Raw genomic sequence first — 71,820 nt, 5'->3', positions numbered from 1 at the left:
CATCACCACATCAACTGCCACTGCCACAACCATCATCACAACTACCACCACCATCACCACATCAACTGCCACTGCCACAACCATCATCACAACTACCACCACCATCACCACATCAACTGCCACTGCCACAACCATCATCACAACTACCACCACCATCACCACATCAACTGCCACTGCCACAACCATCATCACAACTACCACCACCATCACCACATCAACTGCCACTGCCACAACCATCATCACAACTACCACCACCATCACCACATCAACTGCCACTGCCACAACCATCATCACAACTACCACCACCACCACGACAACCATAAAAACAACCAACCATTTCCTGATAAATAAAATCGTCTGGTCGTAGCATCACCGAAGCAAGAAACATCGGACTGAAGATGTGCAACACTCTCTCTCTCTCTCTCTCTCTCTCTCTCTCTCTCTCTCTCTCTCTCTCTCTCTCTCTCTCTCTCTCTCACTCTCATTCTCACTCTCTCTCACTCTCTCTCTCTCTCTCTCTCTCTCTCTCTCTCTCTCTCTCTCTCTATTTTTGCACACAGACATTAAAATAACATCTCCAACCTTTACTACAAATATATAGTAATAATAGGAGGCAGTTTCCTTTAAAAAAAAAAAAAAAAAAAAAAATCTATGATTTTCCAAGGTTCAAATTCCCACTGGGGCAGGGAACAGTTTAAGGATTTGAATTTCATAACAGGCAGACTTTACTGATCTACCAGATGACCCGCCGACATGTAAAAGTACCCGCGCTAATACCAATACACCAGTCCTGTACGAGACAGCCCTAGCAATGAAATTTCGTGGAAAATTGTCACATGGATCAAGAAGAAATTTTTTTAATGTCAAGGGCTTGGGGGAGGTATACGCCCTCTGGGTGCTTTCTTTTATTTTATTCACATTTATCCCATAAAAACTGGCCATACCTAATGTTAACATTATTCTCATATGTGCCAGAAAATAAACATGCATCAAATATATTTCTTTCATCGAAACTTTTTGACCTTGCTAGTATCTTAGAAACTGTCCAATGAATGTGATCACTGGATGCTTTATGTTGAAATTTGCCACTACTCTGTTGGACTGTCCTTACACTACATTTATGTATATATATGGGTATGCAGCTGGGGTTGATGAGCTGTATGCAGAGATGCTTAAATATAGTGGAGAGAGTGGAATGAAGTGCTTGTCGGAGATATGTAAGAAGGCATGGATGAGTGAAACTGTGCCTGCAGAGTGGAAAAAGGCTGTGATTGTACCCCTGTACAAAAATAAAGGTGAGCGAAGTGAGTGCAAGAATTATCTCCCATTTGGAGCTAAGATGCGAATGAATGTGTTTGAATGGATGAGTAAATGGAGAGTGAGTCGTCCTGTCTCGGCTACCTCCTTTTCCTTGGGGGAAGCAGCCTAGGTATATAGATAGATAGATAGAAGTTTATTGAGTGTGGTAGGGATGGTATATGGAAGAATTATTGTAGGAAAGTAAGAGAGATATTAGAAGTCCTTGTGACTGATGAACAGGGTAGCTTTAGGAGTGGCAGACGATGTGTGGACCAAATGTTTGCAGTGAGACAGATAGCAGAGAAGGTTTGTGAGAAAGACCATAAGGTGTTTATGGCATTGATGAATCTGGAAAAAGCATATGACAAAGTGGACAGAGAAGGATTGTGGAAAGTCTTGCTCATGTACGATGTAGAGGGTAAGCTGCTGGGTGCCGTCGAGTTTTTATGATGGTAGTGAAGCATGTGAAGCATCTAAGTGAATGGTTCACGATCGGTGTGGACGTGTGACAAGGTTGTGTAATGTCCCCATGGTTGTTCAACATACATATGGATAAGGTGATGAGAGAAGTAAAAACACGAGTAATGGAGAGAGGGATGGCGTTGGTAATGATTGGTGATGGATGGAATATCCCAAATTTGTTGTATGCTGATGATGCAGTACTGCTTACAAGTACCGGACAAGAACTTGGTAGGCTAGTGCAGAGTTTTGCTGATGTCTGTAAGCGTCGTGCCTTGAGAGTAAATGTACTGTAGAAACGAGTAAAGTGATGGTTAATGAGAGAGAAGGTGACTCCCAGTGCAAAGTAACAGTGAATGGAGAGAGGTTGGAATTGGTGAGTTCAAATACCTGGGTACAGTGATAGAAAAGAAAGGCAAATGTACAAAAGAAGTTGAAAGTAGAGTGACACAAGGAAGAAAAGTAGCTGATGGAATGAAGGCCTTGATAAAAAACAGAGGCTTGAGTGTTGCAGCTGCGCGAGGCTTACATGAAGGAGTGTTAGTGTCAACTTTAACATATGGATGTGAGACTGTGGTATGGCATGAAAATGAAAAGTCAAGAGTAAGAGCAGTGGAGATGGGACTGCTGAGGAATGTATGTGGAGTACAGAGGGTGGATAGAATACAAAATAATGTGATTCATGAAATATGTGGAGTGAGTAAGTCGGTGGACACCAGAATCGAAGAGAGTGTACAGAGATGGTTTGATCATGTGAAGAGAATGGATAACAATAGAGTGGTGAAAATGGTATATCTGAGAGAATTTGAAGGATGGAGGAGGCGAGGTAGGCCAAGGAGGTGGACAGATATGGTGGATGAGTGTTTGAGGAAGAGACGTTTGGAAGTCGGTTAGGCTAGGGAACTGACAGGAGATCGAGCTGGCTGGATGAATGTTGTGAGCAGTGCATGATGAGGGATTTTGGCACCCCTTTTTACAATGGCAGCTTCTGGATTGACTCTATCGGATATGATAATATGAAACTACAGAATGTAGTGAATGTTTTTGGCTTATCCGATAGAGCCAGGATTCCGGGAGCTTGAATGATGAGTTGAATGGAAGCATGGCTCATTGGACTGGGCAAATTTGGGCTACCTGGACATTGCTACTCCTCACCCTGCCCTAGGGTGGGAAATGTAATTACTTCTTGCGTATCCCATGGCCCACCATGCCTCAAAATTTCATCAAAATCCGGTCATAAGGTTTTGAGTGAAGATGCTAACGCAGAGAAAAAAAAAACAAAGTCAAAAACAAAAGCCAGTTAAAACATAACCTCCTTGACGGAGGTAATTATAGACCAGTACCCTCCAGACGAATATTATCTGTATAGGCTTGCTATGGTTTCAGAAGTAAGTTCGTGGAGAGAGAGAGAGAGAGAGAGAGAGAGAGAGAGAGAGAGAGAGAGAGAGAGAGCATGTGAAAAAGCTGTTTTTTTTTTCCTTCAGTCAAGCTCAAACCAAGGGTCAGAGATCCCCAGACCCATACATATATATTATAAATGAGGGTGACCCAAGGATAGTTTTAGGCGGGGTGAAAATTCAGATCATCGTCATTTGAGGTCATCGGTGGTGTGTTCGTCTTTGTGGCACGGGACACGACGGGTACCAGTCCAGCCCAATTTTTGGCATGGAGACTCACATGACCTCCAGTGCGACCGTAGGCTATGTCAGGTTTACTTCCGAGGTCACTGGAGATCACAAATTGGAGGTCATTTGAGATCACTGATAACAGTAAACAAGTGCACACAAATACTGTGCGTTAGTCTGGGAAAGCTAAAATAGAAAGTTCCTGAACCTCTTATAATCCCTCCTCAAAAACATTAGAGGTACATGGTCTCTCTCGAGTAGAAAGATTGAACTAGAACCAATAGGACTAAATTGCTCACCCTTTTTGGCGAGGGCAATGCCTGGTACCCCTGGTAGCATTTACACACACACACACACATACACACACACACACACACACACACACACATATATATATATATATATATATATATATATATATATATATATATATATATATATACAGACAGCAGTACAAATAGATTTATAGACAGACTAATATGAATGGAGTATGTTTCCAGCCCCATCACTAGAAATGGGTTCTACAAAGTGTACAGTATCATCTGAAGGTAATGAAGTAATATAAAAAAGTTTGTCATGGGATTCAAAAAGCTATTCTTTCTCCGTACTCTTAACTAAAAATTTCTAATTCTTTATATAGCTTATGCTTGTTTGCTTATACGAAGCTTCTTGACCACTGATTTTCATATCAGTTGTGGAATTTCTCAGAAAACAAGTGTGAAAAGTGACCAAATGACCTTCAAGGTAATGTAAGAGGGACTGTGGCCCGGAACTAAAATGTCTACACGAATGCAGTAAATAATAAATGATTTTCAGTCAGACGCCAGGATTTCCTGTCTTCCTTATTCACTTCAGGTTTTCCCTGCTGTACATTACTGTTAACGAGGTAATTCCCCATACACTACTACATTTTTAAGTTTCTAAATTGCTTCCTTCAGTATACGTGAATTACTTTTGTGGTGCACAGACCAGTGTGATTCAATATTTTTTCTTCAGTCCATCCATGCACTGTACCCTTCCACTAGGTTTCTTCATTCCTCTCATTCTTCTTCTTCATTTAAATCACCTGCCATCAGATGTTTCTTGTAAATACACTAATGTAACAACTACATTTACTCCTCCCATAACAGTAGATCTTCTTCCACTCCTTTTTATCATACTGGCATATGGCAGGGGGATGAATAAAGTTTTGAATTGCGAGTTGCTTGAGGAGGTAGAGTGTTTTAAATATCTAGGGTCACATGTTGCTGTGGATGGAAGAATAGATGCAGAAGTGAAGTTTAGAATAAATGAAGTAGGAAAGGTGCTGGGAGGAATGAAAAAAGTGTTTAGATGTCGTTCGCTTAGAATGGATGTAAAGAGAAGGCTATATGAAGGTGTTGTGGTACCGACTGCGTTATATGGGGCTGAAACATGGAATATGGGTGTAGCAGAGAGGAAAAGTTTGAATGTAATGGAGATGAGGTGTCTGAGGAGTATGTGTGGAGTGACGCGTATGGATCGAGCGCGAAATGATGAAGTGCGAAGGAGAACTGGAGTTGTTCGGGAGATGGCTGGTAGAGTTGAGCAGAGGGTGTTGCGATGGTTTGGGCATATGGAGAGAATGGATAATGAGCGATTGGTGAAAAAGATAACTAGATCTGATGTGAGAGGTGTAAGGCTGAGAGGAAGACCACGAATAGGATGGATGGACAGTGTGAAGAGAGCGCTGGATGCGAGAGGGATGTCTGTTGAGCATGGAAGAGTGGCTGTGCGTGACAGAAATAAATGGAGAGAAATTGTGAATGAATATGTGATGACGCAGCCCTGAGTGGATATTCTCCCGCATTTGGTCTGATCAGCTAGTCAGGTCAGGTGCGGGTAAGGGGATGGGTCTAATATGATGTGGCAGGGGTAAACCAGTTCTGCTGTCGGGCCGTGCTGCGGATGTCACTGATTGCATTGCGCAGTTGACCCTTGTGCAGTGTGGTGCGGTGAGGATCTGTCTGTTCTCCCCTTTGGGCCTAAGATGCGAATGAATGTGTTTGAATGGATGAGTAAATGGGGAGTGTGTCGTCCTGTCTCGGCTACCTCCCTTTCCTTGGAGGAAGCAGCCTAGGTATATAGATATAGATAGATAAGCATATCCAGTCACATGAAATCATTCTATTCCTCATACACATCTCACTCACTTCATTTCCAGTGCTCCATCCTTTTTCATATCCAAGCATTTAGGGGCCACTCCTTATATCCATACAGCATAGCCAGGATCCTATGGCTTCATACCTGCCCCTCGTTATATGGTTGTGTATGAGGGCACTTTTGTATCTGAATAGGTACAGTTAAACCAGTAAAACTCCTTTGTCGACGAGGTACAAGCGAGGCCATTTAAATCCGGAAGCACTGAAATGTAGCCTTACACCTGAAGATGCCTAAAGTTTATTGATGGCTATGTACCTACCAAGTTTCATGCCTTTAAAACAAACTGGCCTGCGACGCTCTTTTGAAGATTTTCGACATGCCGCACCTGGCGATTCTCACGTGCTACGTGCATTGTCGGGGTGTGATGAAACTGGTGAAAAAACACCTTAACCCGATAGCTGCTACGTACTGTACATCATAGGATGGAAATCGTGTAGCTGCTATATATATCATAAGACCAAGCTTTTTTTTTTTTTTTTTAATGGGCGCATTTCAAATGCCGTTTGGCATCTCATCTGAGCTCTTTCCATCACCGCCTGTGCGTCCCGCCACCACCCACATATCCTCAGAATGTCCCTATTACTCCCACATATCCTCAGTATGTCCCTATCACTAGTGTGGAGATGTGCAACTTCATTACTTCACCACTTCTGAAATAAGGTAATTAATTAACTCATGTATGTTTTCCCCATACTTTTCCATGCACTTTTTCATTTCATATGAGCAAAACTTAATGTTAAGAATTTTTTTTTTTTTTTTCGCATTGGGGGGTAGACTAGGAAACCTAACGCAGCCGTTCTCAGGTTACAGAATGGGACTATCGTATTGTGCAAACCATGCAGTGGTCGGCCCTCTGGTTGCTGAGATATAAGCTTCCCAAAATCGCTATGGTCAGACCGGGTTGGGCCTGGCAGTGTTGGGCTGCTCATATGTGAGAAAATGAAACTACTCGATTAGAGACTCGCAAGGGCTGTGCCCTCACTCGTAGAGTGCAATACCGTATATATCATTACTAGCATTAGGTAATGTATAGCGTACCTTTAGAAACACAACGGTTCTGTTGAAACTTAATTATTACCTCCGAAAAGGAGATTATGTTCTTACCTGCGTCTGTTTGTCTCTTAGCATGATTACTCAAAAAGTTATTAAAGGATTTTGCAAGAACTTATTGGTGGGGTTGGGAATGGCCCAATGAACAATCCATTAGATCTTGGTGGTGATTCGAATCATTATTCGGATCCTGGAATTTGTTGTTTGTTTGTCTACACGATAACTCCAAATATTATAAATGAACATCAATTAAATTTTGCGGAAGGACTGGCCATGGGCCAAGAAAGATTGATTAATTTTGGGGAGGATCCGGACCCGGCTTCTGCAATGAAATTACCGGAGGTATGCACACTCCGATGTGCTTTCTAGTTTTCTATCTGTACTAGTTGCTTCTGTTTATCTTATGCACTTCACTGACGTAATTCTATAGCATTATATTTATGACTGCAGTGAGTACAAGGTGCACTGTTTTACCTACCATGTTGTAGTGAGTCATGTTTATTTTAGGCAGTGTTTTTTACTCATCCAGGATTAGAGTAGTTTATTCCTGTTTATATTAGGCACTATTTTTACTTAGCAGTTGTGATTATTACCTCAGCCAAGAAGGTTATGCCGTCGCTGGCGTTGGTTTGTTTGTCTGTTAGCTGGATTACTGAAAATGATAAGAACGGATTTTGCTGAAATTTTTTGGAGGGGTAGTGTGTGGCCCCGGGAATAAATAACTCTTTCAGTTTTGATGGTGATCTGGATCATCATCCGGATCCAGGATTTTTTTGTTTGTTCACACGATGAGAATGAATTTCAAAGAAATATTGTGGAAGGATGGGCCCTGGGCCAAGAAAGAATTGGTTAAATTTTGGGGAGGATCCTGTTCCAGATCCTGCAATGGCGTTGGAGGAGGTATTCCCTCTTTGAGTGCTTTCTATTTTTTTTTTTTTTTTTTTTTCAGGATGACCATTACTTTCCCGATGAAACCAGTATATTGCGAGTAGGCTAATTATGCGCAATTTATTTTTTTACTTGGTATAATCATTACTGCTCATTATATAATTTAGCTGTATTTATACTGTATATAGATTTGGCAATCACCAGCGGGATTTAGGCATTGCCATACTTTGGTATAGCGACATTTTATTTAATATTTAGACTGTAGCACCAGTCGAGCAGGGCAGTACTCCCGAGGTGGATGGAAAGCTGATGACAGGGAGTGCTGGAGCTCCCGTTTCATCAGCCCTCAGGACTAGTTCCTGACCATCCCCCTTTGCTGAACTTTTTCAGTGTCTCAGTTACACAGAGAGTAGGCCAGCATGCTCTCCAGTACAAATTTCTCTATCTATCTTCACCAAACTACATGCACAGTACACACTACACTTCCTATTCAAAATTTACCAAAATGGCGTCAATTCACCTAGCCTCGGAGTCCCCAGGGGGGGGGACCATAAATGCCCCCGCCATCTGCCCCTCTCCCGGTGACGACTCGAGGTGCCTGGAACCACTGTCTGACTCTCTTCTTCTTCATTTCTGCAACATTCGCGGCCTTTCATCTAACTTTCGCTCTGTTGAGCACCACCTCTCCTCCTCTAAACCTCACCTTCTTTTTCTAACGGAGACTCAGCTGTCTGAGGCAACTGACAGCAAACCCTTTTCTGTATCCTCCTACTTTCTTTATACTCATTTCAAAGCCAAAGGTGGCTGTTGTGTATACATACGCAACGACTTATCTTGCTCTCGTGTTCCTGAACTTGATTCTTCTGAATTCTCCACTCTCTGGCTTCGGCTTTCCTGTCATTCTCTGACTAAATATATCTGTGCTGTTTACTTATCCCCTAATTCTACTGACTATCAAAAATTCTTCGACTATCTTACTTCTACGATGGAACACATTCTGTCCATTTCTCCTTTCTCTGAAATCTCCATTCTTGGAGATTTCAATGTTCACCACCACCTTTGGCTCTCCTCTCCTTTCACGGATCCACCTGGTGAACAAGCCTACATCTTTTCTATCCTTAATGACCTAGAGCAGCTTGTACAGCACCCTACCCGTATCCCTGACCGCCTTGGAGAGAGCTCCAACATACTTGACCTCTTCCTCACAACTAATCCTTCAGCTTACTCTGTTAATCTTTTCTCTCCGTTGGGCTCCTCCGATCACAACCTTATTACCTTAACCTGTCCTATCGCTCCAGTACGGCCTGCGGACCCTCCAGGGAAACGTCGTCTCTGGCATTTTGGAGCTGCGGACTGGGAGGCCCTCAGGCAGTACTTCTTTGATTTTCCCTGGAATGATTATTGCTTCCATGGCCGTGAGCCATCTGAGTGTGCCTTGCGCATTACGGAGGTTATTCTCTCGGGCATGGAAGCATACATTCCTTTCTCATATCCTTTGACTAACGCAAGAAAGCCTTGGTTTAATCACGCTTGTTCTAATGCTGTCCGCAACAAGGAGAAGGCCTACAAAAGGTACCGGAGCCAACCCACCCCTGAATCACATAATCTTTACGTTTCTGCCCGGAATCGTGCTAAGTCTGTTCTTCGCTCTACTAAAAATAATTTCATCCATACTAAATGCTCTCAACTCTCCAACTCGAATTCTTCCCGCTCCTTCTGGCACCTTGCCAAAAATCTTTCTAACAACTTTACCTCATCATCCTTCCCTCCTCTTTTCTACTCTGATGGTTCTGTAGCTATTTCTTCTACTGATAAAGCTGATCTCTTCGCACAGACTTTCTCCTCCAATTCCACCTTAGACGATTCCGGTGCTGTTCCTCCATCACTTCCCCCCTCTGACTTCCTCATGGCTGACATTAAAATGTCTTCAGTTGATGTATTTTCTGCCATTACTGGCCTCAGTACTAACAAGGCATATGGGCCTGATGGGGTCCCTCCTGTTGTTCTCAAAAACTGTGCTTCTGTGCTTACACCCTGCCTAGGCAAACTATTTCGCCTTTGTCTGTCAACTTGTACCTTTCCTTCTTGCTGGAAGTTTGCTCTCATTCAGCCAGTCCCAAAGAAGGGTGACCACTCCCAACCCTCCAACTATCGTCCAATTGCTTTAACGTCCTGTATTTCAAAAGTTTTCGAGTCAATTCTTAATAAAAAAATTTTAAGGCATCTTTCCTATCACAACCTTCTTTCCGATCGTCAGTATGGGTTCCGTCAGGGACGCTCCACTGGCGATCTTCTCACCTACCTTTCAGACTCCTGGTCATCCTCCTTTCGGGACTTTGGCGTAAGCTTTGCCATTGCACTTGACATCTCAAAGGCTTTCGATCGAGTCTGGCATAAATCTTTAATTTCCAAACTGCCCTCCTACGGTTTCTATCCTTCTATCTGTACCTTCATCGCTAGCTTCCTTTCTGGTCGTTCTATAGCTGCTGTCGTAGACGGCCATCGTTCTTCTCCTAGATCTATCAACAGTGGTGTTCCTCAGGGCTCTGTCCTATCACCAACTCTCTTCCTTTTATTCATCAATGATCTTCTAAGCTGTACATCTAACTCTATCCACTCATACGCTGATGACTCCACCCTTCACCTTTCCATTCGGTTCCCGCAACGCCCATCTCAACAGTTACTTCAAGAAACAAGGGATGAGGCTATGGCACACCTAATGTCTGACTTGGCTCATATCTCTGACTGGGGTAAAAATAATATGGTTGTCTTTAATGCTTCTAAGACTCAGTTCTTACACCTATCAACCCGACAAAATCTTCCACAGGTATACCCACTAATGTTTAATAATATTCAGATTAATCCTGCATCATCCTTGAACATGCTTGGGGTTTCATTTACTCGGGACTTATCTTGGAAAGATCATATTGCATCTCTTGTAAAATCTGCTTCCAAGAGATTGGGTGTGCTAAGCCGACTCCGCTCTTTCTTTACCCCTGCACAATTGTTGACTCTATACAGGGGTTTTATCCGCCCCTGTGTGGAGTACAACTCTCATGTGTGGGGAGGCTCCCCACATACAGCTCTTCTCAATAGGGTGGAGTCAAAGGCTTTTCGTCTCATTAACTCTCCTCCTCTTACTGACTCCCTTCAACCTCTGTCTCTTCGCCGCACTGTTGCATCTTTATCTCTTTTCTATCGCTACTTTAATGGTCACTGCTCCTCTGAACTGTCTGCTTGCATTCCTCCACCTCTACGACGGGCGCGTAGCACCCGTCTGGCAGCAAACTCTCATCCCTTTTCTGTCCAACTCTCTAATGCAAGAGTTAACCGTTACTCCCAGTCTTTCATTCATGCAACAGGTCAGCTCTGGAACTGTCTCCCTCTGTCTGTATTTCCTCCTGCCTATGATCTCCAGTCTTTCAAACGCAGTGTGTCCAGGCATCTCAAAATGATCGGATCTTGAATTTGGCTCTCTATTGTATTTTGTTTTTCTCTTGGAGGGAACTGTTACTGCGGGCTCATGGCCTTTGGTTCCTTCTTCCTCGCATAAAAAAAAAAAAAAAAAAAAAAAATGGCTTCTGCATTAGATTCATAGCTTGTCTCTTAAGATAGCTTTAATCCTGCTCTACAGTGACGGCTTTTTGTGGTTTAAGTTTTAAGGATGCTATATGTTATTATCAATGCGTCAGCCAACTGAATCAAGATAATGCTGTTTGTTCAAGCCTTGGTAATCCTTTTCATTATTCGACCGCTCTTTACACGAAAGCAGTCTGTAGCTCTGTAGCTGACAAATAAAAAAATTTAATGAATACAGTTATAGATAGATAGATAGATAGATAGATAGATATTGTGTGTGTGTGTGTGTGTGTGTGTGTGTGTGTGTGTGTGTGTGTGTGTGTGTGTGTGTGTGTGTGTGTATTATATTCATATGATGCAAACTTGCATCGGTAGGTTAAGCCATTAACATACAATAGGTGGGTTAAGTAAACATCGGGAAATACTTGAACCACGGATATTTCTCTCATTCTACTGGACATAATATGGGTGTTGAAGGGGTATTTGTTACACCATTTCCACGAGAATGTACTCGTTTTGAGTCACTAAAATGTTTGTTGGACACATGAGGTTCTGTACAAGTCACACTACAGAGATTTATGACGGTTTTCCGGGTTGTGTTTTGCTGTGGCTCACAGTTACGTACTAGGTCACCAGATGGCGGCTGGAGTGATTGGTTATGGATGGCAGGCAAGTATGGCTATAAGGGTGAGATAAGGCAATCATAAGTATTCTGAGCATCAGAGGCAAAAGTGTCTTACACAAGAGAAATAAAGTTGGTTTAGACTGTTACAAACATGAAAATAAGTATTATTCATACCAATGACTATCATTTCAAAGCAGAACTGGAGGCGACAGAACTAAAAAGATTTTTCAAAATGCACATAATCTCCAATGATAATGTAGCGTTCACCAATGACCTTCCCATACAAAACTGATTGTTTTATGCAAACAAATCTTTACTGTTTTTTCTACTATTAATACCGTGAAGTACATCAATAAAAATAATACAAGTATTAATGCATAAACAATCAAATCTTATGTTTGTGAAGCTTATTACTCATGTAAGACAACTATTGCACTGAGAATCTACCCGAGTTATTTTTACATCAGGCAATTTTTTGAAGATGTGTTGAAAATTTAAATAGTTTTTCTGCATATTGCTTCCAATTAAGAAAAATCACTAAGTTTGATAATAATTGAATCGATTATCATACCACTAGCCTATCCATGCTTAAGGATTCGCTAGGTTAGATGCTGTGCAGTAATTCTTCATGCAGTGAATATTATAGAGAAGTGTTAGGATACGGATGATGGGTCACGTGGATGGAGGGAAAAAAACAGGTGTAGGAGGGAGGGGGGTGCAGTGCGCAGACGTAAGATATTGGGGTTGGGGAGAGGGGGTCGACGGGAAACCGATAGTGCGTGTAATGCACAAGGAAGCTGCAAGCAATGCCAAAGGGATCTGGCAGTGTATATATATGAAAGCAATGCACTGCACAACACACACGTCCTGACTCCCTTCAGTGGACTACTGGGCTCCATCGCACTGCCTCTCTCCTTAGGTCTTCATCTCTTAGCAAGTAATATCCACACTTCTGTTTATACATCTTCCCGTTGTCAAATGAAAGAATTAAATATATTCTTGTATTATAAGCAGCTGTACCAGTGGAGTCTAGGAAAGCTATGATGGTGTCTTTGTATACAGTAGACTCTTTCGATATGCGGGCAAAAGGTTAGCCATGAGAACCAAGCATCCGCAACCCGCACCCACGTAAATTTGTTTCACATTGTAAAAATATAATGTCCTGAGCAACCCTCGAACCTGACCTACTTGCCTACTAATTACCCTTTATGACCCGGAACTAGATTACAGATTTGCTTCCTGAGAGAATGGAATTCAATACAGAGGTTGATATCTCTATTGCTGAACCCTGGTTAATCTGATCGAGCGGACCAGTTAACCACAGTTAAGCAATCACCTCACCTTTGACTTCCCTCTCCATTCACTGCTCCACCTGGTGAACAAGCATGCATCTTTTCTATCCTTAATGACTTAGAGCAGTTTGTACAGCACCCTACCCGTATCCCTGACCACAGTGAAGAGAGTGCCACAGTACTTGACCTCTTCCTTACAACAAATTCTTCTGCTTACGCTGTTAACCTTTCCCTTCCGTTGGGCTCGTCTGATTACACCCTTATCATGCTAACCTGTCCTATCGCCCATTAAGGCTTTTTACTCTCCAATGAAGCGTCTGTTGTGACAATCTAGAGCTGCTAATTGGGAGGCCCTCAAGCAGTACTTCTTTTTTATTTTCCCTTGAATGACTATTGCTTCTATGGCCGAAAGCCATCTAAGTGTGCCTTGCGCATTACGGAGGGTATTCCCTCGGGCATGGAAGCATTCATTCCTTTCTGATATCATTTGGCCAATGCAAAAAAAAAAAAAAAAGATTCAATCGCGCTTGTTCTAATGTTGTCCACAACAAGGAGAAGGCCTACAAAAGGTATGAGCCAACCGACTCCTGAATCTCATCTCTAATATGTTTATGCCCAGAATCACCCTAAGTCTGTTCTTCGTTCTGCTAATAATAAATTTATTCGCACTATATGTCCTGAACTCTTCAACTCGAATTCTTCCTGCTCCTTCTGGCACCTTCCCGAAAACCTTTCTAACAACTTTACCTCATCCTCCATCCTTCCTGTTCTACACCCTGATGGTTCGTAGCTTTTATTTCTCCTGATAAAGCAGAGATCTTCGCACAGACTTTCTCCTCTAATTCCACCTTTAGACGATTCCGGTGCTGTTCCTCCATCACTCCCCCCTCCCCCTGTAACTTCCTCATGGCTGACAATATAATGTCTTCAGTTGATGTATTTTCTACCATCACTAGCCTCAATACTGATAAGGTATATTGGCCGGATGGGGTCGCTTCTGTTGACTGTTGTCCTCAGAACTGTGATTCTGTGCTTAGATCCTGCCAAGGTAAACTCTTTCGCCTTTGTCGATCGACTTGTACCTTTCATTCTTGCTGGAAGTTTGCTCTCATTCATCCTGTACCAAAGAAAGGTGACCAATCCTATCCCTTTAACTATCGTCCAGTTGCTTTAACATCCTGTATTGCAAAAGTTTTCGAGCCTATTGTTAACAAAATCTTTTTAAAGCCTCCATCCTATCACAACATTCTTTCTGATCCTCAATATGGGTTCCGCCAAGGACACTTCACTGGCGATCTTCCCACCTACCTTCCAGACTCCAGGTCATCCTCCTTTCGGGACTTTGGCGAAAACAGTTTCATTGCACTTGACATCTCAAAGGCTTCCGATCGAGTCTGGCATTATCTTTAATTTCCAAACTGCCCTCCTACGGTTTCTATCCTTTTATCTGTGCCTTCATCTATAGCTTCCTTTCTGGTCGTTCTATAGCTGTTGTTGTAGACGGATACCGTTCTTCTGCTACAGCTATCAATAGTGGTGTTCCTCAGGGCTCTGTCCTTCCACCAATTCTCTTCCTTTTAATCATTAATAATCTTCTAAGCTGTACATCTAACTCTATCCACTCATACGCTGATGACTCCACCCTTCACCTTTCCATTCGCTTCCCGCAGAGTCCAGCTCAGAAGTTGCTTCAACAAAAAAAGGATGAGGCAATGGCATACATAATGACCAACTTACCTATTATCTCCGATTTGGGTTAGAATGATACTGTTGTTGTTAATGCTTCAAAATCTCAGTTATTAAATTTTTCAACCAGACAAAATTTTCCCAGGAGTACCCTCCGGTTTTTAACAATATCCAGCTCAATTCTCCATCATCTTTAAAGATAAGTGGGGTTCAGTCTCTTGGGATTTATCTTGGAGTGAACATATTACATCTCTCGTAAAATCGGCTTCCAAGAGATTGGGTGTGCTAAACCGTCTCCGTGCTTTCTATACTCATGCACAGTTGTTGACATTATATACGGAATTTATTTGCCCCTGTGTAGAGTATAACTCTCATGTGTGGGGAGGCTCCCCACAAAAAGGAGTGGTCCCATATGTTCCCTGCACCGTTGATGCTGTGTCTGCGATTTAGTGTGACATGTGCTGTGCAGGACTCCATTAGGTGTGTTTTGTTATGTTCCCTGGGCCTATCGTACAAGGTGGGTACGTCTTATCTGTGATTCCGTCCAACCCTAATCTAAGCTGTTTGAAGTTTTGTACTGCCCTGTTCGTGAAGTAAATTTATAGGTATTTCTTCACTGATAATGTTGGAATATCCGGTGGTACAATGTTGCAGGGAATTTGGTAATGTATGTGTGGCGATTGTTTCATGTGCCTAGGTGAGCTGTGTCTCTCTTGCAGTGACAGGGGTGTTGTTCATTTGCATTTTGGTTGCATAGAACTGTCTGCCGCTCATATCGATAGCCTTTAACAGAGATGACTAGTTCCAGATATGTGAGCTGTGGGAGTGGCTTCGGTGCAGCCGATGTTGGTGCGTTGAGCAGGGTGTTCTTCCTTGTGGTTTCCAAGATTCCAAGGTGTTGTAGTGATTATTAGGCTATATTGGATAGGAACCCATTTTTGAGAGGCATAGGATATCATTTATCTAATGGACTGTCTGTACAGTAGACTAAGGAATTTTTTTTCCGAATTTCAGCAAATAATTCCCGTGAGTGCATTAAGACTGGGGGTGCGTCGCCTCTTGACGTCTTGTACGTTGTCACTGAAGGCGAGCCCAGTGTCATAATCTGCGAATCTTACTGGAGGGTGTGTGTGGCACAGATACAGTCGGCCTCAGGGGTCCTGTTACCCCCTGACATCCCTCTCTCGCTCATGTGTCAACGGCACACTATTTGTTTGGGAAGGAGGCAGACAGCAGAGAATTTCTTATGAAGTAGTTTGATACAACAAATCGACTTATTAACATGCGGCTGAATGATCCACAGAGGATATAATATAATGTGCAATATCTATCAGGGTATGTGGTGTTACTTGTGGTGGACTGGGACCTCATGAGGAAGGGCGATGGAGGGGGTGAGGTACGGGAAAGGAGGGGGGAGGGGAAAGTCAGGAAAACGAGAAATAGAAGCACCGACACAGAGTGAGTGGGAGATGAAGGAAATAGGGGAAAAGGAATTAATCTGTCTGACTTCTAATCAGGGTTGTTATGAATAATAATGTTAACCCTACTGAGACGTCAGACAGCTTCATTCCCTTTCTCCTTTTCCCTTCATCTCCCTCTCACACTGCCTAGGTATTTCTTTTTCTCGTTCTCCTGCGGAATGGCAAGGGATAACACGATTCCTTGAGCCGACAGTACATTTTTACTTGTGATGTCATGGGAGTTACTGTGGTCTCCCTTGCTGCTGGTGATAAATGTGGTGGTGAATTGGGCTGCAGTGATAGTCAGCGTGTTTTCCTTAAGTTTGGAGTGTATTGAGATCTGTTGCAGTGTGCAGACTGTGACTGCAATGTGCTGTGCGTTCATTATGGAGATGTCATCTGTATGTGAGGCAATGTTTGTGGATGGCGTGGGTGTGGGAATATCATGCATGTATGTGATGAATAGTGTGAGTGAAAGAGCGGAACCCTGTGGTGTTCTGTTGGGGAAATTTCGCATTCGTCTTAACTTGCTCTGAAATGTAGCATGAGTTTATCTGCCAGATAAATTTTTGGTAACCCAGTGTTATGGTGGTTGTGTTGAAGATCATGGCGAATAATTTGCACTAGAAGATGGTATCAAAGGCTTTACTAATGTCTAGTGTAAGAGGCGTGCGCTCCGTGAGTGTCGTGTTCACGCAGTCAGGTGCATGTTATTTGAGTTCAATCAGCAAGTTGTTTGCGGGGTTTAGTGTCCCAAATTTGTATTACGAAGGGACAAGGAGGGCGAAAGGGGTGATTTTGCTGAAACTGAGGAGTTCATATATCTTGGATGGTGTGCTAAGTAGTGTTATGAGCCTGCAAGAGACAGGGAGTGTTGGGGCAATGTTTAAGTATCGTCATCATTTTTCCATGTTTCGAAATACTGGGATAGCTATAGTGTGCCTATGAGTAGGTGCTAATGTTAATGAGGGCCTGGATGCCTGTAAAGCTTGTGTCTCACCTGGGGGTACCTGCTCCTTAAACCATCGTTTACTGCATAGTGGTAAGGCAAACACAGAACATTCGTCTTATTATAAAAGTTTAAACGAATGAAAATGAGTGGTGAAACTCGTCATAGCAGCTCCATCATGGCTACTAATAACCCTCTATGACAGTGGTTCTTAACCTTTTTTGAGTCACGAACCCTTTTGAGAATCTGGAGATAGCTATGAACCCCTTCCCTACAGAAATGCACATAAGCACATAAACACAGTATGACATACACAAAGTTTAAAACAGTCTTTACAAATTATTATCTTTCTCACTCTTTTTCATGGAGAAACTAATGACCATTCGAAAAAATGAAGTACATCCAACGTGCGCAAATTAAACAAAATAAAACTTTAATTCTGCTCAAAAGTTCATTTCAATGAGAGGGTTGTTATTTGGCTGGAATAAGAAGATGAAATTGTGGAGTGGTCTTTGACAAGGCAACACGTATGTCATCGCTGACATCCAGTTGATTATGACTTTTCGTTTTGATAGAAACAAGCGCTGAAAACCCTGACTCACAAAGGTATTTAGTTGCAAACGGAATCAGAGCACCCATAGCTCGTTTTGCAAGATGAGGGTAGGTTTGTGTCAACGAACACCAAAATTCTTGAAGGCTCTTTGAGTTTTTTTTTTTTTTTTTTTTTTGGGGGGGGGAAGGGGAGAGAGCAGCTAATTATGCCAAATGGCATCACGCAATATCGCTAAATTGTTCTCAAATATTCAGACCTTCACGGACCCCCTGAAGCCCATTCATGGACCCCCAGGGGGTCCATGGACCCCAGGTTAAGAACCCCTGCTCTATGACAGCAACTAGACTACACTTAAAAAACAGTTACATTACGGAGGTTTGAAGCAAAATAACGTGGTAAGATTACCCACGCTGCAGTTTCTACAGTTTGGGGCACCTCTCCCGAGCACCACCTGGCAACTGGCATCCATTATTCCACACGAGACGTTATTGGTACTTTTTTTTTCTTAATCCCACATGGAGATTGCTTGTACGCTGGGCTCCCATTTACGAAAAGTCAAATATAAATACAGCTGCTACCGAAATGTTATTTAGTAATAAATGCAGTTCAAAAATCACCCAGACAGCGCATATCTTTACATTGTCCTTTTTTTTTTTTTTTTAATGCAGCAATTTCTCTTTCCTACAAGACGAATACTCTTTAGGCAACACACAGTTAATTATACGGTCTTCGTCTTCCATGTTATGTTCCAGAAAGTGCATACCTCCGTCAACGCCAATATAAATTAAGATTGAACACTGCATTTGGATCAGGATACACTTAAAAATCTAATCAATCTTACTTGACCCATTTCCCACCCATCCACCAGATTGCATCGAAATCCAGTATAGACTTTTTTTTTTTTTTTTATCCTGCATAGACACAGAAAGACACAGATGAATACATAACCACCATCTCCGTCTTTCAGTTTCTTCAGAGCAATATCAGAATCATTTAAATTAAATGATTGGAGAAAGGTTTTGTCTGACGAGACACTGGTCGAACCCAGACTGAAGTACATGTCTGATTTTCTTAAATTAGCTATTAAAAAAAAAAAAAAAAGTCTATTGTTCTTCCTCAAACTCACCGACATGTCATAAGAACACTCCTGCTATTATCACTGCACCAGTCCTTAATGAAACTGCCATTACATGTATTCAGTATCTACAGTATTAGCGCTGACGTGGTGACTGGAGGGGTATTACATGTATCCCAGGCAACAGAGTATTAAGTCTGTGTCCAGGGTTAGACACAATTAGAGTTAGTACATAAATAAATAATATATGAAAGCGTCTGACAATAATCATCTCCATCGGTACAGTGAGTTGGGAAATACATCGATTACTGCGTGTTAGGTGTGGATGTGATGGATGGGAAGGAAGGGAAAAACTGTACTGGAATGTTGGTGAGTGGTGGTGCAGTGCATGATGGGGAAGTGCTGTACGCCTTGTGTAAAATGCTTCATGAATACACTGGTGGTAGCCTTGACAAAATCATGTTAATCATTTACTAATCAGTCGTAGTGGCCAGAATGATCAGTGACTGAGGTATGTGATGAGCAGACGAAAAAATACTTTAAGAAAATTCATTCACATATATTTCTGAGACTGTTAAAAGAAAACTTTTAAACAATCAATTCATAGTCCGCAACGTATTAAACACAAATGCGGAAAGATAATCGTGCCGTGTATTGCAACATTACCGAAACCACACTTATTACCAGGTTCCCTTGTTAGGCAACTTGCCAACTCCCTAAGAATGCTCCGATAGTGACTCAGAACGGTCCGAAAAGGCAACGTATTAGCGACACTGAAATGACTAAGCAAATAGAAGCAGAATTTGGCTCTCTCTTGTATTTTGTTATTCTCTTGGAAGGAACAGTTTTGCGGGCTCGTTGCCTTTGGTTCCTTCTTCCTCACATAAAAAAAAAAAAAAAAAAAGATGCATTAAGAAGTCTGCTTTAGAACTGTAGATCAAGAAAGACGACTGTGAGAGTCATTATGACTTTAACGTGAGTACTGTTGTAATTACTGTATGACGTGCTATTAAATGACCAGAGTACATAATAACTGATTGAGAACTGAGCCTCCTTGTGTGATCCCCGGCAGAGCACCTTCATCCCAGTCACCAGGATGCGAATGACAGAGATCGTGCTGATGGCAGCGGTGGTCCTCATGGCCACGTTGGCCAACTCTCAACCTGGTCCACCTGGTCCTCCACCTAATGTTACTGGTCAGTTCCACAGAAACCTGTCCGCAACTTAAAGTTATGAAATATACAACTCACATGGAGTATCGTGATACTATGTACTCACTGTATTATTCAACCATCAAGCGATGCTGAAGCCCGTCCATTAAAATATGTAAATGGAGTTATGTTGTCCATTTCAGACAAGTGCAACGGAAATGCTACCTGCGAAACCTGTGTTGAGGACATAATATCTGGTAAGTGTTCCACCTTACTTTGTGTCTCTCATGTGTAGATCAGCTTCTTTAGTCCAAGAGGAGTTTGGCTAGATTTTAGTTGTTTATGTTGTGGTGTACTATGTAGCAAACCTATCCTTCACTAACTGTCATACTAAAAACTGCTTAAAGAGACATGTTTCCAAGTTGTATAAAGTCGTCTAGTAGTGGTAGTAGGAAAATCATGAAACTAGATCTTCTGATTCAAGGAGATAACTCCTACATGTTGGCACACAAACAGTTGGCCTTACAATCCTTCTCTCGCCTGACTTCAACACTCATATTAGATTTTCTGCACAGAATTCTTTGCCAGTCGAGGTTCCAGCATGAACAGGCAGACATGTATGGCCGTATGGAATGCATGAACAATGAAAGATGAAACACGGAAAATGGATACAGATCAACGAAAAAAAATGATGTATTGTCGAAGTGTTAAAAAAAAAAAAAAAAATACGTGAAATGGGTAAATGTGAAGATGACATATAAAAGGTAATGTGTAATCACGAAGCTATAAGCTGCTAATGAAAGGATTTATGAATTTGTTTCAAATAGAGCAAGACATAAATATGTACTATATAAATACGCATGTATGGACGGTTGGATAGATGGATGAATTGATGTAAGGATTAAAAAATAATATAACGACATGTAGTACGGATGTAGTGTTTGAAACAAGGCTATGAAATCCCAGTGTGTCTGTGCTGGTGCATGTGTGTTTGTTATAGGGTAGGAGGATGTTACTCTCACCGTCTTCCAAAAGCTGTGGTGATTGTGGTGGTGGTGGTGATCTTCACAAATCAGGCTGCGTTAAATGACATCATTTTGTTACCTGTCTCCCTTACTAAACTGCAGGCTGTGACACTGACGGTATCGTCGAGCAGTGCAAGACTTTGAGAGACTGTGCTCATGAACAGCAAGTGAGTACCCCCCCTCCCTCTCTCTCTATCTTATTGCTTGTCTGTCTGTCTGTCTATCTATCTATCTATCTATCTATCTCTATCTTTATCTCCCTCTTGTTTTAAACACACACACACACACACACACACACATATATATATATATATATATATATATATATATATATATATATATATATATATATATATATAATTTGAAAACTCAAAACATTTAAAATTTATGTTGCTATTTTCTAGACTATAATTAACAAGTAATTTTCAGCATCAGTACCAAACTGGGATGCCCACAAAGGCTGCGAAGAATTTACCTAGAACTCATTAAAGATAAAGCATTGCAATTGTATGTACATAATATTTTAGAAATATATATTTCCCTACAGTTTATTGCAGTTCAACGCAGGTAAGTGTGCTGATGCAAATAATAAAACTCTGCAGACCATGTTAACCAGTTATACTACACTTCAATGAACGTGTTCACTACTGACACTCAAGTTCAGTTCACCTGTGATATCCCACTTCAGTTCACAATAATATCTTAGTTACCTCTGATATCACTGTCTTCAAACAATGTTTCCGGCTAGTCAGCTGGTGTCTGTATATCCCTTAACACACTCCGGCAGGAACACATCAGTGAGTGTGATTCCGGGACTCTGTGGATTACAAGGGACTGGCTGGGATGTCATGCCCTGATGCCTATCAAGGTATTTTTCGAAGAATCTGAGGCAGAATAAAGTTCTCTTGCTTGGCATTTTAGTGCTGCAGTTTCTAGTAAGTGCAATTCCTATGAAGAACAATGATCAGACTTTTTAGGTTTGCTGTGGAACGTGGCGCTGACACAGAGAATATTTGTTCTGAGTTAGGTTAATCACACTTCCTGTCTAAATGATGCTGTGAAGCAATCTCATAATGCTGCAGGTGGTCCATACTGACGATAACACAGTTCTGCCAAGCATTTGTTACTTGCCTGAACTATGCTAGCAATGTACACTACCACTGTGGCATACCGTCAAGCCACGTACCACTTTGGCATCACCATTAAGCCACGTAACACTGTGGTATCACCATCAAGCCATTTTACACTGTGGCATACAACCAAGCCACATAACACTGTGGCATCACCATTAAGCCACTTAACACTATGACATCACCACTAAACCACGTAACACTGTGGCATCACTAAGGCACTGACCACTGTGACATCACCAGCAAACGTAACACTTTGGCATAACCATCATGGAACGTAACATTGTGACATAACCATCAAACCAAGCAACACTGTCATCACCATCAAGCCACTTAACACTGTGCCATAACCATCAAACCACGTAACACTGTGGCATCACTATCAGGCCACTTCCATGACCGAGAGGGCAATCAAAGTTCAATCAGTTCTGCTGTATAAAAAAAAAAAAAAATCCCAGCAATGCCACCGCCCCGAGAGAATGAAGGGAAGACTACACCAAAGTCCATCACATCGTCAGTCTTCGGTCCATCGTATCGACAGAGACGGAACCGTCAAGGGAAGAGGCATGTTTTATAATAATAGGGGTACTAGGGAGGTAAAGGAGCTCTTTATCTGCTGCGGATTAACAGAACATCACTTGGGGGAGCAGCCAATACCCTACCCTCGGGGTCCACGCGAACAAACTGTCAGCCAAGGTACATAGGAAGCTGACGTAACCGATCTGACTCTGTAACCTGTGGGCTTCAGGAAACTTGGGGGAGAGGCATAAACAGAAGAGCGGTAATCCTGGGAGATTAAGGCACAAGGCACTGAGTCTGGGAGGTGGTGAAGACGATACCAAACCTCATCATCAACGACTGAAGACGTAAATCCAGAAAGTATCAGCATTCACCAACAGACTCGAAATCGAGGATGGCCTGAAGGCCACTGTCACCAGATGAACACCAGCATGATGCACCAAATATAAACTCCTGAGACGGATATCTGTACCAAAAGAATCGACGTAACACCCGCATTCAAGCTGAGAGAGAGAGAGAGAGAGAGAGAGAGAGAAAGAGAGAGAGAGAGAGAGCATGGCAATTCCTTTATTGTGCCGATTAATTTTGATGTACTATTTTTTAAAGTTGGGACAACACTTATCAACACTCTATACTGCACTTTATACCTTGAAAGTATCCACAAGTATTATAGACAAATATTGTCTATTGGCTGTCGGTAAGTTATTTAATCTCAAGCATTCCTCCAAAAAAAAATATCTTGCTTATCTATCTATCTATATACCTAGGCTGCTTCCCCCAAGGAAAGGGAGGTAGCCGAGACAGGACGACACACTCTCCATTTACTCATCCATTTAAACACATTCATTCACATCTTAGCCCCGAAGGGGAGAACGGACAGATCCTCACCGCACCACACCGCACAAGGGTCAACTGCGCAATGCAATCAGTGACATCCGCAGCAGGGCCCGACAGCAGAGCTGGTTTACCCCTGCCACATCATAACATACCCATCCCCTTACCCGCACCTGACCTGACTAGCTGATCAGACCAAATGCGGGAGAATATCCCCTCAGGGCTGCGTCATCACTTATTTATTCACAATTTCTCTCCATTTATTTCTGTCACGCACAGCCACTCTTCCTTGCTCGACAGACATCCCTCTCGCATCCAGCGCTCTCTTCACACTATCCATCCATCCTATTCGTGGTCTTCCTCTCAGCCTTACACCTCTCACATCAGATCTAGTTATCTTTTTCACCAATCGCTCATTATCCATTCTCTCCATATGCCCAAACCATCGCAACACCCTCTGCTCAACTCTACCAGCCATCTCCTGAACAACTCCAGTTCTCCTTCGCACTTCATCATTTCGCACCCGATCCATACGCGTCACTCCACACATACTCCTCAGACACCTCATCTCCATTACATTCAAACTTTTCCTCTCTGCTACACCCATATTCCATGTTTCAGCCCCATATAATGCAGTCGGTACCACAACACCCTCATACAGCCTTCTCTTTACATCCATTCTAAGCGAACGACATTTAAACACTTTTTTCATTCCTCCCAGCACCTTTCCTACTTCATTTATTCTAGACTTCACTTCTGCATCTATTCTTCCATCCACAGCAACATGTGACCCTAGATATTTAAAACAATCTACCTCCTCAAGCAACTCACCATTCAAAACTATATTCATCCCCCTACCATCTATCAACCTCGTACACTTCATCACTTTACTCTTATTCTCATTTACTTTCAAATTCCTCCTTTCACACACCCTTCCAAACTCCTCTACCAACTGTCTCAATCTCTCCTCTGAATCAGTCACCAGTGCAGTATCATCTGCAAACAGCAGCTGCTTCAGATTGCAATCTCCACCATCAACATTTACCAGACTCAGACCACCTAAAACTCTTGCATTCACCTCCCTTACAACACCATCCATGTAAATATTAAACAACCAAGGTGACATCACACATCCCTGTCGCAGCCCCACTCTCACGGGAAACCAATCACTCACAGCATTTCCCACTCTTACACATGCTCTACTATTTACATAAAAACTTTTCACCCCTTTTAGTAACCTACCATCAAGTCCATACAATCTTAAAACAGTCCACAAAGCCTCCCTATCAATTCTATCATACGCTTTCTCTAAATCCATAAATGCCCAAAACACATCCTTGCCTTTCGCTAAATACTTTTCACACACTTGTCTCACAGCAAACACCTGATCAACGCATCCCCTCCCTCTCCTAAAGCCACACTGCTCATCACTAATCACTCCCTCTGTACCCTCTCTAACTCTCATAATTAACACTCTACCATACACCTTACCTACAACACTCAACAGACTTATACCCCTAAAGCTAGTACATTCATACTTATCACCCTTGCCTTTATACAACGGGACCACACAAGCACTTGCCCAGTCAATTGGCACCATACCTTTCTCAAAGCACACATTCAACAATCTTACTAACCAGTCAACAATAGTCACTCCACCACCCTTCAGGCATTCCACAGCACACCCATCCATACCTGCAGCTTTCCCTGTTTTCATCTCCTTTACTGCCTTCTCCACTTCCTCCTTCGTGATCAAAGAATCATTCAACTCTCCCAACACATTTATTCCTTGCACCCTTCCATCCGCCACAATCTCAGCCACCCTTTCCTCCTCTACATTTAATAATCTTTCAAAATACTCTGCCCATCTCTTCCTTACTGCATCCATCTCAATTAACATCCTTCCATCCTCTGCTTTTACTCGTTCTTCCTTCCCAGACTCTCCCTTTCGCACCCTTTTCACCTCCTTCCAAAACATTTTCTTATTCTGTTGAAAATTCTCTGTCAGCCGCCTACCCCACCTCTCATCTGCTGTCACTTTAGCATCACGCACAGCCCTTCTCGCTCTATTCCTCTTTTCCTTATACCTTTCATATGACATCTCATCCTTCCTCTGCAGCCACACTTCATATGCATCGTCTCTTCTCGGCCACAGCCATACTTACTTCCTCGCACCACCATTCACTTCCTTTTCTTACACCACCACCCACACGTCTCACACCACACACCTCTTCTGCATGCCCCACCACAGCACTCTTAAACAACTGCCATTCCTCCTCCACGCTGCCATTTTCCCGATCTTACACTGCGCTCCACTCATCTTTCAATTTCTCCTGATACTCTATCTTTTTCTCTCTTTTATCCAACTGACTCACTTTCAAAACCTCCCTGCCACACCTAACCCTCCTAGCTCTCACCCATCTCTTACCTACTCTTAACTTTCCCTCCACCAGGTAGTGGTCAGACATACCTCCACCCTCCCCTCTTAGAACTCTCACATCCAACAATCTTCCTATTACATTCCTAGACACAACCACATAGTCCATCAAAGCTCTATCAACAACCCTTCCACCCTCCTGTCTCACCCATGTATACTTATAAATATCTTTCTTCTCAAACAGCGTATTCCCAATCACCATCTCTCCCTCAACACACATCGCTATCATTCGTTCCCCATTTTCATTTCTTCCAGGCACACCATGCATACCAACTACGCCTTCAACTGCTACATTTCCCACTCTAGCATTCAGATCTCCCATCATTACCACATTCACATTCGCTCCAAAACTCTGCAGACACTCATCAACATCATTCCAGAAAGACTCCCTCTCTTGTTCATCCCTTTCACTACCAGGCCCATATGCACTCACAAACACCCACAACTCACGTTCAAATTTCGCTTTCACCCACATCAGTCTCGATGACACCTCCTTCCATTCAATCACACACTGCTGTACTTCCGGACTCACTAACAAGGCCACACCTTCTCTTGCCCTTCCTCTATCAACACCTGACAATCTTCCATTCACACTTCCAAACATAGATTCCCCCTTCCCTTTCATCTTCGTTTCATTCAAAGCTAACACATCCAACTTTCTTCTCACAAACATTCTCCCAATCTCCTCCCTTTTAGCCTCAATCGTACTACATCCACGCACATTCATAGACCCAATCTTCAGGGTACGGGGATAACTCCATCCCCCATCCCTTTCTCTGGCCTGTCTCTTTTTAGGAACTAAAAAACAGAGGAGGGGGTCCCTAGTCCCCTCACCCCGCCCCTTTTAGTCGCCTTTTACGACACGCAGGGAATACGGTGGCAGTATTCTTCCTAACACAACCTTATACCATCATATACTTATTTATATCATTCCAAATGTGTTATTATTTCCTACTATTAAGTAAACTAACTCCAGTAATTAGCACCAATACAACATCACGTACTAAACTTTATTTTGTCAGATCTGGCAATGTTTCCCAAAGCGAGAACGGGACCGTGATGGCCGTTAGTGTCAGCACCATTAGAATGACGACCGACCTGAAGGAACTCATCCTGGGCCAGGATTCATAAACATACAACTCATTGCATCTCGTGACTAAGATTTGGGCTTCCAGCAACAACAAGAGGCGTGGGAAGTTAATCATTATCCTTCCTTTGCCTTTAAGAATCACAGTTCTCAGTTACAACATGGAATTGCTTGTAAAAGTGTTTGTGAATCTATTCTGTAGTGATTTTCACATGTATTACTCAACATCCCTCCTCTCATTTTAACAGCAAATACATGATGTACCCAGTGGTGAGGAAGAGAACACATGATTATATGACAAAATAATTATGATGCAATGTAATTTCAGGTTTAAATAGTGTTCAATTATCTAAATTATCAGAGATTGGATGTTTGACAGACAGTGGTTACTTGAATTTCTGTTGCCAGCCTATGTATCATTACGTCAATTTTGCCACTATGTTTTAACAGTTAAATGTTATACATCAGGCTTTCACTTCCTCATCAAAAATAATGTAGTTCCAGGAACACACACACACACACACACACACACACACACACACACACACACACACACACACACCTGAGTTAATTATCCCTTTATAGTCTTTCCTTTTTTTTTTTTTTTCCAGCACAAGAAAATGTTGTCTGTTATTTTTATTTGCATGCATAAATGAACTTACAGTTGAGTCAGAATGGTCACTGCTGGTACGAAAGGTTTTTGTCTCAGCACGGTATTTTATAAACTGGTTTAACATTGTGCTTATCTTTAAATACCTTGGTTTAAATAATTCAGATTTAATATCCAAAAATCATAACTATGAATGGTAAAATTGATGTTGTGAAATTCTTCTGTCCAAACTGCAACTTTTTGTCAGAGCTAATGTTTTGTGCCCCTAATAAAATGTATGGACAACACTCTGGGTCTCACTGCCGTTTTAATCTGTCACAAAATTATTTACAGTACAACTAGCTAAAAGAGAGAATACCTCCACACGAGAATATACCTCCAAACCCACAAAAGTGAATTCTTCTGCATGACAGTCAGATAGATGACCAAAATTCAACCACTGTATATATATATATATATATATATATATATATATATTATATATATATATATATATATATATATATTTTATGCGAGGAAGAAGGAACCAAAGGCCATGAGCCCGCAGTAACAGTTCCCTCCAAGAGAAAAACATAATATAATATAGAGCCAAATTCAAGATCCGATTATTTTGAGATGCCTGGACACACTGCGTTTGAAAGACTGGAGATCATAGGCAGCAGGAAATACAGACAGAGGGAGACAGTTCCAGAGCTGACCTGTTGCATAAATGAAAGACTGGGAGTAACGGTTAACTCTTGCATTAGAGAGTTGGACGGAAAAGGGATGAGAGTTTGCTGCTAGACGGGTGCTACGCGCCCGTCGTAGAGGTGGAGGAATGCAAGCAGACAGTTCAGAGGAGCAGTGACCATTAAAGTAGCGATAGAAAAGAGATAAAGATGCAACAGCACGGCGAAGAGACAGAGGTTGAAGGGAGTCAGTAAGAGGATTAGGGTTAATGAGACGAAATGCCTTTGATTCCACCCTATTGAGAAGAGCTGTATGTGGGGAGCCTCCCCACACATGAGAGTTGTATTCCACACAGAGGCTGATAAAACCCCTGTATAGAGTCAACAATTGTGCAGGGGTAAAGAAAGAGCTGAGTCGGCTTAGCACACCCAATCTCTTGGAAGCAGATTTTACAAGAGATGTAATATGATCTTTCGAAGATAAGTCCAGAGTAAATGAAACCCCATGCATGTTCAAGGATGATGCAGGATTAAGCTGAATATTATTAAACATTAGTGGGTATACCTGTGGAAGATTTTGTCGGGTTGATAGGTGTAAGAACTGAGTCTTAGATGCATTAAAGACAACCATATTATTTTTACCCCAGTCAGAGATACGAGTCAAGTCAGACATTAGGTGTGCCATAGCCTCATCCCTTGTTTGTTGAAGTAACTGTTGAGATGGGCGTTGCGGGAACCGAATGGAAAGGTGAAGGGTGGAGTCATCAGCGTATGAGTGGATAGGGTTAGATGTACAGCTTAGAAGATCATTGATGAATAAAAGGAAGAGAGTTGGTGATAGGACAGAGCCCTGAGGAACACCACTGTTGATAGATCTAGGAGAAGAACGATGGCCGTCTACAACAGCGGCTATAGAACGACCAGAAAGGAAGTTAGAGATGAAGGCACAGATAGAAGGATAGAAACTGTAGGAGGGCAGTTTGGAAATTAAAGATTTATGCCAGACTCGATCGAAAGCCTTTGAGCTGTCAAGTGCAATGGCAAAGCTTTCGCCAAAGTCCCGAAAGGAGGATGACCAGGAGTCTGAAAGGTAGGTGAGAAGATCGCCAGTGGAGCGTCCCTGACGGAACCCATACTGACGATCGGAAAGAAGGTTGTGATAGGAAAGATGCCTTAAAATTTTTCTATTAAGAATTGACTCGAAAACGTTTGAAATACAGGACGTTAAAGCAATTGGACGATAGTTGGAGGGTTGGGAGTGGTCACCCTTCTTTGGGACTGGCTGAATGAGAGCAAACTTCCAGCAAGAAGGAAAGGTACAAGTTGAAAGACAAAGGCGAAAGAGTTTGCCTAGGCAGGGTGTAAGCACAGAAGCACAGTTCTTGAGAACAACGGGAGGGACCCCATCAGGCCCATATGCCTTGTTAGTACTGAGGCCAGTGATGGCAGAAAATACATCAACTGAAGAAATTTTAATGTCAGCCATGAGGAAGTCAGAGGGGGGAAGTGATGGAGGAACAGCACCGGAATCGTCTAAGGTAGAATTGGAGGAGAAAGTCAGTGAGAAGAGATCTGCTTTATCAGTAGAAGAAATAGCTACAGAACCATCAGAGTAGAAAAGAGGAGGGAAGGATGATGAGGTAAAGTTGTTAGAAAGATTTTTGGCAAGGTGCCAGAAGGAGCGGGAAGAATTCGAGTTGAAGAGTTGAGAGCATTTAGTATGGATGAAATTATTTTTAGTTGAGCGAAGAACAGACTTAGCACGATTCCGGGCAGAAACGTAAAGATGGTGTGATTCAGGGGTGGGTTGGCTCCGGTACCTTTTGTAGGCCCTCTCCTTGTTGTGGACAGCATTAGAACAAGCGTGATTAAACCAAGGCTTTCTTGCGGTAGTCAAAGGATATGAGAAAGGAATGTATGCTTCCATGCCCGAGAGAATAACCTCCATAATGCGCAAGGCACACTCAGATGGCTCACGGCCATGGAAGCAATAATCATTCCAGGGAAAATCAAAGAAGTACTGCCTGAGGGCCTCCCAGTCCGCGGCTCCAAAATGCCACAGACGACGTTTCCCTGGAGGGTCCACAGGCCGTACCGGAGTGATAGGACAGGTTAAGGTAATAAGGTTGTGATCGGAGGAGCCCAACGGAGAGAAAAGATTAACAGAGTAAGCAGAAGGATTAGTTGTGAGGAAGAGGTCAAGTATGTTGGAGCTCTCTCCAAGGCGGTCAGGGATACGGGTAGGGTGCTGTACAAGCTGCTCTAGGTCATTAAGGATAGAAATATATATATATATATATATATATATATATATATATATATATATATATATATATATATATATATATATATATATATATATAAATTCCCTTAATATAAATTATTCTAAATAAAATTGCGATTGTGATTACAGGCACTATATCCAAGTTTGGTCAAAGGTAATGCTGCCCATCTCGTCCCCCTCCCCCACACACACCGACAGGAACCCCCAAAGAAATGTTTATTTACGGTACTTCGTTATGATTGGACACTCGACCAGCATACGCTGCACCGTCTAGGAGATCATGCACACCCGTATCACAGCAAATCTATAAAAAAAAAAAAAAAAAAGTAGGAGAGATGTATGTGCTAGACCCTCAGACAGGTCAACACCACCTCAATGCAGCGTGGCATCATATTATGTTTAAATGATAAGATATGAGACTGAGTCTAATTCTCCTGCTGACAATGAGTTCCACTCCCAGCAGCAACGAATGAGGTCCTACCGAACTAAAGAAAATTTCTGTCTACGATGTACTGGACAGAGTCAAATTGAGGAGTGGGTGGAAAGCCCGCCGTCTTGGCCACCTGATTTACCTTCTCAGTGCCCTGCTTACCCGTACGTGGAAAGAAAAGCTTGCCCCCCACCCCCCCCTGAATCTGTAACAAAACTCCAGAAATTTAAAAAAGAAATTAAATAAATAGACCTAAAGCCTGCAGAGGTGACGTGGTTACTGAAATCAACATCAGACTAACAAACCAAACTAAATATTATCTTAAACACAAAAGGGATGAAATTTCAACCTTAATAACAGATGCCTTTCATGCAGGATCGAAGTCTGAACAAAATTAGGACAGATAGCTCCATACCTGACTTCAGCGTCGTATTTGGAGCCATCAGTGGCAACAGCAACTCACCTGTATTGGGAGGCTGGTAGTCTTTAAAAAATTATATTTTTAAATACGTCACACACACACTCACACACACACACACACACACACACACACACACACACACACACACACACACACACACACACACACACACACACACACACACACACACACACACACACACACACACACACACACACACATCGATTGAAAAATAATACTGTACCAGTATTTGCACAAGTATAACAATGATATTAAAAATAATAATCTTGGCCAACTATGAAGGCCAAATGATGTAAACATAAACAGTTCCTATCCAATTTAGCCCAAACTTGGTGGAAGGTTAATATTAAGACAAGAAAGAGGAGGGCGGGGGACAATTAATTTTGAGAACAACCAGTTAAACTATGAGGTCACAGAGACAGATCGAGGATGATGATAGCAGGGCAATGTTAACTTTATTTGCATTTATCCAATTTACACCAAACACTTTAGTGGCAGATGTTGGCGACCATCATCCACGCACTTGATGTAGTGGTTACTATGTCGTCTTTACCTTTTATTTGTGTGTGTGTGTGTGTGTGTGTGTGTGTGTGTGTGTGTGTGTGTTCACTATTCCTATTTCTCACATCCCTCCTGTCACCATTATTACTCCTCTTTCCACTTTAGATGTCTCTACACTGAGTGACAGGCTTAATGGTTTCCTCTGACATAGGAAACCATTGACAACTACGGGTGGCAACCCTCGAACCAAATAACAGGTTGATGCGGAGCGGCGATGGTGGCCCTGTTAACCGGGAGAAAAGGCGCAAATATGGGCCAAATATCAACAGTCTTCCCCATGCATAGCTGTGACGAGGTGCTGTTTACTTAAAAAAAAAAAAAAAAAACTTTGGACCGCTGCACGGGTGTCATAAGAGACTTTGTAGTTACTTGTAGTGGAGTTATATATATATTAGACTTGTGGACGAGCGGTTGTTATACTTGAGTAGCTTTGTAAGTAGACAATCTTCTTTCCCATATGTCATGTAGTGACAGGAGAGGTAAAGAATAGTATGGGACTATTTTTATTTGTCTTGGAAATATTAACAAGTCTCTCACTCACGAGTGAGTTGAGCAGAGTCCCTGTCTCCCTGTCTCGCTCTCTCTCTCTCTCTCTCTCCCAGGTTGCTAAGCCCTTCTCCCTGCGACCTGTCTGTTCTATGGCTAGCTTCCTTCTGCTCTCTCTTTCCTAAATTCTGGTGAAACAGAAGTCGTATCTCGTGTGTTCCCTGTGACAGGAAAGTTCTAGAAGCCTGTGTGTGAGTATGTGTGTATGTGTGTGTATGGTCACTAGGTGCTGTCGTGTGCCTATAAAGCATTCCTTGAGTTAAGAGTGTGTAAGCATGTTTAGCATTGCTCGATTCTTGCAGACACAGTACCTTCTCATCATCTGACTCCCTGCTTCTATCTGTCTCTCTATCTATCTATTTATCTATCTATCTATTATGATTTGTAATTATAATATGGAGTCCTAACATATGCTCGGTCACGCGAAAATGGCGTACCATCGACAGTTAATAGTTCTAATATATTAATACATATTATATACACATTATAATGAACTTATAAGCTAATTAAGTGAAATACATAATATTGTTAAAGTAACATAATTGTATGAATATTGTATACATATAGTATTCATAGTAAATAGCAATTATCCAGTAATATTACATTTTAAACAAGTTGTATACATTTTGTGAGATGTGTATGTATAACAGACATACGCATATAATTGTGCAATGGTAATTCTGCTAGGTTATACATTACATATTGAGTTATCACTTTAGTAATGTCTAATATTTCACCTAACTTATATGATGAGACTGGTAATACAGAATTGTGCTATAGTTGTATGACTTATAATATTGTACTAACATTGTGGTAATACTTAATTGTAACATTTTATGAATTGTTACAAAATATTGTGGTAATGCATAATTGTGTTGGCCTTATAATTGTAGTTACATTTTGTTAATGCAACTGTTACGTAAGTGTCTTGGCCTTATAATTGTAGTTAAAGTTACATAAAAGTTACATCTTGTTAAAGCAACTGTTAATTGGCAAAGCGTAACATAATGCAATTGTTTGTCGTTACATAATTGTTACATATCGTTTGTAGTTACATAATTGTAGTTAAAGTTACATAAAAGTTACATCTTGTTAATGCAACTGTTACATAAATGGTACATATTGTTTGTAGTTACATAATTGTAGCAAGTGTAACATAATGCAATCGTTTGTCGTTACATAATTGTTACATATCGTTTGTAGTTACATAATTGTAGTTAAAGTTACATAAAAGTTACATCTTGTTAATGCAACTGTTACATAAATGGTACATATTGTTTGTAGTTACATAATTGTAGCAAGTGTAACATAATGCAATCGTTTGTCGTTACATAATTGTTACATATCGTTTGTGGTTACATAATTGTAATAAGTGTAACATAATGCAATCGTTTGTCGTTACATAATTATAGTATGGAGTTACATAATTGTTACATATCGTTTGTAGTTACATAATTGTAATAATTGCAGTCCTGACATATGAATCCGGTCATGCTGCGGTCGATGATAGTGATGATGTGTCATGCCACTTGCTTGTGGAGACAACAATTTCCTATTTTTGTTTGTAGTTTATGTGGTATTTTGGCATTTGTAGTAACACTTACACTTATTTTCATTTGTTTGTTATGTGATCTTACTTTATTTCTCTCTTTTTTCTTTCTTACTTTTTTTTTTTTTAATTGATTTTCTATAGTTTGTTTTTCTTCGCTTGTGTACGCTTTTTCTATGTTGTTCATGGTTGCATAATTACTGGCTAATTTCCTTGGGATACTTTTTTAAAGTTTAGTTTATATTGCACAGATATTACTGAAAATGATATTATATAGTCCCATATTTTGTTATTTTATATAAAAAAAAATTATACACACTATATACAGTATTAACTATATACACTGACTTGTTGTTCACTTGTACCTATCGTGGGTAATATGTGTGTCAGCACTGTGTGGAAATCATTGTCTTCACGATTGTGTTGAAGATGTTCACTCTTGCTAACGTCATTTGTGTTGGCCATTTTTTTTTTCTTTCTCTAGTTTACCTTGTAACTTAATTTATATGTTTCCCCTAGGTAGCTTTAATTAATAAATGTTTAATAACAGTTCTTTTAATCGCTCACTGAGTAACTGTGATGGTATATTTTCTTTATCACTTTGTAGATGTAATAATGTATAGTTGTATATATGAAACACGTATTTTATGTAGGTATAAATGGTAACACTCGTTGGTAGTAAATAAATGTTATAATAAATGAATGAATATATACAGTGTAGAATATTTATTGTTGGTGATTATTTAGTGTTTGAGTTATGCAGATAACTGAAGTAAGTACCGGTATGTGTATTTAAGCTGTAACTATACAAAACGCTTTATATGTTTGTGCAGAAGCTTATTGTCTATCACTGTATATTGTATAAATGAAGTAACTATGTAACTCACTAATTTTTACCGTGGTGGGAATGGTGTGAGTGGTAGTGCAGGTGGTGAGTTGACTGACGTGGCATATTTTCAGCATGCACGCATGATGACGTCGACTTCCCACACTGGTAGCTGTGGTGAGTGAATGAGTAGCGATGAGTAACTTGAGTGAAGACGAGTGCGTAGGATGAGTTATGAGTCGTGTCTCACTCTTCGTTTGTTTGTTCTGTTTTTCTTCCTCGAGGTATTCGTGGTCCTTTTTTCTTGTGATTTACTCGTTGTAGGATGAAGACTGCCGCTACTTGTAGGTGCGTGTAGAAGATTATACAGACGACTCGTAGAGTTGTTACTTGTAGTTGATTGTATATGGCTGTAGTTCGTTGGTTCGCGTTAGAAATTTCAAGGTTGTTTGTATCAGTACTTTATTAAACTACTGGCAAGACGTCGTGTGATCACTTCTACATCAGCGTGATTATCGGGGAGACGGAGGGGGCTGGTTGGAGAGAATACTATCAGGAGCTATTTGTGAGTTGTTGGTTGTGAGAGGTATTCTTGTTTTCAATCTTGATATTTTGTAGGAATTCAATGTTGATTCGTAGACGAGGTTCGTATACGTTCGCTGCTACCAAATGTCATAATGTCATAAAAGACTTTGTAGTTACTTGTAGTGGAGTTATATATATATTAGACTTGTGGACGAGCGGTTGTTATACTTGAGAGGCTTTGTAAGTAAACAATCTTCTTTCCCATTGTCATGTAGTGACAGGAGAGGTAAAGAATAGTATGGGACTATTTTTATTTGTCTTGGAAATATTAACAAGTCTCTCACTCACGAGTGTGTTGAGCAGAGTCCCTGTCTCCCTGTCTCTCTCTCTCTCTCTCTCTCTCTCTCTCTCTCTCTCTCTCTCTCTCTCTCTCTCTCCCAAGTTGCTAAGCCCTTCTCCCTGCGACCTGTCTGTTCTATGGCTAGCTTCCTTCTGCTCTCTCTTTCCTAAATTCTGGTGAAACAGAAGTCGTATCTCGTGTGTTCCCTGTGACAGGAAAGTTCTAGAAGCCTGTGTGTGAGTATGTGTGTATGTGTGTGTATGGTCACTAGGCGCCGTCGTGTGCCTATAAAGCATTCCTTGAGTTAAGAGTGTGTAAGCATGTTTAGCATTGCTCGATTCTTGCAGACACAATACCTTCTCATCATCTGACTCCCTGCTTCTATCTGTCTCTCTATCTATCTATTTATCTATCTATCTATTATGATTTGTAATTATAATATGGAGTCCTAACACGGGATGGTTTTACGGGGGCAATTGTTTGCCTATGGTTTATGGGTCTGTTCATCTAGACAGACCGGGGTTACAGCAACGTTTGTGGCGCTGTTCAGAAAAAAAATTCTAGAATAAGCTTATTCCAGTATGAAAAAATCAGTCAAAATAAAGGTGTCAAGGAAAGGGTAAAGGATAGAGTTAAGCAGCAATGTCATCGTAATTAGTTTTGATCCGATTCCGTTCAAACTGTTTGCAACGAATCAGGGTAATGCAAATATGAAAGGATTCCACTCTGATAACAGTCATTCCGACGTCATATACAGGAAAAAGTCGACTCAACAAGTTTTCACTGGACTGAAACCAAGCTTGGTGGAAAGATTATGAGTAAGGCGAGAAAGAAGGGTTTCAGTTTTGAAAAAAATCGCTTAACATTCAAGGTGACAGGGAAAGGTCGAAGGTTATGGCCACGTTGCAAGGTCAGTTTAGCAGTTTTAATCTAATTCAGACGATACCGTGAAAGGCTCAAGGTAAGGTAAGAAAGAAGAGATTCGGTGTTAAGAAAAATAACAATGGTCAAGGTCAGAAGGAAGATCAAAGATCAAGGTCACATGGCAAGGTCAACTTAAGCATTCAATATCGGTAAAAAAAAAAAAAAAATGGTTTTAAAGCTCATGGGAAAACAGGGGTTAAATTATTTCCTTCGAGAACAGTCAGTCCAGTTTAAGGGCTCAGGGAAAGACTAAATCTCAGAGTCAGATGACAAGGTTGTTAAACTGTTTTATCTTTTACAGATCAGACTGAGTGAGATGGATAATGCTAAGGCAAGAACGAAGGAACTGGAAATTAAAAATTTTCATTCAGTGGTTAAGGTCACAGAACGAGTTAAAAGACTGACCCATAGGTATTTGTGTGTCATAAAAATAACTAAAACATTCCTAACCTGATTTTAATCAAACGTTGCGTAATGGCTGAGCCAAATGAGTGACTCGGCTACTTTATAGATTATAATTGGTCAAAGGTCACGTTTATATGTCAAGGATTACTAAATTTCAAAATATAAAAATGTATCAGGGCAACGCGAACATTAAGGGATTCGATTTTGAGAACAAATCCATATAGGTAGACTGTATAACGAAGTCAAATTTTCATCCCAGTAAATTAAAGTTATAATATGATTGGGAAAAATCTGCTGTAAAACTGGTGGTTTAGCTAAGAATGAAGGTTGGCATTTGAAAACAGCAGATCAGAGATTAAGGTAACTGAAACTGTTTTGATTTGAACCAAATATAGGCTGACAGTCAGGCAAGAAGGAAATATGATAATTAAACATAATAAAACAAAATTTAAGCTATACGGGCAAGCTTAAATATTCAGCCTGGAGACTGTGAAGTGCTGGTTGTTGTATTCACTGAGTACTCATACTTGTTATTATCACTAATACAATGACGATAGAAATATAAAGAGTAAATATATTAACATCGCAAAAGCAATTTGCAAAGAAAGGAAAAATAGTTTAATAATAGTAATAATAATAATAATAATAATAATAATAATAATAAAATCCACGGAAAAGAAAAAGTTATAACAGAAAGGTAAATAAATGGAAATAATTTCACCAAAGGGTGATAAAGGGTTGTTGGTAATATTGATATGAACATCAGTTTAAAAAATAGTGATTTACCTCCTACCATAAAGAAAACAAAGAAACTCTAAAGAACACTAAACATCTGATGTGTGTGTGTGTGTGTGTGTGTGTGTGAATGAGACGTGAAACGCATGCATAAGGCAAGGATACAGGATGTGGGAGATGAGGAGGAACGACGATACTGGCGATTCTGATGGTTGGTCCAGCAGTGCCTGCACCAAACCACCCACAAGGACATGTATGGCGTCATGTTTAACAACTGATGTGTATTTACCTGTGAAGGACGCCCTTCATGCTCTTACGCTTGCAATAGGACTTTCTTGCATATATATATATATATATATATATATATATATATATATATATATATATATATATATATATATATATATATATATATATATATATATATATATATATATATATATATATATATATATATATATATATATATATATATAGTGTTGAAGTATTTCTTACACCATTTCCACGAGAATGTACTCGTTTTGAGTCAGTAAAATGTTTGTTGGACACATGAGGTTCTGTACAAGTCACACTACAGAGATTTATGACGGTTTTCCGGGTTGTGTTTCGCTGTGGCTCACAGTTACGTACTAGGTCACCATATGGCGGCTGGAGTGATTGGTTATGGATGGCAGGTAAGTATGGCTATAAGGGTGAGATAAGGCAATCATAAGTATTCTGAGCATCAGAGGCAAAAGTGTCCTACACAAGAGAAATAAAGTTGGTTTAGATTGTTACAAACATGAAGATAAACATTATTTTTATTAATATCTACAATTTCAAAGCAGAACTGCAAGGGACACAACTAAACATATATATATATATATATATATATATATATATATATATATATATATATATATATATATATATATATATATATATATATATATATATATATATATATATTTTTTTAATGCACATAATGTCTGGTGTTAACATCTCGTTCACTAATGACGTTCCTATACAAAACTGATTGCTTTATGCTAATATATTTTTACTTTTTTTTTTATTGTTAATACCGTGACGTAGATCAGTAAAAATAATACAAGTATTAATGCATAAACAATCAAAACTTCTTGTATTTGTGAAGCTTATTACTCTTGTAAGTCTTAACTATTGCACAGAGAATTTTTGAAGATGTGTGAAAGTTTAAATAATAGTTTTTCTGCATACTGTCTCCAATTAAAAAAGAATCATTAAGTATGATAATAATTATATCACAAACCCATCCATGTCGAACGATTCACTAGGTTAGATTCTCTGCAGCAATTTTTCATTTAGTTGTCGGCCTGTTAATACAAATAAATTAAATGCAATATTACAGAGAAGTGTTAGGGTACGAATGATAACTCATGTGGATGGAAGGGAAAAAAAGGTGTGGGAGGTAGGGGGTGCAGTACGCACACAGAAGATATTGGGGGGTGGGGAGTGAGGGACGGCACGAAACTGACAGTGCGTGTAATGCACAAGGAGGCAGCAAGTCATGGAGAAGAAGTCTGGCAGCCTATATATAAGAAAGCAACAAGCAGTACAGCACACACATATTTACTTCCTCCAGTGGACTACTGAGTCCCATCGCATTGCTTCTCTCCTCAGTCTTCATCTCTTAGCAAGTAATATCCACATTTCATTGTACACATCTGCGCGTTGTCAAATGAAAGAATTAAGTATATTATCGTAATATAAGCACCAGTACTATGGAGTCTAAGAAAACTACGATAGTGTCTGTAGAAAGTAGACCCTTTCAGTGTGCGGGCATAGGTTAGCCAAGAGAACCGCACATCAGCTGCCCGTACATACGGTACGTAAGTCCGTATCACATCATACAAATATAATGTCTTTAGCAAACCCCCTGTCTGACCCGAACTTGCCTACTAATTACCATTTATGACCCCCAGCTAGATTACAGATATGCCTCCTACGGCTCAGCCTTCTGTACAGAGCTTGATATTGTTGTTTCTGAACCCCGGTCCATCTGATCGAGCAGTTAACCATAGTTAAGCAACTACTCCGCCTCTCATATTGATAGTCTGTAACAGGGAGGACTAGTTTCAGAGTGTAAGTGAGCTACGGGAATGGTTTTGGTGCTGCCGATGTTAATGAGTCATGTTTTCTTCTGTATCGTTTCCATGGTGCCAAGGTTTTGCAGAGAGTGTTAGATGGGATAAGAATCCGTTTTAGAGAGGCATAGGACATCATTTATCTTATACACTGTCTGTACAGTAGACTAAGGAATTTTCTTTTCCCAAGATCAGCCAAGTAATTGCCGTGAATGAGTTAATACTGGGGTTGAACCGCCTCCTCACGTCTTGTGCATTGTCAGTGAAGGTGAGTCCAGTGTCATAATCCAAAAATCCTAGTGGACTCTGTGGGTGGCACTGGTACATTTTTACGTGTGATGTCATAGGCGTTACTGTGGTCTCGTTTGCTGCTGGTGATAAATGTGGTGATGAATTTAACTGGGACGATCGTCAACCCTTTTTCCTCGACCTAAGTTTGCAGTGTATTGAGATCTGTTGCAGTGTACAGACTGTGACTGCAATGTGGTTTGCGTTTGTTATGGCGATGTAATCTGGATGTGAGGCAATGTTTGTAGGTTTGGGAGTGTGGCAATATCATCCATGTATACGATGAAAAGCGCGAGTGAGAGAAAGGAACCCTGTCGTACTCTGTTAGGGAACTTTTGCATTTGTCATGACTTCCTCTGAAATGCAGCATGAATTTGTATGCCAAATAAATTGCTGGTAACTCATTGTTATCGTGGTGTTCTTATTTTTTGTGTTGATGATTATGTTGAATAATTTGCATTGCATGATGGTATCAAAGGCTTTACTAATGTCAAATGAGAGAAGCGTGCGCTGCGTGGGTGTCGTGTTCATGCTGTCAGATGCTTGTTATGTGAGTTTAATCAGCAAATTGTTTGCAGGGTTTAGTGCCCTAAATTTGTATTACGAAGGGACAAGGGGAACAAGAGATGTGACTTTGCTGAAAATGAGGCGTTCAATTATCTTGGATGGCGTGCTAAGTAGTGTTATGACTCCGCAGGAGGCAGGGTATGTTTGGGCATTGTGTGGTTTAAGTATACTCATAAATGTTCCATGTTTCGAAATACCGGGAATGTTATAATGTGCGTATGAGTAGGTGCTCATGTTACTGAGGGCCTGGATGCCTGTCCAGTCTGGGGGTGGCTGCTCCTTGTTATTTTTATCTCATAGTGGTTAAGGAAACACAGGACATTCGTGACAATATAGAGATTTAAATGAAAGAAAATGAGGGGTGGAAACTCATCATACTAGCTCCGTCATGGCTACTAATAACCCTCTATGACAACAACTAGACTACACTTATAAAACAGTTACATTACGGAGGTTTGAAGAAATATCACTTGGTAAAATTACCCACGCGTGCAGTTTCTATAGTTTGGGGCACCTCTCCCGAGCACCACCTCGCAACTGGCATCCATTATTCCACACGAAAAAACTTTGGTACTTTTTATTTTCTTAATCCCGCATGGAGATTGCAAGCACTCTAAGCTCCCATATATGAAAGGTTAAATATAAATACAGATGTGACCGAAATGTAACTTGGAATGAAGTGAAGCAGTTTAATAATGCGGGCAGTTCATGTGAAAGGCTAATAACAGACTAGGTGGGAGAGTTGTCTGAATATGCTGAATGATAAATTGGGCGGTTTCCAGGTTTGTACAGGGTATGCTGGACTATTCACATTCATTCAAGTTAGCCTAGACCCACTCTAATCAGTCAAGTTTATTTTAGTCATGGTCAGAGCCAAGGAAGTAGATTCAGGCCTGTTTTAGTTAACTTAAGTCCTTTTAAGTCTTTGGTGTCACTTCAGGCCAATCAGATGGGTCTAGGTCAGTGTAGATGACACTGTTGAGATCATGCCCATGAAATCATGCTTCTAAAATAAGCCCCGTCACGTTCAAAGATATAACAAGAAATCATTCAGAGTGTGCATACCTTCACCATTACCAAAAAAATTTTTTGCTGCTGTAATTCCTCTTTCCTATCTATCTATCTATGTACCTAGGCTGCTTCCCCCAAGGAAAGGGAAGTAGCCGAGACAGGACGACACACTCCCCATTTACTCTTTCCTACTAGACGATTACTGTCTTCGACTTCCATGTTACTGTCTTCAACTTCCGTGTTATGTTTCAGAAAATGCATATCTCTGCCAACCCCAATAAAAATTCAGATTTAATACTGCATCCGGATCATGATCCCCTTTGAAGCCTAATCAACTCTTTCTTGACCCACTTCCCACCCATCCACCAGATTTCATCGAAGTCTGACATAAACTTTTTTTTTAGATATCCTGCATACACACAGGAAGACACGGATGAATACATAACCTCCATCTTCGTCTTTCAGTTTCTTTAGAGCAATTCCAGAATCATTTTACTTAAGTGATCAGAGATAGAGTTTGCCTGAAGCGACGCTGGTCAGTCCCAGGCTGAAGTACACGTCTGATTTTCTGAAATTAGCTGAAAAAATGACTTTATTGATCTTCCTTAAAACACACCGATATAGGAACACCCCTGCTAATACAATTGCGCCAGTCCTATTCAGTATCTACAGTGAGTATTAGCGCTGACGTAGTGACTGGAGGGGTATTACATGTATCCCAGGGAACAGAGTATTAAGTCTGTGTCCAGGGTTAGACACAATCAGAGTTAGTACATAAATAAATAATATATGAAAGCGTCTGACAATAATCAACTCCATCGGTACAGTGAGTTAGGAAATATATCGAGTACTGCCTGTCAAGTGTGGATGTGATGGATGGAAAGGAAGGGAAAAACTGTACTGGAATGTTGGTGAATGGTGGTGCTGTGCATGATGGGGAAGTGCTGTACACCTTATATAAAATGCTTCGCGAATCAACTTGTAGTCGCCGCAGCAGTTTCATGTTAATCGTTTCATAATCAGTCGTAGTAGCCAGAATGGTCTGTGGGGTATGTGATGGGCAGACGAGAGAAAACTTTAGGAAAATTCATTTACTAATATTTCTAATATTATTGAAGAAAAAAAGTTCACATATGCAAGGTATTAAAAACAAATGCAGAAAGATTAACGTAATGTGTATTGCAACATTAGCTACACCGCATTTATTACCAGGTTTCCTTGTTAGGCAACTTGCCAACTCCCTAAGTGTGCGGCCACACTTACCCTCGAACATTGTCGGAAACATTGCTCGTGACATGTTACATTCATGCTTCGAACATGTCAGCAACATGTCACAGACATATTATGGGCAATGTAACGAGCATGGCTTTCGAGAAAGTCACTGGCATGTTCGAAACAAAGGTGAAGTAGTCGTGTGGTCCAGACTTGTGAGAGACAGTACCCAGCAACATGGCGATGAGGGAGGATGCCTTACTTGCCTCAGCCGCAACGGTTGTATTATGTGCACAGCAGGGACAAAAAATACGTGCTCTTCGGCGATTTTGGGTGCGTCCATCACGTAAGGCAAACCCTTATGGTGATGGACATCATTTTGTAAATGAACTCGTTAGAGATGACATTGGACTGCTACTGGTGCAAGTGGGGGATACTTCAGAATTTTGTAATTTCATTAGAATGCCAAAGACGGATTTTGAAATGGTACCACTGTCGCAGGTAATGGTCTACTGCTGTGTTAGATTCATGTCTGCAGCTCGAAGCCTCGTTCACACCGGTGCTACCAGTATGATTCCAGCAGAGTTGCCAACATGTTAGAGACACTTGTGTTTCAAACATGTCTAACATTGTTCCGGGCACAGATTGAAACATGTTGCCATGTCTAACATTGTTCCGGGCACAGATTGAAACATGTGTTGCCAACACATGTTTCCGACAATGTTCGAGGGTAAGTGTGGCCGCACCCTAAGAATGCTCCGATAGTGACTCAGAACGGTCCGAAAAGGCAAACGTATTAGCGACACTGAAATGACTACTGTAGGCAAATAGAAGTGCATGAGTTAGGAAGTTTGCTTTACAATTGTGTAGATCAAGAAAGACGACTGTGAGAGTCATTATGACTTTCACGTTAGCGCTGTTGTGGTTAGTGTATGACGTGCTATTAAATGACCAGAGTACATAATAACTGACTGAGATCTGAGCTACTCCTTGTGTGATTCCCGCCAGAGCACCTTCATCCCAGTCACCAGGATGCGAATGACGGAGATCATGCTGATGGCAGCGGTGGTCCTCATGGCCACGTTGGCCAACTCTCAACCTGGTCCACGTGGTCCTCCACCTGATCTTACTGGTCAGTTCCACAGAAACCTGTGCGCAACTTAAAGTAATGAAATATACAACTCACATAGAATATCGTGAAATTATCTGCACACTGCGTTATTCAGCCATCAAGTGGTGCTGAAGCCCGTCCATTAAAATATAACAATGGAGATACGTTGTACATTTCAGAACTGTGCAGAGGAAATGCTACCTGCGAAACCTGTGTTGATGGCATAATATCTGGTAAGTGTTCCACCTCACCTATACTTTGTGTCTCTCGTGTGTAGATCAGCTTCTTTACTCAGTGTTGCACAAGAAGAGTTTAGCTGCATTTCAGTTGTATTTGTTGTGGTGTACAATGTAGCAAACCTATCCTTCACTAACTGTCATACTAAAAACTGCTTAAAGAGACATGTTTCCTAGTTGTATAAAGTCGTCTAGTAGTTGTAGTAGGAAAATCATGAAACTAGATCTTCTGATTCAAGGATATAACTCCTACATGTTGGCACACAAAGAGTTGGCCTTACAATCCTTCTCTCGCCTGACTTCAACACTCATATTAGATTTTCTGCACAAAATTCTTTGCCAGTCGAGGCTCCAGCATGAACAGGCAGACATGTATGGCCGTATGGAATGCATGAACAATGACAGATGAAACACGGAAAATGGATGCAGGTCAAGGACGAAAAAAAATGAATGATTTACTGACGAAGTGTGAAATAATAAAACAAAAAGACATGAACTGGGAAAGAGTGAACATGTGACGTTTATATGATAATGTGTAATTATATGTGACAACGTTTAGGAAGGAGTAAGCTGTTAATTAATGAAAGAATGAATGATTTTGTTGCTAATAGCGCTTGGTCTAGAGTATGTACCATATAATATTCATGGATGCATGTATGTATGTGTGTATGTGCATATGTATGTATGTATGTATGTATGTAAGGATTTAGTAAGAAATAATGTTCCAACATGTAGTTGTATTAATAGAACATCCAGCGTTTGAAACAACACTATGTAATCTCTGTGTCTGTGCTAGTGCATGTGTTTTTGTGATGGGGTGGAGGGATGTTGCTCTCAGCGTCTTCCAAAAGCTGTGGTGATCATGGTGGTGGTGGTGATTATCACAAAGCAAGCTGTGTTAAGTCACTTATCATTTTGTTACCTGTCTCCCTTACTAAACTGCAGGCTGTGACACGGAGGGTATCGCCGAACAGTGCAACGCATTGAAAGACTGTGCTCATGAACAGAAAGTAAGTACCTCTCTCTCTCTCTCTCTCTCTCTCTCCCTCTCTCTCTCTCTCTCTCTCTCTCTCTCTCTCTCTCTCTGTCGTTATAATTATTACATTACATATATATATATATATATATATATATATATATATATATATATATATATATATATATATATATATATATATATATATATATATATATATATATATATATATATAATCAGCCGTGGCTCAGTGGGTTAGAGCGCTCTGCTCTGACCGAAGGGTCGGAGGATCGAATCCACCCAAGGGTCATTGGTAGACATCAGGAAGGGCATCCGGTCATAAAATGCTACACGCTCCAAACCTAAGTTCTCTACCCAGGGGCAACGCCTTAGCCCTTATCGACAAAAGGGGACACGGCGTAATATATATATATATATATATATATATATATATATATATATATATATAATGTGCAAACTCATATTATCTAAAATAACTGATGCTCTTTTCTAGACAATCATTAACGGGTAATTTTCAGCATCAGTAACAAACTGCGATGCCCGCAAAGCCTACGAAGGATTTACCTCGAACTCATGTAAGATAAAGCATTGCCGTTTTATGTACATGATGTTTTAGAAATATACATTTGCCTCCAGTTCAGTACACTTCACCGCGGGTATGTGTGCTGATGCATATAAAACACATCAGACCAAGTTAACCAACAATACTCCAATTCAACCAAAGTGTTCTCTACTGACACTCAAGTTCAGTTCACCAATCATAACCCAATTCAGCTCACAATAATACTTTAGTTATTTCTGATATCGTTGTTTGTCTTTAAACAATGTTTCCGGCTAGTCAGCTGGTGTCTGTATAATATAGTCCTTAACACACTCCTGCAGGAACACATCAGTGAGCGTGATTCTGGGACTCTGTGGATTACAAGGGACTGGCTGGGATGTCATGCCCTGATGCCTATCAAGGTATTTTTCGAAGAATCTGAGGCAGAATAAAGTTCTCTTGCTTGGCATTTTAGTGCTGCAGTTTCTAGTAAGTGCAATTCCTATAAAGAACAATGATCAGACTTTTTAGGATTGCTGTGGAACGTGGCACTGACACAGAGAATGTCTGTTCTGAGTTAGGTTAATCATACTTCCTGTTTAAATGATGCTGTGAAGCAATCTCATAATGCTGCAGGTGGTCCATACTGACGATAACACAGTTCTGCTAAGCATTTGTTACTTGCCTGAAGTATGCTAGCAATGTACACTACCACTGTGGCATACCGTCAAGCCACGTACCACTTTGGCATCACCATTAAACCACGTAACACTGTGGCATCACCATCAAGCCATTTTACACTGTGGCATATAACCAAGCCACATAACACTGTGGCATCACCATTAAGCCACTTAACACTGTGACATACCATCAAGCCACGCAACACTGTGACATCACCATTAAGCCACTTAACACTATGACATCACCATTAAACCACGTAACACTGTGGCATCACCATCAAGCCAAGTAACACTGTGGCATTACTAAGGCACTGAACACTGACATCACCAGCAAACGTAACATTTTGACATAACCATCATGGAACGTAACATTGTGACACAACCATCAAACCAAGCAACACTGTCATCACCATCAGGCCACTTAACACTGTGCCATAACCATCAAACCATGTAACACTGTGGCATCACTATCAGGCCACTTCCATGACCGAGAGGGCAATCAAAGATCAATCAGTTCTGCTGTATAAAAAAAAGAAAAAAAGAAATCACAACAATGCCACCGCCCCGAGAGAATGAAGGGAAGACAACACCAAAGCCCATCACAGCGTCAGTCTTCGGTCCATCGTATCGACAGAGACGGAACCGTCATGGGAAGAGGCATGTTTTATAATGATATGGGCACTAGGGAGGTAAAGGAGCTCTTAATCATCTACGGACCAATAAAACATCACTTGGGGGACTAGCCAATACCCTACCCTCGGGGCCCACGCGAACAAACTGTCAGCCAAGGTACATAGGAAGCTGACGTAACCGATCTGACTCTGTAACCTGTGGGCTTCAGGAAACTTGGGGGAGAGGCATAAACAGAAGAGCGGTAATCCTGGGAGAGTAAGGCACAAGGCACTGAGTCTGGGAGGTGGTGAAGACGATACCAAAGCTCATGATCAACGACTGAAGACGTAAATCCAGAAAGTATCAGCATTCACCAACAGACTCGAAATCGAGGATGGCCTGAAGGCCCCAGTCACCAGATGAACACCAGCATGATGCACCAAATATAACATCCTGAGACGGACGTCTGTACCAGAAGAGTAGACATAACACCCAGATTCAAGCTGAGAGAGAGAGAGAGAGAGAGAGAGAGAGAGAGAGAGAATGGCAATTCATTATTTGTGTCAAATAATTTTGATGTATTATTTTTTAAAGTTGGGACAACACTTATCAACACTCTATACTGCACTTTTTACCTTGAAAGTATCCACAAGTATTATAGACAAATATTGTCTATTGGCTGTCGGTAAGTTTATCTCAAGCATTCCTCCAAAAAAATATCTTGCTTATACCATCATATACTTATTTCCAAATGTGTTATTATTTCCTACTATTAAGTAAACTAACTCCAGTAATTAGCACCAATACAGCATCACGTACTAAACTTTATTTTGTCAGATCTGGCAATGTTTCCCAAGGCGAGAACGGGACCGTGATGGCCGTTAGTGTCAGCACCATTAGAATGACGACCGACCTGAAGGAACTCATCCTGGGCCAGGATTCATAAACATACGACTAATTCCATCTCGTGATTAAGATTTGGGCTTCCAGCAACAACAAGAGGCGTGGGAAGTTAATGATTATCCTTCCTTTGCCTTTAAGAATCACAGTTCTCAGTTACAACATGGAATTGCTTGTAAAAGTGTTTGTGAATCTATTCTGTAGTGATTTTGACATGTATTACTCAACATCCCTCCTCTCATTCTATGAGCAAATACATGACATAGCCAGTGGTGAGGAAGGGAACACATGATTATATGACAAAATAATTATGATGCAATGTAATTTCAGGTTTAAATAGTGTTCAGTTATCTAAATTATCAGAGATTGGATGTTTGATAGACATTGGTTACTTGAATTTCTGTTCCCAGCCTATGTATCATTACGTCAATTTTGCCACTCTGTTTTAACAGTTAAATGTTATACATCAGGCTTTCACTTCTTCATCAAAAATAATGTAGTTCCAAGAACACACACACACACACACACACACACACACACACACACACACACACACACACACACACACACACACACACCTGTGCTAATTATCCCTTTACATTCTTTCATTCTTTTTTTTCCAGCACAAGAAAATGTTGTCTGTTACTTATATTTGCATGCATAAATGAACTTACAATTGAGTCAGAATGGTCACTGCTGGTGCGAACGGTTTTTGTCTCAGCACAGTAATTTATAAACTGATTTATTTAACATTGTGCTTATCTTTAATGAAGTACCTTGGTTTAAATAATTCAGATTTTATAACCAGGAACCATAACTATGAATGGTAAAACTGTTATTGTGGAATTTTTCTGTGTCCAAACTGCAACCTTTTGTAAGAGCTAATGTTTTGTGCCTCTAATAAAAAGTATGGACAACACTCTGAGTCTCACTGCCATTTTAATCTGTCACAAAATAATTTACAGTACAACTAGCTAAAAGAGAGAATACCTGCACACCCCAAAATACCTCCAAACCCACAATAGTGAACTCGTATGCATCACAGTCAGATGGATGACCAAGTAAATCATTGTGCCCTTTTCACTGTAACTTGGTCTAGATTTTCGTCCTGTTGCATGTAATTCCACTTTGCTCAGTGATAGAAAGAGGCAAAACTACAGCTCTACTTCTCACCCATAACACTTCTTCATGACTAGCCTTACATTTTAGCGCCAGCCTGTTCTTGCAACTCAGCATTCAAGATGGAGAGATGAGAATTTTCGGCCAAATTTATGTGTAAGGAATATAATTTAATGACAGTGGCTCATGTTCTCGTCGGATAAAGAAGTTCCCTAACACCTTTCTTCCAGCGATTCATTTTGCTTATTACCTTACTGTCCTCTTCTGTGTTCAACAAATCCTCGAACATCGCCGAACCCAGCATAAATACAGCATTAAAGGCTATTAACCAGCCATTTCCAAAAATAAATCACTAAGGAAGAGATGTTATGGGGCATCATTACCCAGCAAGACTACGGGCCAATGACTTCGACAAAAGAGAGAAAGGAGAGGGAAAAACAGACATGGCAGACCGGGAGACACGAAATAGGAGTATCACTAAAGAATGTGAAGGTGTTCGGCAGATTAGATGCCCTGGTGTGTGTGTGTGTGTGTGTGTGTGTGTGTGTGTGTGTGTGTGTGTGTGTGTGTGTGTGTGTGTGTGTGTGTGTGTGTGTGTGTGTGTGTGTGTGTGTGTGTGTGTGTGTGACCTTTACGTTGTGGGCTGAATGAACTGTAATTGCCGTGGGTTAAAAAATACACTTCTGAGGTGGTTGAATGAATGCTAATGGAGTTGTTATGCCCTTCTCAGTAAGGTGTGTGTGTGTGTGTGTGTGTGTGTGTGTGTGTGTGTGTGTGTGTGTGTGTGTGTGTGTGTGTGTGTGTGTGTGTGTGTGTGTGTGTGTGTGTGTGTGTGTGTGTGTGTGTGTGTGTGGTGGGACTTTGCCGTGGGACTTTCTAAATGTATAGAGTAGAAATAATTACAAGGAAAAATGACTTACTGATTCTACCATGTGACCATGACAGAGTAACATCAAAGGTCCTTGCCACCGTAGGGCAATGATAGATAAATGAAGAAAAAGAAGAAACATAAACCCCACACCATATACGTTAAACAGACAGCACTCACTATGAGACAAAACGGAAAAACAAAAAACAAATAGTAACACTGAGAAAGTGAATCACCCGCGCTCTCCAGTTCGATTAATAGCCTAATATTCGACTTTACGATGTGAATTTAACCTTCGACCGAATGCTCTCAGCATCGAGTCTCTTCTCCCTTGCCTAATTGTGAACCCTTTCATAAAGTTTGGTGTATATTGGACAAACGATGTTTAAGATGATCTTGCCACGTAACTTTGACCTTTGCCCTATTCTTCCTCTACGATTCATAAAACCAATTTTGACCTAAAGCAGATCAAAACCGTTTTAGTTGATCTGCTCACTTACAGACACACAGGTAAAACTATGATCTTGCTATGTCACCTTGATCTTTGACTTACTTTTAAAATCGCACCCCTAGGTTACTTCCTCTTCAAAATATAAAAATTGTCATGGTAATTTCATAGGATGTAGAGGGAAACCTTGAACAAAAACTTAAAGTTTATTTACTCACTGAGTTGCCTTTGCCTCACCTTCACACAAGCTGAAAAAACAAAGGGGAATACTTATCATTGTTTGTGATAGACAAAATGGTTTTCGCCAAGAAAGATCCACCATTGACATACTCAATCTCCTGACTCATACCATCCATCAATCAGTTGACCTACATGGTGAAACTCATGCAGTAGCCCTGGATATTTCTAAAGCTTTCGGCAGAGTGTCGCACCGTTCCCTGTTGTCCAAACTCCCTTGCTATGGACTAAACTCTTTTGTTCCTTTGATTTCCTCATATTTCAGCAATAAAAAAATAAGAGTAAAAGTAGATGATGAATATTCCACTTTCCACTCAGTTAACGCCGGCGTGCCGCAGGGATCAGTTCTGGCACCAACCCTGTTCCTCATTTATGTTAATGATCTCTTATCTGTCACCCACAATCCCATCCATTCATATGCAGATGACTCAACACTTCATAGTTCATTCACACTCAGACATCCATTTGCAAAAGTCCGATATCTCTAACTCTTATCTCAGTACAGCCATCTCTTTAAATCAAGACTTATCCATGATCAGTGAATGGGGACAAAACAACCTTGTCACAATTAATGCTAGTAAAACTAAATATATACAATTTACTAATAGGCAGGTATTGCCAGAATCGTATATTACCTTCAATGCTACAAATATTCCCATTTCCAAAAGTATTGAAATTCTCGGCGTCTCGCTTAACAATGCCCTCAGCTGGACCTCCCATGTCAGATCACTTGCTAAAACTGCCTCAAAGAAACTTGGATTATTGTACAAAGTCCGTAACTTCTTCACTGACGAGCAGTTAGTTATAATTTATAAGAGTCATGTGCGCTCTCAGCTTGAATACTGCTCACCCTTGTGGAGTGGATGTGGAGAGGTTGCATTAAAACAAGTAGACAAAATTCAGAACAAAGCTGTTAGAATTATTAATAACCCAGCTATTACTAATAAACTACCTCCCCTACAAGTAAGAAGGAATGTTGCCTCCCTTGCGATATTTTACAGATATTTCTACAACAAATGCTCAGACGAAGTTGCGTCCATGGTGCCACCTCTCCATCCCTTCCCTCGTGCTACACGGGCAGCTGGCAGCGCTCATGGCTGGAATGTCACTCAGCCATACTGCAGAACTTCTGCCTATCAGAATTCTTTCATTCCCCGAACTGCATCTCTCTGGAACTCGCTTCCCCAGAGTTGTTTCCCTCCAGGCTTCAACCTATTGCTGTTCAAGTCTAACTGTTACAGATATTTTATGAACAGCGGACACCAGTAATCTAGGGCATGGATTTGTTTTTGTTTTTTCATTCATATGTTTTTCCTTCCTCTGTTCTGTTATTTAAAAAAAAAATGATGGGAATAATGGTTGGCTGACATAGAAACGAATCATCACTATCATATTTTTGATTATTATTATTATTACTCATTATTATTATTATTATTATTATTATTATTATTATATTACCATTATTATTATTATTATTATTATTATTATTATTATTATGGAGAATGTGAGTGCATTCAAGTACTTGGGTAGTGTGATGAGTAAGCATGGAACTTTGGGGGATGAAGTGCGTGAAAGGGTACTGCAGGGAAGGAAGGTCGTTGGTACACTGAAAGCAGTGATGAGAAATAGGGAGGTGAGTATGGAAGTTAAGAAGTCACTGCATGATAGTTTTGTGATCCCTACCCTGACGTATGGAAGCGAGGCATGGACCTTGCAAGAGGGGAACAAGTCAAGAGTGAGAGCAGTGGAAATGAGTTACTTGAGAGGAGCATGCGGAGTGACGTGGAGGGACAGGTTGACGAATGAAGAAGTGAAGGAACGATGTGGGGTGGATGTGGATGTGGTTGAGAAGATTAGGAGAAATACACTGAGGTGGTTTGGACATGTGAAGAGAATGGAGAATGAAAGACTGACTAAGAGGGTGTATGTAGGTGAGGTGGAGGGAGGGAGAGGGAGAGGTAGACCGAGGATGAGGTGGAGGGATGGAGTTGAGAGGTATATGAGGGAGGGGGGGGTGAGTTGGGGGGAGGGTAGTCAAATGGTGGGTGACAGAGCGACTTGGAGGCGTTTTGTCTGCGGCCACCCTTTGCGGGATTAGGGCGTCTGGCTATAGATAGATAGATAGATAGATTACTATTATTATCATTACTATTATTATTATTATTATTATTATTATTATTATTATTATTATTATTATCATCATTGTTATTATTATTATTATTATAATTATTATTATTATTATTGGTCTTATTATTATTATTATTATTATTATTATTATTATTACTATTATTATCATTACTAGTAGTAGTAGTAGTATTAGTAGTATCATCGTTATCATTATTATAATTATAATTATTATTATTATTGGTCTTACTATTATTATTATTATTATTTTCATCACCATCATCATCATCATAATCATCGCCACCTTTTTCCAACCCCAGGATGGAGCGAGGTAGGGTTCACAGTGAGAGAGAGAGAGACAGAGAGAGAGAGAGAGAGAGAGAGAGAAGAGAGAGAGAGAGAGACTCTTTTTCACATGGGGGAACTGGGCCATTCTAACAGCCTGAATCCCCAGCCGTGATTCCAGGAAATTCAGTAAGCCTTAGGTATGAAGTAGGAATGAGTCTCCTTGGTTACTAGTCAAATTAAGGCTCCAGTCTGACAACACCTGGCCATCGACTGAACTGAAAGAGGTTAGGGAACCTTGTCAGTTGGAATAAACAAGTAACTCCTCTCGCCATATTAAGACCTTGACTCCTATTTCCGTCGGCTAATGAATCTCCCTAACACCACTTCCTTAGCGATTTAATTTGGATATGGATGATTTATATCCTTTGGTACGTTGCTTAATCAGAGCATGGCCATAATGGAAGGATTTATGTAACACAGAAGGGAATAGTGTGTAATAAACAAAATGAATCACTTAGGAAAAGATGTTAGGGAGCTTCCTTAACTGACGAGGATACGGGCCATTGTAATATCGAGCGGCGAGCTGATTAGGCCATTTGGTACATGTTTTAAGAGGCTATACACAGGCCTGGGCCATGTGGCAGGCTGTGCTGAAGTACCGTACACTCAAATGCAGAAGTTTGTTCTTCTCCCTTGCCTCTTTCTCATCGCTGGATTAATAGATGTGTGACTGTGACGTAGTGGACAAAGATGCATAATATCACCACAAAGCGGATGTTAATATAGACTTCAATCCACTACGTCACACTGAGGCTTCCATGCATGTGACGTGGACGATACAATCCTCTAGAAACTGGTAATGATGATAACAAAATAAACTAAATGAAAAAAAAAAATCAAATACACACCATTGTCGGTAAATCATTAGGAGGTGGCGAGCCAGGGAGGTAGGCAGAGTAGGTATGTAGGCAAGTAGGCTGGAAGGTAAGGTAGGTAGATAGGCAAGTAAGCTGGAAGATGGGTAGGGTTAGTAGGTAGGTGGGAAGGTAGGCTGGGAGGTAGGGTAGGTAGATTGGCAGGTAGGTTGGGAGGTAGGTAGGGAGTCGGATGGGTAGGTAGATAGGTAGGTAGGTAGGTATGTAATAACCGAAATGAAACAACAAATTTATCACTGAACTGACCGAGATTCTATCTCAGGCCCATGCGCTTGATAAGCGCCCACGTTACCACTAAGCCAAAGAGAGGATTCCTTCTTTGCCTCTAAGCAACGCGGGATTTTATAGACCCCATTACATCACTCTATTCTCCCCTTGGTGATTAATTTGGTCAGTTCCAAACACACGGTGGCGTAGCATCGGAAGCCACCATTAGGGACGCTGCGGACCACACCGAACAGCTCACCCCCGGGATGTAAGGACTGGACGTAAGGACTAGAAGCGCTGTCAGCTAGCCAACAACGTCATTGCCCTCCAAGCCTCCCCCCACATAGCCCGCCGTTGCCACCAATGTAATAACCAAAATGATACTTAACAAATTAATCATTGGATTGTGTACCCCCTCCACAATATGTCTACCCCCGATGTATATATGTCCCCCCCCCCAGTGCATACATGCCCCCACTAAATTTGCTAGGTCAGCATGCTCTCCCACGCCTGAAGACGGCGTTATTGCATCAGTTGATAGCAGACATCCTAGCCAGGCAGACTGTTTTACTGTGAGCTTGTAATAAACTCCTTGTCTAGCTGTTTGTACACGGAATTTCTATCACCAAAGTATTGCAAGTTACATTTGGTAGCAGCGGTGTTTCGAACCATCACATTCTGACCGCCTCCTTGGATTTTTAGTGATACAACAAGATACACGACGCCTCGCATCTGCCAGCCTCGCCCCTCCTCCGTGCCTCTATACCTTGGCTGTGCTTTTCGAGTGTACCATTTTTCTCACCAGTGCTCACCTCTCAAACCACCGCACCCATACGCCTTGTTCCTGACCGCATGTGTCGCCGTCGCCGACCTACGCACCTGTTGCACCTGTTCCCAGCACCTGTTCCGGACTCATCATAGCTCCTGCCCCCACGGTGCCACTTATCACTGTCTGCCCGCTGCCTGCCCACCACCATTCTCTGCATTTGCAACTCACCAGCTCTACACCTGCCTTGCGCCGACATCTGCCTCACCACCCACCACCGGCCTCCGCCGTCGCCCGCATCTGGTCTGCATTACGGAGCCTCCTAAGACCGCCACTCCCTACAATTGGCCGAGAATCGATCTCAGGCCCTCGAGCTTGATACTCGCGCACATTACCACTGAGACAAAGAGAGGATCCCTGCTTTGCCTCTAAGCAACGCCAGCTTTTATAGACCCCATTACAGGTAGGTAAGTAGGCAGGGAGGCAGGGAGGCAGGAAGGAAGGAAGCTGGGCAAGGGTATAGGTAGAGAAGAATGTTGGGGAGCAGCCAGGGAGGTAAGTAGGCGGGGAGCTAAGTAGGTAGGGAAGTAGGTATGTTGGTAGGTAGGAAGATAAGTAGGTGGTTGCAATAATACAAATATAAAACACGTCCACGGATAGAAGGAATTTAGAATAAAGGGAAAATTCTGGCCCCAGTTTTTGCTGTTATAAAGTTTAGCATCTTCATATTGCCTTAAAAAAAAAAAAAAAAAAAAAAGTATTATTCCCGAGACGGCCCAGGTCTTTCCGGGAGAGAGGGTTTGGGTCTGCATGTGTAGTAGTAGTAGTAGTAGTAGTAGTATCAACCCCTTGCATATCTCCTGCAGTCCATCATTCTCTTTTTCTGTAACAGGGAGGGATCTGAGACGCGTTTGTATAACCAGGCAGCGGAACCACCTGGTCTATAGTGCCACCACGGGAAGGCTTCTCTCTCTTATCTTATGCTTATCCTTTCAACCAAAAGATGTAGTGATGGAGAGGGACGCCTTCACGTGGTGGCACCGATATGGCCGAGAAGTGGAGCTGCCCGGTTATATTAATGTCCTTCAGTCCTGCCCCCTCTCTCTCTCTCTCTCTCTCTCTCTCTCTCTCTCTCTCTCTCTCTCTCTCACACACACACACACACACACACACACACACACACACACACATACACAGGAAATGACCACAACTTAATCTCCGGCAATCCAGGAGAGGGTCTTTGTAAGGGAGTGTCCATGTGCGGGAACGGACTGCTTAATCTACACCAAAATTCACAACGCTACACACAATACACCAAACAATACACCGTCGTCTGTGTATATCAGATCTAAAATACTCCAACTTTCACCATCATCACAACATCGTCATCATCATCATCGTCATCGTCGTCGTCGTCACCATATTACCATCTTCGTCATTATCGTCATCATCATCATCATCATGATCATTATTATCGTCATCGTCATCATCATCATCATCATCATCGTCACCATATTATTTTCATTATCGTCATCGTCGTGATCATCATCATTATCCAATCCCATTTTGTCCCAAATGAACAAGAGAGTATGGGCCCTGGGCTAGGTTACTCAATCCCTACATTTAAGGCAATGGGGACCAGCCTGACACTTCCCTGGGTGGCATCACGCGAGCAATAAACCCCAGCCACGCCTCATATAGAACCCGTACAAGCTTCACGAGGTTGGAGAGCCTTAGTCCATCAAACCATCATGCGTCATTTGGTACTATGGTTACTACCCAGCGCAGCAAATAGTGTCTTGGAATACAGGAAATCATTTGGACAGTCACTCGGTGTAGAGTTACCTGGAGAGTGACTGGAGAGAGAGAGAGAGAGAGAGAGAGAGAGAGAGAGAGAGAGAGAGAGAGAGAGAGAAGCAGTAATGGTAGGTGTGAATAGGTATTAGTTAATATTAAGGGAAATCATCCATTCATCACCCACTTCTCAAACGGAGGGTGGACCTTGAATAATATGTGTAGGAATGGCTTGGTCTGCTGGTGTGGGCGTGGGTGTAACAGTGGGAGTAGAAAATGAATATATGATGGACAATAGATACTGAAAATGCTAAATGAGCCGTCCCCACAAGACACGAGAAGTCACCCAGCGTAGTGTAAGAGAGGGGCTATGTATGACCTACCCTGCATGTACACAAATATAGACAGCAGCCACCAAGCCATGCCAAACAGACTCTCTCTCTCTATCTATCTATCTTTCTATCTATCTATCTGTTTATCTATCTTTCTGTTCGTCTACTTATCTATTTCTGTCTATAGTTAGCTGGCTATTTAGTCTCTCTCTCTCTCTCTCTCTCTCTCCCCTCCTCATCACATCAAATTTTACCTCACAAACAATCCACACTGCCCACACTCCCCACACAACACACTCACCCAGTGCATCTCACCGTCACATCAAAGTCAGTATGTCAATAGAACCTTAATGAGAGATCTTTGGGAGCGCCAGGGTGGAGTGTCCGGCTTGATACAGTCGACTTGATTCACGTTCATATGAGCCACAACTACAACAAAAGCAACAAGAACAAGAACAAAAGAAATAACACCATCATCATCAACACCAGAAATAACATTAACAAAAATATTACTACAATTTTAATCATCACCACCAACAACAAAGACAACAACAGCATTAAAACAACAGCACCATTAATAACATCAACAGCAAAAACAGGAACAAAAACGACGACAAAAAGCAACAGAAACGACGACAATAACAACATTAAAACAAGACGACAGCAACAACAACAATAATGGTGGTAAATACAACTGACAATGTTTTGGTTCTCTGTCAAAATGTAGTCTGATCTCTCCCACCTAATCAATAATGTTCCGTTCATTTTCATGGCTTGTATTTCCCTTCATTAATAAAGCAGTATATTTCTTTCGTCCTAATTTGGTGGATATTTTCGTCCCTCTAGCAACTAATAGCCTGTAAATCTATAGCAAATGGTAATAATACTACGGCTTTTTCATGGCACTTCTTCGTGACTTGGGCCATGTTCTTGTGTTAAGGTCTTGCTATTACTGAGCGTTCGAGATAGAGAGATGTCAACTTTAGATCAAGTTAAACAAGTGGTGCCAGGCACAACAAACCTCGCCCGACAGCAGTTATTTTATTGCTATCAAATACTGACTCATTTCTGCCGCGTCAGTGCACAATTAAAGTCTAAGGTAATGGCGCAAATGTTTTCAAGTTAGCCCTCTGAAAATCGGTCACTCAAGGTCAAAGGTCATGGTGCCAAATGAAAGCCCATATGAAACTTGGTATATCTTGGTAACAGTTAATAGCTCTATCTTCAACGAGTATCGAGTTCATCCAGTATATTACCAATATGCCCCCTGAATATCCGTGACCTTGAGTTTGACCTTTCAAGGCCACGGTCAAAGGTCAAGGTACCAATTAAAAACCCATAGGGGATTTCCCATATGTTAATATCCGTGATCTTGCCTTTGCCCTTTCAAGGCCACTCAAGGTCAAAGGTCATGAAACTTTCCAAATCTTGGTAATGGTAAATATCTCTATCTTCAACGAGTTTCGCGTTATAGCCCCCTGAATATCTATTACCTTGAGTCTGACCTTTCTAGGTGACTTACGGTCAAAGGTCGAGGTACAAATTAAGAACCTACATGAGATTTCCTATATGTTTATAATAGAAAATGTCTCTGTATCTCCAACCAGTTTCGAGTTATAGCCCCCTGCATATCCGTGACCTTGAGTTTGACCTTTCAAGGTCATTCAAGGTCAAAAGTCTTGGTACCAAATGAATGCCCATATTACGATTTCCTATATGTTCACTATACTAAATATCTCTATCTTCAACCGTTTTCAAGTTACAGCCCTCTGAAAATCCGTGACCTTGATTTTGACCTTTCAGGGTCACTATATTACCTCCAAAATTCAATCACTTTCTTTTGGGACCAGTGCCCACGTATCCTGAAAGTTTCATGTCATTTTATGCGGCAGTTTTCCTCAATGCTGCTAAGAAGCCAAGAAACAAACTCGACCAAAAACAATGCCCCGCGGACTCCGTCCGGGCGATATAATAAAAAGAGAATTCCAGGCTCACCTGAACGTGAACCCAGTGGACTGCAGGCCGATATTTCCCATCACCTACAGTCCTACATCCTCCTTTCGGGGGAGAGGGAGGAGGGTGAGGAAGTTTATAACCTGGCATTTGACCTACTCGTCTATATCGGTGCCACCACATGAAGACGTTCCTCTCCAACACCACATTATTAAGAGATAGTATGTGAAACAAATCGCCAAGGAGCAAGCGCTACGTAATCTTCAATGACCTACATGATGTAGGTCAGAGGGTGGGCTGGTGATGTGTGGGGAAGGGAAGGGGGGGGGGGCACCTTGATCACATACGTTGGGGCGCGGGACTCATATTAGCTCAGGGCAAGACCAGATGGCGAACCGGGGGAGGTAAGAGTGAGAGAAAGAGAGAGAGAGAGAGAGAGAGAGAGAGAGAGAGAGAGAGAGAGAGAGTTTACATCGAAAATATAATTCATTTAAGAAAACCATAAAATGTGTTGCAGCACAAAAAAATGTTGTGCTCATACATACATATATACATACATGCACATAGATGGATAGATAGATAAACAGACAGACAGATAAAGGTATAGATGGATACAGATATAAATAGATGGACTTAGGTATACAAATATAGATATATACTTTAGATATTGACGCAGATAGAGATAATACTGATATATTAATGACAACAAAAATGCAGTTAACAGTTTCTTGGGCCTTTGTTTGAAAATCATTTATTCTGTTTATGGTGCTGTCTCACTTACGAGGATATAACACTTGAAGCAACTATTTTATCCACTTATGTTTTTTACAAAGTAGGTTTCTGAGTCTGGCGTAATGTACAGCGATTAGAACCTTGAGAGTTTTGTAAGGAAAAAGGAAAATCGTTTTGTTGTTACTATCTGTCACTATATATGCATTTATTTATGTTATTATTTCTGTTTATGTATGTATGTATGTGCTGTATGTATGTATGAATGAATGTATATAGGTTCATGTACGTATGTATGTATGTATGTATGTATCTACAAGTCTGTCTGCCTACCTGTCTATCTTGGTGGTAGGTGTTGGCGAAGATCATCCATTCACTTAATGTAAAGCTACCCGCCTCTTCCTTCACTTTTAGTATCATTCTTTTTCTATCTGTCCTCGTCTTTCCCTGTTTCTCTCATTCTTCCTGTTACTTTCTATTGCTCTCCTTTCCACTTCAGGTGGCTCTGCTCCAAATGACAAGCCAAATAGTTTCCTGTAACCCTGGAAACAATTTACAACACTGGATGGTAATGATAACAGCCAAATAACGGCATGATATGGAGTTCAGAGGCGAAAATGCGATGTCCGCCCAGGAACGAAACCTCTGCACTCTTCTCCGCGCCTCGCTGTGACAAGGGATTGTGCAGTAAGGGATCATATGTTCATTCCACGGGAGCAGCCTGCAGAGGCGGTTGCTTACCTGCTGTTCCTGGGTCTGCTCGGCAAGATAGAGTTACTCAACAATTTTATATATATATATATATATATATATATATATATATATATATATATAATCATTAATTTATTTATTTATAAACCAGTATACAATCCTATACCACACTTCCTATTTAGATTTCCATTTCAGATAGTTTAATCTATCCATGCTCTGTCTCTCCCACTATCCCCCTCTCTCCTCCTCTTTCTCTCTTGCCCTTCTTTTTCCTCCTCTTTCCCTCTCTCTCACTCTCTCACTATCTCTCCCGCTCTCTCCCCCACTACCTCTCTCCTCCTCCCACTCTCCTTCCGTATCCTCTCTCTCTCTCTCTCTCTCTCTCTCTCTCTCTCTCTTTCATTACCCCGTCTCCAGCCCTGATCCTCTTTTTTTCCACTCTCTCCCTCACCACCTCACACCAAAGCCTTTATTCATTTTATTTATCCTACCTCTCTCACACTACCACTTACGCTGACCTCGTCCCAGTATTTCCATTCATCCATCCATCCATCCATCATATCCATCCATCCATCCATTCATCGTATCAATCCATCTGTCCATCATAACCATCCATCCATCCATCCATCCATCATATCAATCCATCCATCCATCATAACCATCTATCCACCCATCCATCAGCCCATCCTACTCATCATCCTTTCACCCATCCATCCATCCACTCACACAACGCTCCATTTACCCATTCACCCATTCATCCATCCCCCCATACAATTCTCCAACCATCCCCTTATCCATCCACCCATCCGACTATCCATCCATCCATTCATCCAACGTGAAAAACAAGACTGAAAACGAAAGATCCATCCGTCCATCCATCCATTCAATCCTTTTGTCCATCATAAGAGTTTTGGAGTTCGTAGCCAGGCTATTCAGTCCTGATGTTTAAGGCGAGAATGTCCAGCCTAACCCTCCCCTGAGTGGCATTATGTAAGCAGTGAGGTACAACCTTCATGGGCCCCATCCAGGTGTAGCTCCTTAATTCACTAGACCATCAGGCGCCATTTGTTTATACGAATACCATCCAACGCAGTAAGTGGCTTCCAGATTTTCGGAAAACCATGTAGCTTTTCAATCAGTGTGGACTGTACCGAAAGCAGTGCTACATCAAGTGAGTGGATGGTAGGGACTACCATCATTTTTCATTGTCTGTACAGTATTATTAATCTTTGTCACCATCAATGTTTCGTTTCAAGAAAGTCTGCACATTTTTCATGTCTTCACATTATTTTATTTAAGCATCATTCACGGCCGTGTCCTTCCTTAACTTCTGACGGTATTTAAGATGCAGGATCACCTCTAAAGACCGTCCCTGTCAGTACACAAGTTGGTTAATTTTAGTTGAGCACCGTATGATGCTTCACTGTATCTCCCAGTGATTTCCAGGAGCCAGGTGCTTCCCTTTAGCAAAACTGATGTGGCTATTGTTGTTGCTTAACCCCTGTCTGTCTAGCCGAGCAAACTTGCCAACCACAGGTAAGCTACTGATTCTGTGAGGCCGTCCTACAGATAGAGAATAATACATACACCGTGTAGGGCTCCGGCGCTCCAGTGTGGTAGACACAGCATCACCAGAGTCGGACCAGGGTCCTTCCTCACGGCGAGGAGCAGGGAACTATTAAGATATTAGTGCTTGCCCCCCAAAATTGCGGGACTGACTAAAAGCCTGTCCGTTACAAAATGTTCACAAATACCATTATCTTTGTTTCCATACCGTCATAGGGCCCTCAATAACCTATTCTGGCAAAAGGTCGAGAAAACGATTTTCGTATATTTTTGCGTGTCGCGATTTCCAATAGTTTCGTGCCATCGCGTCACAAAAATTTGTTTGGCATTTTTTTTACACTCTTTGAATTTACCCCGACCTAATGCAAAAAAAGAATTAGGTCAATATCCATTACCGACTTCGTAAAAGAAACAAACAAACACACAGACAGGCACACACATACTCTGCTTGACTTTATTATTAAAACGGCTCCAGAGTGGATGCCGCGGCTGCTCCATTAAGGGTACACACTGCTACCACGATCAGGCTTCTCGTACGTGGATGTGAAGGTAACTAACAGCCACTCCCATTTCCTCCATCGGAGAGTAGGGGCCAGAGACTAGGCTGGGTAGTCCTGAGTATTTAAGGGTAGGAGACCGACCCACTCCCCTAGTGGTTTTTTACATAATATCCCTGTTCAATAAAATGGCCACCTAAGGGACTGGAACCGAAGCGCGTTGGCCACAGCGCGCTTCGACCCTAGAGCTCTACTGCCATACCACCGGGCGGCTCTGTGAATCTCTATAAACATTTACGAGCTTGTATTCTGCTTTACGATTTGAGTTTTAAGACTACGGTTGTAATGGGGGAGGCGGTGGTTGAATCGGTAGAGAGGCGGCCTGCAATCCTGATGGACCCAGGTTCGAATCCCGGCTGGGGCAGGGAACAGTTTAAGGATTTGAATTTCATGAAAGCAGACTTTCCTGATCTACCAGATGACCCGCCGACATGTCATAAAAGTACCCTCGCTAATACCAATACACCAGTCCTGTATAAGACAGCCCTAGCATGTAGTCAATAAGGACGGTGGGTGTTAGCGCCGAAGTGGTGACATGTAGAGAGGAGTATGTATGTAGGAGGACTACTGGGCCTTGAGAGCAGGCTGTGGAGCCTATGCCCTGAGTCGGACACATGAAAAAAAAAAAAAAAAAAAGTCTCAGCTCTGTAATTCGTCGCTCCACTTCTTTTAAACACCGTCACTTCGCCCTTTTTTTAATATTTAGTTGGAAATTTCGTCGTGTAAACACACACACACACACACACACACACACACACACACACACACACACACACACACACACACACACACACACACACACACAGAAACTCATCACGCTTCTCTCACTCAGATCTTCACCTACAGACTTAGCCAAATGATCTTCCATCTCCTGCCTCTCACAAACATCGATACTGATTACTTGGCTCTCGCGATGCTATCCAGGTCTGATGGAGTGGAGGAAGAATTGGGTTCGTATTCTTGCCGGGTACGGAAGCTCCATAACACCTCTTCCTTAACGATTTACTTTGGATATGGGTGATCAGTATCCTTATGTGCATTATTTATGCAGACTATGTCGATATTGGAAGCCTTTGTCTAACACTCGAGAGGACAGTACGGTGCAATAAACAAAATAAGTCGCTTAGGAAAAGGTGTTATGGAGCTTCCTTAACTGATGAGAGTATGGGCCTTGATTGCTGGAGAGTTTGGGGCTATAAGAAGGTTCAAAATATAGAGGCTGGTATTTTTCGGAGTATTAGTACAAATGGTGTTTAAAATTGAGAAATGTCGTATAAAAAAAAGCTTTGACATGCGTAATATCAAGGACTTTCTGAACAATGCTATGCCTCGAATTAGGAAAGTAACATTAGTAACAAGCAATTTCTCAGTGTCACAAGAGGAACGGTCTTCGCTGTCTCACTTTTCTTATTTACTGCAAAATGGAAACACACAGTTGTTCAGCAAATACTTGAAACAATGTCAAAGCTGTTTTCACAATATTTTTTCTATTTTAATCGCGGTTTGTGGTACTACTACGAAAATTGTCAGAGTTGGTGTATGGAAGGAAAAGTACAGGCAGGAGGGATAGAAGAACTGTGGAATGAATTATTAACACTGAAAAGGCCCATAGTCTGTTCAGTTCACTAGGCTTGACGAAAGAGGTAAAGAACTAGCTGGTTGGAAGGAAAGGAATAGGGAAGGTGGATGATTGAAACTGACGGTCCTGTTATTAAAAGTTTGTGTGCTGTCTGATGCAGAGTCAAAATTACACGCTATATATATGCTGTAGGCCAAAATTATTTACTAATAAGAAGAATCACACACAAAGTGCAATACCCTCACCCGTCATCCAGTATAAGATCTAATTTTTTTTACTTTGCTCTGTGACCTTCAGTTCGATTACTCCATTCTTGCCTGACCCTTAACCCTTCCTCCAAGTTTGGTCTAAGTCAGATAAAATATGTTAAACTAATTCTGACAAGCCCTGAGACCTTGGCCTTCAGTCTACTGTTTTTAAATACAGTACAGTAGGTCAGTCCCTTGAGTGACACATAATATTTCATTAAACATTGGCTAAAATCCTATTATTTTGTTCACACACACACACACACACACACACACACACACACACACACACACACATATCGAGTAAGACATAAGACTCGCTGTCTCTTCGCGAGCGTGGGTGAAGTAAGATGTGCAAAATCAGAAGATGCAAGACTGTCAGGGGCCTAAAAGCAGAAGAGGTTTGCACTCACCCACGAGGCTTAAACGTTTTAGCGAGAGAGAGAGAGAGAGAGAGAGAGAGAGAGAGAGTGTGTGTGTGTGTGTGTGTGTGTGTGTGTGTGTGTGTGTGTGTGTGTGTGTGTGTGCTAATGCCGGTATTCTAAATAGCAGAGGAAATGACGCAGCACTTACTCTTATGCGATTCATTTTTACATATTACACATTTACATTCTCTTCTACGTCAATATACTTCTAAATATCTGCTTACTTTGCACCAGAAACTGACAAGAGTTCCTGAGGTGCAAAGTTCAAAATAAATCGCTAAAGAGGAGTTGTTACGAAATCTCCAGACGACTCTGACTACAACCCAAAGTCCTATTGTTGGTGGTGTCCAGTTCAGCCTTTGTTTCATTTATTTCTTTGCCACATTCTTTTCACCTTGTCTTGCCCCAGGCTTTCCTCCTTTGGTAGTTTATTTCCCGTGGTTGAATAGGACAAAATAATGGCTCTTCATCCTTTCCATTTCACTTCTTCGTGACTAGCATTATATTCTGCTGTTAATCTATTGTTACAGCTAAGCAATCAAAATGGAAAGATGGCAATATCACGGCAAGTAGAGTAAGAGGAGCATAATGGCGGTGATCAACAGGGGCAGGAGAAGAGTCACATTTTTCTATTATTTCTTCCTCACATTTCCTTTATACGACAACCAAGGACCCAGGTGAGGGAGCTGGAGAGGGACGCCTTCACGTGGTGGAACTGATGCAATTGAGCGATTCCTCTGCCCGGTCATACAGAAGTCCCTCAACTCTCTCCCGCGCTCCTATACAAGCAGGATTGTGGACTGCAGGATGACGGCAACTTCAGCCTGCAGTCCACCGGGTTCACGTCTCAGATGGGCTTACGGCTACAATAACTAATGATACTATGTAGGTCTGTCTGTCAGGCTCGTCGGGTAAGGAAGGTCCCTCATATCTCTCCCTTAGCGATTTATTTTTGGATATGGGTGCTTATTTTTCCTGTGTTAGTTTTTTGCAATATATGGCGATATTAAAATGATTGGTGCAAACATGAGATGAACAATAAGACGTAATAAGAATAATAACTCACTTAGGAAAAAGTGTTGGAGAACTTCCTCAACCGACGAGAATATTGGCCTAACACTTTGATTTACTTGATCAGGGAAGCTTAGCCCTGTACCACTAAGCCTATGCCCTGTTTACTTTAGTTAGACGTAAAATTGCCATCTCTCCACCTACAGTGCTGAGATGTAACAAAATATTAGCATTAGAATATGGTGCTAGTCATGAAGAAGTGCTATGGAAAGGACGTAGACCCGTGGTATTGTCTTATCCTGTCACTAGCTACGAGAAACGAGCTGCAAAAGGCGAATGATATATAGAAGAGGATGATACTGAATTTATTTTTACCATACCAGTCCGGAAACAAGAAAAAATATAGTAGTCAAGGTACATGAATTGAAGGCTACCCCAGTTACTCGTAAACTTAGAGAGATCCAGTGTAAAACCCGGTGCACATGAAGGCTGTTCAGTTAAAGCAATTACGGCGAAGACAAGTGGTGTGCTGGGGTGCAGTGGTGTGGTGTGGGGTGGGATGGCTTGGTGTGGTATGGGACGGCGTGGTGTTGAGTTGGGCGGTGTGGGTTGGGGCGGGATGGTGTGGTGTGAGGTGGAGTGGGATGGTGTGGTGTGGTGCAATATGGTGTGGTGTGGTGTGGTGTGTGACGGGATGGGGTGGAGTGGAAGTGTGGTGTGGTATGGCGTGGTGTGGTGTGATATGGTGTGGGATGGAGTGGGGTGCGGTTGTGTGGAATGGGGTTGTGTGGTATCAAGTGGGATGGTGGTGAAGTGGAGGCGTGGTGTGGTGTGGTGTAGTGTGGTTTGATATGGTGTGGTGTGGGGTGGGATAGGATGGGGTGGGGTTGTGTGGAGTGTGGTTGTGTGGAGTGGGACTGTATGGTGTGGTGTGGTGTTCTGTGGTGTGAAGGTGTGGTGTGATGTGGTGTGGTGTTCTGTGGGGTGGAGTGGAGCGGCGTGAGCGTGAAGGTTAAGAGAAGTAACTAATGGTAATTGAAATGGGATGTTGTGTGCCGCGCCTGGATGCACTAACGCCAGTGTGTGGTGAGTGACGGCGCTTACCATCCACTCACGTTTTGTAGTGCTTCCCTCAGGTGACTCTACATTGAAAGACAAGCAGGAAACCATTCACTTACCTCATGCAGTACTACTCTCAGGCGACTCTACATTGAGTGACAAACAGAGAACAATATAATTCACTGTAGAAAAATGGAGGTTTGGAAAATGGATCTACAGATGAAATTTGTCATGCCAGTGGTTCTCAAACTAGGGCTATGATCGCCAAAATTGTCACAGTAAGACATTAAGGAATTTTGTATTTCGTTAAAGTATCAGGAAACTTGGATTTAATTTGAAATAGATATAAATGTAATTGTCTTGCATATCTAGCACATAAAGAGAGTGATCCATAAACAGCTCTCCACTAGACATTCATCAGGAGGTATTTTGAGTGTGGGACGGAGCAGGCTCCTGGTATGGGCATGGGCATGGCAGTGAGAGTAGGAAAGGAATATATGATGCAAGGAAGACACCCTGCCTGAGCCGTCCCAACACTACACAATAAATCGACCTGCAGAGTGGAAGAGGAGCGCAATATATAGACCAGCCTGTCTTTAACCAACTAAGCAGGTTGCATCTTTAGTATCAAAAAAGGAATGTGCTCCTTGTCAAAGGCCCGTTTTCTCGTCAGCTCTCTACCACTATCACAACTACTACTACTACTACTGCTACTACTACTACTACTCCTACTCCTACTACTACTACTACTACTACTACTACTCCTACTACTACTGCCGCCGCCGCTGTTGCTGCTGCTGCTGCTCCCTAACACCTTTTCCTGACCAATTTATTTTCGCAACCAGTTCAATACTAATCCCATGTGTGTTATTTTTGCTTCCCCTGTTGGTGATTAAAGGATAAAAACAACATACAAGAAAGCATTAAGGCGCATTATGGAAAATAAATCACTAAAGAAAAGGTATCAGGGAGCATCCTTAACCAACGAGAGTATGGGTCAAGGACTACAAGGTCCAGGTTTAGCAAAAGAAGTTAATGTATGAGATACTGTCACGTCAGAGAAGCCATCAACCATGTGTGACCAGCCTGACGAAGATGTTTTGTTTCACCCATCACTCAAAACCATAAGCACTTTAATCTTTCTTTCTTTTTCTCTTTTGTTTTTATGTTTATTCGTCCGACTGTTGACATAGGTTTTAACAACCCGTTCCCTGATGCCCAGGAGTCCTCCTACATATCACACACCTCCACGTATCGCCACTTCAGCGCTATCACCCACCGTCCATATTCAGTACATGCTAGGGCTTTCTCATACAGGATTGATATATTGATATTTGCAGGGGTGTTTTTATGTGTCGGTGGGTTTTATGGTAGATCAATAAGGTCAACTTCAACGAAACTCAAACCCTTTAACTGTTCCCTGCCCTAACCGGGATTCGAACCTGCGTCCATTGGAACAGCCGACCACTTCTCTACTCCTCGGCCACCGTCTTCCTCTCGTCACCATCTTCACTTTAAGCTGACCCAGATATTCGTCCTTTTGCAGCTGATTTCCCGTACCTTAGTGGCAGAATAAAATAATACTTTGGCTCTACATCCTTTCCATAACACTTCTTCGTGACTAGCATCATATTCTAGTGTTAAGCTAATTTTGTAACTCTGCATGAACGATGGAGAGAGGGGAATTATAGGCCAAGTTAGAGTAAAAACAGTACAACATGCAAAATCCTCGGAAGTAAATCCAAAATTTCCTTCTCATGATCTGAAGTAGTAGTAATAGTAGTAGTAGTAATAGTAGTAGTAGTAGTAGTAGTAGTACCATAGTAGCAGTAGTAGCACTAGTAGTAGTAGTAGTAGTAGTATAGCAGCAGCGGCAGCAGCAGCAGTAATTGTAGTAGTAGTAGTTGCGGTAGTAGTAGTGGTAGTAGTAGTGGTAGTAGTAGCAGAAGTAGTAGTAGTAGTAGTAGTAGTAGTAGTCAATCAATCAATCAATCGTCTTTATTTCGTATCTCGTGATACATAAAATATAATACATTTCATCATCATAAATACTATAGATACTCCTTTACAATTGAATTTAATAAAATATTTACAATAAATAAATCCTTAACAATCAGATCGAGGAGTTGATCCAATTTCATTAATTAAAAAAAATAAAATAAATAAATAAATTCAATATATACAATTTGCATACCAACACATTCAGTATCAACTGTTATACATCTTTTTCGAAATTTACATTAACTCCACACCACTTATTTCCTCATGGTTCTGCACCCACTGAATTCTGGCATTTATAATGTCCACAGAGTTATCCAATATATCTATCTCATATTTATCATAAAAATATTTCAATAAATGAGGAACATGGTGGCCAGAGGACTGATAAAATAACCTAAAAACCGCATTATTCTTTCTACTTAGGGCTTTACAATACCTAGCTTGCACTAGGGCAACATGGTGTCTAAGTAAAAGTAGTCCTGCTGCCTTAGATATACTATGATTACTTATTAATCTTGGGACATTATATATTTTCTTAAGAGCATTTGCAAATGCACTTTCAAAGCTTCTGAATACATTGCTTTTAAGCATATCTTTCATATTCCAAATACTTAAACCATAGTCAGGGACACAGTATGCTTTAAACAAATACAGTAACGTCTGTGCATTAACGTTCTTAAATTTTCTAATTACTGAATTAAATTTAGCATAAAATGAGTTCAATCTGAAATAAATATCTTGATTATCAGAAAAGTTGTCTTGAATTACATGGCCTAAATATTTGTATTCATTTACCACTTCATAACAATTTAAATAACGGATACCTTGTGCCTGTTTCTTATTATGTTGAAATATAACAATTTTTGATTTATCATTGTTAATTCTTAAATTAAGACTATTAATATTCTGTTCAAATATGTCACACAAATATAGAATATGCTCTTCACTATCAGCTAGTAATGCTATATCATCAGCATATGCAATTGCATTCAATCTAACAACCCCAAGGCAGCAACCCACATCTGTTTCCGTCAGGGTTTTTAAAACATTATCTATGTACAGTTTAAAAAGTAAAGGAGAAAGAACTCCTCCCTGCCTCACTCCTTTATTAATTATATGATACATTCCTTTACTCCCATTCCATGTAATTCTTGCTAACTGGTTTCTTAAATATCTCATTAAAGTTAATGTTAAGTCAGGGGGAACTCCTTTATCCAGTAAAATATGACCCAATTTAAAATGATCAACATTATCAAAGGCCTTTGATAGATCCATAAAAGCTATGTATGATTTTCTGCCTCCTTTTGTATATGACCTAATGGTTTCTTTTAATAAAAAACAAGCATCTCTTGTAGACATTCCATTACAGAAGCCAAATTGTTTGGAATCAAAAAATACACTCTCACTTAAAATATTTAAAAAATGAAGTTCTAAAATTTTTAAAAGACAAGATGAAACCATTACTGGTCTATAGTTAGCAGAGTCCGCTGCATTACCCTTCAGATCTTTCACTATGGGAGTGATATCACCCTTTAACATTTCAACAGGTATGTAACAATGAGTAAAACAACTGTAGTAGTAGCAGCAGCAGCAGTAGTAGTAGTAGTACCTTCAACCTAGGGCTCATCTGGACGTGAACCCGGCAGACGGCAGGCTGCAGCTGCCCGCTTCCTGTATCTTAAACCCTCATTTCGGGGGGTGAGGGAGTCAAGGGGTGTTTGTACAACTGAGCAGCAGAGAAGTTCGGTTATATTAATGCCACTACATGAAGGCGTCCCTCTCCAACACACATCTGTCTTCGTCCCAGGATATATTTTTTATCATGTGTCCGATTCTGAGTATAGACCTCAGAGTTTGTTCCCTGAGGCCCTGCAGTCCTACCTCGCGCCAAAGAGCTTCTCGTTTCACCACTTTGGCATTAATACCCATCGTGTCTCACCTGAGATCAGTCTGTCTCTCACCTGAAGTCAGTTAGCCTCTCACCTGAGGTCAGTCAGTCTCTCACCTGAGGCCAGTCTGTCTCTCACCTGAGGCCAGTCTGTCTCTCACCTGAGGCCAGTCAGTCTCTCACCGGAGGTCAGTCTATCTCTCATCTGAGGCCAGTCAGTCTCTCACCGGAGGTCAGTCTGTCTCTCATCTGAGGCCAGTCAGTCTCTCACCTTAGGTCAGTCAGCCTCTCACCTGAGGTCAGTCAATCTCTCATCTGAGGTCACTCTGTCTCTCAACTGAGGCTAGTCAGTCTCTCACCTGAGGTCAGTCTCTTCTGACGTGTTTCTGGCGCCCCTGATATACCTTGCTGTACCCGTCTGTTGTGAGAATTGTATCAGTAAGTCTAGTGGCCAGCGATTAAGTATTGTGCTATTGTGTTAAGCAGAATGTGTTCTAGTGTTACAGTGTGGTGGTAATGTGCTCTGGAGTGCCGAAAGCTTGTGTTTGTGAGATTTTTGTGTTGCGTTGAGATCAAGTGCGTGAATCTTACCTTGTGTGTGAACTAGCAAGAGAGACGGCTTCCGCACCTGATATAAATGTTTACTGAGCTAGTTTTGATAAAAGCTACCTTGATTTAAAGGAAGAATTTCTTAAATCAAAACAGGAGACACAAACTCTCAGGCAAGAGAAGGCTGAGTTGAGAGAGTTGTTAGAAGAGTTGCATGAGGCGAAGGATGGAAGCTTGTGAATAAGCATACAACTTCAGTCTTAAAAAGCAAGCGAGTGTGGGGTAAGAGCACATTAAATGCTTTGCGTGATGAGTACGATGGGGAGAACGTGAGTCATATGGAGTGTGAGGGGTCTGGGTGGTGCCGGACTCTCCTGACATACCACTGGGGCTGCACAAGTAAAAGATAAGAAAATTTTT

At 41.3% G+C, this 71,820-nt stretch overlaps 1 long non-coding RNA gene across 3 annotated transcripts; it reads left to right on the top strand.

Annotated features, from left to right (window-relative positions):
- Positions 1-12,576: 12,576 nt before the first annotated feature.
- LOC145405292 (uncharacterized) lies at positions 12,577-48,451 on the top strand. 3 transcript variants are annotated; one of them, XR_013898326.1, is made up of 5 exons: positions 12,577-12,643; positions 19,794-19,917; positions 20,076-20,129; positions 45,222-45,286; positions 47,944-48,451. It is a non-coding gene; the product is annotated as an uncharacterized LOC145405292 (long non-coding RNA). The 3 variants fall into 3 exon arrangements; XR_013898325.1 differs by lacking the exons at positions 19,794-19,917; positions 20,076-20,129 and adding exons at positions 43,938-44,061; positions 44,220-44,273 and having other exon boundaries at positions 12,578-12,643; XR_013898327.1 differs by lacking the exons at positions 12,577-12,643; positions 19,794-19,917; positions 20,076-20,129 and adding exons at positions 39,347-39,404; positions 43,938-44,061; positions 44,220-44,273.
- Positions 48,452-71,820: the final 23,369 nt, after the last annotated feature.

The sequence above is a fragment of the Coenobita brevimanus genome, chromosome 66, assembly GCF_032717465.1.
Source record: "Coenobita brevimanus isolate Jiangsu-jjx chromosome 66, ASM3271746v2, whole genome shotgun sequence".
NCBI lineage: Eukaryota > Metazoa > Arthropoda > Malacostraca > Decapoda > Coenobitidae > Coenobita > Coenobita brevimanus.
Note: the sequence above shows the minus strand (reverse complement) of the source record. Positions and strands in the feature narration are given on the sequence as shown.